The sequence below is a fragment of the Hevea brasiliensis genome, chromosome 5 (assembly GCF_030052815.1).
Source record: "Hevea brasiliensis isolate MT/VB/25A 57/8 chromosome 5, ASM3005281v1, whole genome shotgun sequence".
Lineage (NCBI taxonomy): Eukaryota > Viridiplantae > Streptophyta > Magnoliopsida > Malpighiales > Euphorbiaceae > Hevea > Hevea brasiliensis.
Genome location: NC_079497.1, coordinates 6,359,667 through 6,423,187, shown reverse-complemented (window position 1 = coordinate 6,423,187; position 63,521 = coordinate 6,359,667). Strand labels below are relative to the sequence as shown.

The 63,521-nt window shown below is 34.8% G+C and overlaps 7 protein-coding genes and 2 non-coding genes across 9 annotated transcripts; 7 read left to right on the top strand and 2 right to left on the bottom strand.

The window, feature by feature from the left end:
* Positions 1-12,995: 12,995 nt before the first annotated feature.
* Positions 12,996-14,641, bottom strand: LOC110663075 (AT-hook motif nuclear-localized protein 19). The gene is made up of 2 exons (XM_058146702.1): positions 14,238-14,641; positions 12,996-14,031 (listed from the first exon to the last, which is right to left on the bottom strand). Exon 2 carries the CDS (start codon positions 14,020-14,022, stop codon positions 13,165-13,167), a length of 858 nt encoding a protein of 285 aa, XP_058002685.1. The 5' UTR covers positions 14,023-14,031; positions 14,238-14,641; the 3' UTR covers positions 12,996-13,164.
* A 3,640-nt stretch (positions 14,642-18,281) lies between these two features.
* LOC110663074 (uncharacterized) lies at positions 18,282-22,433 on the top strand. The gene is made up of 5 exons (XM_021822281.2): positions 18,282-18,611; positions 19,359-19,666; positions 19,761-19,850; positions 21,442-21,809; positions 21,922-22,433. The coding sequence occupies exons 1-5, from the start codon at positions 18,428-18,430 to the stop codon at positions 22,184-22,186; spliced, it is 1,215 nt and encodes a 404-aa protein (XP_021677973.2). The 5' UTR covers positions 18,282-18,427; the 3' UTR covers positions 22,187-22,433.
* Positions 22,434-24,225: 1,792 nt separating this feature from the next.
* Positions 24,226-24,353, top strand: LOC131180515 (small nucleolar RNA snoR86). The gene has a single exon (XR_009149282.1). It is a non-coding gene; the product is annotated as a small nucleolar RNA snoR86 (small nucleolar RNA).
* Positions 24,354-24,781: 428 nt separating this feature from the next.
* Positions 24,782-24,903, top strand: LOC131180513 (small nucleolar RNA snoR86). Its single transcript, XR_009149280.1, has one exon. It is a non-coding gene; the product is annotated as a small nucleolar RNA snoR86 (small nucleolar RNA).
* A 368-nt stretch (positions 24,904-25,271) lies between these two features.
* On the top strand, positions 25,272-25,883 carry LOC110663073 (peptidyl-prolyl cis-trans isomerase CYP19-3-like). Its single transcript, XM_058146701.1, has one exon. It carries the CDS (start codon positions 25,272-25,274, stop codon positions 25,743-25,745), a length of 474 nt encoding a protein of 157 aa, XP_058002684.1. The 3' UTR covers positions 25,746-25,883.
* Positions 25,884-26,750: 867 nt separating this feature from the next.
* Positions 26,751-28,520, bottom strand: LOC110663072 (rubisco accumulation factor 1.1, chloroplastic). Its single transcript, XM_021822280.2, has one exon. The coding sequence runs from the start codon at positions 28,431-28,433 to the stop codon at positions 27,072-27,074; it is 1,362 nt and encodes a 453-aa protein (XP_021677972.2). The 5' UTR covers positions 28,434-28,520; the 3' UTR covers positions 26,751-27,071.
* Positions 28,521-37,451: 8,931 nt separating this feature from the next.
* LOC110671688 (ethylene-response factor C3) lies at positions 37,452-38,409 on the top strand. Its single transcript, XM_021834236.2, has one exon. It carries the CDS (start codon positions 37,551-37,553, stop codon positions 38,211-38,213), a length of 663 nt encoding a protein of 220 aa, XP_021689928.1. The 5' UTR covers positions 37,452-37,550; the 3' UTR covers positions 38,214-38,409.
* A 5,947-nt stretch (positions 38,410-44,356) lies between these two features.
* LOC110671703 (uncharacterized) lies at positions 44,357-44,886 on the top strand. Its single transcript, XM_021834250.2, has 2 exons — positions 44,357-44,429; positions 44,501-44,886. Exons 1-2 carry the CDS (start codon positions 44,357-44,359, stop codon positions 44,884-44,886), a joined length of 459 nt encoding a protein of 152 aa, XP_021689942.2.
* A 16,970-nt stretch (positions 44,887-61,856) lies between these two features.
* Positions 61,857-62,546, top strand: LOC131179873 (ethylene-responsive transcription factor 1B-like). Its single transcript, XM_058146700.1, has one exon. The coding sequence runs from the start codon at positions 61,932-61,934 to the stop codon at positions 62,340-62,342; it is 411 nt and encodes a 136-aa protein (XP_058002683.1). The 5' UTR covers positions 61,857-61,931; the 3' UTR covers positions 62,343-62,546.
* Positions 62,547-63,521: the final 975 nt, after the last annotated feature.

Below are 63,521 nucleotides of genomic sequence, written 5' to 3'. Positions count from 1 at the left end.
AATGTTAGTAATTCTCTAAATCGAAGGAGTTGAAAAAGAAATTTCCAGATAATAGAGAAAGATTTGAGGGGGAAGGTTTGGTGAGCAGGGGAAGAACACATTCAAGGGAGGGTTCTTCCAACAAGAAGAAATCTAAGGCCAGATCTAAGTCAAGAATGAAAAAGGCCAACTGTTTTGAGTGCAGAGAGCAAGGTCACTACATGAGAGACTATCCCAAGTTGAAAAATAAAAAGGGAAAGCAATCAGAAAGTTGTGCGAATGTGGTTGATAGTTTTATTGATTCTGATGGTGATAATAGTGTTGGAGAAATTTTATCCGTGAGTTCAGATAATGGACAAAATTTCTGGATTCTTGATACTAGTGCTACTTATAACATATGTCCACACAGAAATTGGTTTGTCACTTACAAATAGATGAGTGGCAAGGTGTTTCTAGGCAATTATCGTGTATTATCTGTTGAAGGAATTGGTAACATCAGATTGAGGATGTTTGATGGCGTTGTCAGAACTATAGAATATTGACATGTTCCAGGACTAAAGAGGAACCTGATTTCTCTTGGGACACTTAACTCTCATGGATTCAAATACCATGCAGAGAATGAAGTTCTCAAAGTGTGCAAGGGCTTTATGGTACTCATGAAGAGCTGTTTGGTTTCAGGATTATATTTTCTTCAGGGCAGTACAGTTTCAGTGTAAGCTGCAGTAGCATCCGGAAGCAATAATCAGAATCAGACTCAATTGTGGCATATGCGTCTTGGTCATATGAGTGAAAGAGGATTATCTGTGTTAAGCAAGCGAGATTTGTTGGACGGGCAGAAAATAGAATCTATGGACTTTTGGGAACACTGTGTGTTTGGCAAATAGACTAAGGTGAAGTTCAACAAAAAGGCAATACGCAAGACTAGAGGAACGATGGATTATATCCACTCAGATCTATGGGGTCCTAATAGAATCCCTTCCAAGAGTGTTGCTAGGTACTTCATGACTTTAATTGATGAATACTCTTGGATGGTGTGGGTGTATTTTCTGAAAACAAAAGATGAGGCATTTTCAACCTTTATAAAGTGGAAGACGATGATTGAGAAGCAGACAGAAAAGAAAGTCAACCCTCTTAGAACTGATAACGAGTTAGAATTTTGAAATCATGAGTTTGATGCATTCTGCAACAATGAAGGTATAGTGAGACATCGCACTTGTACAAGGACACCACAACAGAATGGTATTGTAGAACGCATGAACAGAACACTTTGTGACAAAGCACGAAGCATACTCTCACATTCAGGATTAGAAAAGGATTTCTGGGCTGAAGCAATTAACACAACCTGTTTCTTGGTTAATAGATCTCCATCTACTGCTATTGAGTGCAAAACTCCTTTTTACATCTAGTTCGGTTCACCTGCTGATTACTCTCAGCTGAGAGTATTTGGTTGCCCTGCTTATGCTCATGTGAGAGATGGTAATTTGAGCCGAGGGCAAGAAAATGCATATTTCTAGGGTACGCATATGGAGTGAAAGGCTACAGGTTGTGGTGCAATAATCCAAAGTCTCTAGGATTAATTATTAGCAGGGATATGACATTTAATGAGTCTGCTTCAATGGATAGTCAAAAGGAGAAGTCAATAACATAATCAGATCACGGTGTCAAAGAACAAGTGGAGCTTAATATTGATACTTCAGCAGTTTAGTCCAGTGATTCAGAGGATGAGGTGCAAGATCCCGATCAACAAGAGGATGCACCTGAGCAACAACAACAGGAATCGTATAGCATTGCAACTAGTAGAGAGAGAAGATAGATTAGACCACCACAGAGATATGCATATGCATAGCTAGTTGCATTTGCCTTATCAGTTGCTGAAACAATTGATGTGCATGATCCCAGCAATTATAGAGAAGCTATTTCTTATTCAGATGCAGATCAGTGGATCGGTGCTATGAGTGAAGAAATTGAATCTCTTCACAAAAATCAAACTTGGAAGCTTGTAACATTGCCTAAGGGACAAAAAGTGGTAGGTTGCAAATGGGTGTTCAAGAAAAAGGAAAGCACTCCAGGAGTTGAAGCACCTCGATATAAGGCACAGTTGGTAGCAAAAGGCTTTACTCAAAGGGAGGGGATTGACTTTAATGAAGTGTTTTCTCCAGTTGTGAAGCACAATTCTATCAGAATCTTACTTACTATGGTTGCTCTTCATGATATAGAGCTTGAGCAACTAGATGTGAAGACAACATTTTTGCATGGTGAGTTGGAGGAGCAAATTTATATGAGTCAACCTGAGGGATTTGTCATTCCAGGTATGGAAAACCGTGTTTGCTTGCTTAAGAAATCTTTATATGGTCTGAAACAGTCTCCTAGGCAGTGGTGTAAAAGATTTGATACATTCATGGTTCGTAATGGCTTTAATCGTAGGTCATATGACAGTTGTGTGTATCATAAGAAGCTTTCAAATGATTCCTTTATTTATTTGCTGTTGTATGTGGATGACATGCTTATTGCTGCTAAAAGTATGTCACAAATTAACATTCTGAAAAAGCAGTTGAGTGATGAGTTTGAGATGAAGGATTTGGGTGCTGCAAAGAAGATATTGGGAATGGAAATTACCAGGGATAAAAGTGTTAGGAAGCTTTTCTTGTCTCAATAGGCCTATGTTGAGAAAGTGCTTAAGCGTTTCTGTAACACCTCTATTTATATAGCCTTTTATATTTCACTATTCTGGTGATCGGTGTTGGTTTGGATAATTTAGGGGATTAGAACCACACTTAAGACAACTAGATAAGCCCTAAACACAAATAATTAGTAATTGTCAATTAGTTAAATATAAATAAAAAAACAGAACATAAGAGGTTAAATGAATCGAGAGTCACAGCGATGGGTGACCTTCTCGGGAAGGATTGCGAAGTCGATTTAGACTTAAATTTCGAACTGTAAAATGTGACGCCGCGGTCCTTAGGATTATTGCAAACACAGTGGAAAAGAAAAAATCATGAAAAAAAATTGTTAAGCCAGTCAAATAATTAGGTTAGGAATCTGGAAGAAATATTAAATTATTTGCAAAGCGGGTCGAACCGGCGAGAGGTAATTTGGTCAATTGACCCCGAGAGCTGACTCCTGACCTAACTGTCAAATAAAATCGCAGAAAAGAAAATTTTAAAATCGGGAATTAAATTAAAGAACTAATAGAAAAGTAAAGGAAAAAGAAAAATAAAATAAAATAGGAGTATGACATCATGCATGACCTAATTACTTTAAATTTGTAAATTATAAAAATTAGAGATAATTGTGACATAAATAAAGTTAAAATTAAAAAGAAAAACAATTTTTTTATCCTCTCATCTTCTCCTTGTCGTCCCTCCCTTTCTCTCTCAATTCTCTCATTCCTTTCCACCATTAACACCCATCTCAAGCTTTCAAAACCTTGATTTTATTCTATAAATTCCCTAACTCCTTTAAGTAAATCTTATTCTTAGATCTTGACAAGCATCTTGTGAACAAAAAGGAAGAGGAAAGTGGAGAATTGAAGAACTAGTGAATTCACAAATTGAGGTAAGTGTAACTTCAAGCTTAGATTTTTATCAAATGCATGAATTTAAGTTTAAATGTGATGAAATTTCATTAGAAATAAAGAAAAGTATGCTTGAATAATGGGAGTGAGAATTTGGCAGCCATGGGGTTAGGAGATGTTGAAGTGTTTTAACTCAATTAATTATATATGTAAGCTTGATTAAGCATGTAAAGATGATTATAACATTTTAATTGTATGAATTATGAAGAATTTAGAAAAATTAGGGTTTGGACCTAGGGTTTTGGAAGACAAAAATTGGAGAAATGGTCAAATGGTGTGTTTGACCTTATTTGAGCTAAAAAATGGTCATTTGTGACCAATTGGGATATGTTGGAAGTGTTAGAATTATGTTTAAATTCGGATTGGATGTGGTCAGTTTGCAGACAGCAGGACCAAGGTCCCTTTCAGAGACCAAAACTGAAAATTTACGATCTCAATTGGTGTGAGGCCAATTGGGAACGAAACTAGACACAAAATGACACATTTTTTATTTAGGAATCATGCTCAAAAAGTGACCAAAACCTAGTGAACAAATTGACCAAATCCAGATTAGGCAATCTGACCTGTACAAAAATGACCAAATGATCAGTATTTGTTCATTTGGCCATAACTTGGGCTAGGCAGGTCTAAATAACCTGAAATTTTACCAGTGGAAAGTTGAGATATAGACCTAAAACTTTCATGAAGAATACAAACCCAAATTATACATTTAACCAAGTCATTTAGCCACCCAAAGTTGGTAACCTAAAACTGCCAGAACCAGAATTTGCCCAGAAAATATGGGTTAAGTCCAATCTGGCAGTCGTGATTCAAATGGCTATAACTTGAGCTAAAAAACTCCAATTGGAGTGATTCAAAAAGTAAAATAAATTAAGACAATATGAAACATTTTCTATGAAGAAAATTTTGCCAAATTCTAACAGCAAAATGACTAATGAAACAGTGTAACATAAGACACCAAAACTGAAAATTTACAAATTTACCTAAAAGACTTAAGTTATGAGAAAACAACCAAAACCAATAAAATTGGTGATCAAAATGTGGTATGTGAGTATAGTTAGAATTTCTATACCCATTAAGCCTTAGAAAGTCAACAAATTGACTTAAATAGTAACCCCGAAATACAAAATTTAAAGAACGCCAAGTTTAGCATATTAAAGCTAGGTATAAGTGAATTTGAATTTATTTTTGGATTTATAATGAGTTATGATACTGAAACACTATGAAACTGTGTTTCAATAGAAAAGAATACCGGGAAAGAACCCGAGGGATCGAGTCAAGGTTAAGAGGCGACTCGCTTAAGGTTTGTGCACAACATCAATATGTTTTAAAATTCATTTACAAAGTGCATGAAATGTGTATTATGCTTTTGCTTTGAATTGTTGAAAGTTTATTTTTGTATGTTTGAAATGACAATAAATGTTTAGTAAATTGTTAAGATAAGTTTTGAAACCACAGTGTCATGACCATATATTTGAACACCTCACTAGCATGACTAGTGGGGAAAATCAGTTTTGAATTTTGATTCCTTCTCTGGCTGAAGTGTTGAGGTGTATGCCAGTGGAAGAAGAAAAAGAATGGGTTTCCATATATTTGAGCTAGCTAGCCTTATGATGTGACTTCTCCTTAGCCTCTGGCTATTGAGATTATATTTGTTTCGAATGGTATGATATAACTGTGTGTTTTTAAAAATTTTTTTTGAGACTTTTGCAATGAAATTGTTTGGATTAAAATCTTATAAATCATGTTTTGAATTTATATTTCATGTTCAGTTTAATTTTTGAATAAATATGATTTAAATTCCGCATAAAGATTATTTTAGTATGTTGTGTACCACTGAGTCCTAGTACTCAGCGATGGCTGTTATTGCTGTCGCAGATATAAAGACTAGAGGAGCAGCAGAGTAAGCTGTTGAGGATTGAGGAGCTACCTGCCTTGAAGTCTATTGGGTATATTTTATACCCTGATTGTAAAAATTATTTTGATGTAGGTAAATGTATGTAACTATATGGACATGTAAAATTGGTTATGAGCAGTTGTATGAAGTGGTATAAAGTTGTATAAAGTTGTATAAAGCTTGTGATAAATTTTGGTTTGGATTTCTCTTAATGTAAATTTTTGGAATGTTTTATATAAATTGTTTTATCTTTAATGAAATATGAATGAAAATATTTTGTTTTAATTTGAATGAAATTAATTGGTAGTATTTTGATGATTGTTGAATTTTGAAAATTGAGAAATGATATTGAAATTGGTTGGGATGGTTGTGAAATTGATGAAGTTGTTGAGATAAATCTTTGGAAGTGTTTTTACAGGTATTTGAAGAACTGTTTTCTCAAAATACAGACGACACTCTGCTGAAATTTTTATAAAATTTGTTGAAAAATAAAATGGGACAAAAATTTTTACTAGTTTTAAATCTTCGAATAAATGATTTTAATACCTATTAGAAAATTCTCACCACTTATAAAAGTAAGAAAATTGTTTTAAAATCCCTTGTAGGGTACTTAATGAGTTATCGGTAGGTGAAGTTCGGTAGTTCATTAGGTATTCTACGGGATCATATTATGCCTTACAGAGGGGTAAGGTGTGACAGTTTCAACATAAATAATGCTAAGCCTGTGACTGTTCCATTTGCTACCCATTTCAAGTTATCTGCAGACATGTCACCAAAAACAGATGAGGAGATGAAGCAAATGTCTAGTGTTTCCTATTCGAGTGCTGTTGGTAGCATCATGTATGTTATGATATGCACCCGACCTAACATTTCACATGCAGTTAGTGTTGTGAGTAGATACATGGTGTGTCCTGGGAAAGAGCATTGGCAGGTAGTAAAATGGATTTTGAGGTATTTGATAGGTACTACAGATGTTGGTCTAACATTTGACAAGGCCAAGATGAGTGATTCAGTTGTTAGCTATGTGGATTCAGATTTTGCAGGGGACTTAGACAAGATGAGATCTTTGACAGGTTATTTGTTTACTCTTTCTGGAAGTGCTATCAGTTGGAAGACAATATTGCAAGCTACAGTTGCTTTGTCTGCCACAGAGGCTGAATATATGGCCTTAACAGAGGCAATATAGGAAGTTTATGGTTACAAGGTTTGGTGGGTGATCTTGAGTTGATACAGAACAAGGCAACAGTATTTTGTGACAGCCAGAGTGTAATACATCTCATAAAAAATCAGATGTACCATGAGCGAACTAAGCATATTGATGTCAGATATTACTTCATTTGGGACATTATATCTCAGGAGACTGTAGTTGTGCAGAAAGTCTCTACACATGATAATCCAGCAGATATGATGACCAAGGGAGTCCCAGTCAGCAAGTTTAGGCATTGCCTAAACTTGGTTGGTATTTGTAGTGCTCAATAATGCCCTTGCGAGGGCATATGACAAGACAGAGTATTTTGTGGTTATTTTGTTGATGATAAAGGGAATTCAAGCTAAGGGGAAGAATTGTTATTTTTGTGGCTTGAATTTTGAATATATTTTTTAATGGACCCGAATTATGAACAGACCCGAAGTTTTCGTGCTGCGACCTGATTGGGATAAAAAGTGAAATCTGTTGTGGTAGCGGAAGGCATATGGACCAATATAAATATTGTAATATTCTACTTTTTGTGGTAGAGTTGTGAGTATTCGGAAAATACACTGGGGTTAAGGTTTGAGAGTTCTGATTGATTGTATCTTGCTCTTTTCATCATAGTGGAACCTTGTTTTGTCTTGCCCGTGGACGTAGACCTTACGGTTGAACCACGTTAAATCCTGTACTATTCTTCTTCTCTTTTCAATACTGTGTGATTGTGCAATTTGTGTGTGTACCTTAGATTTGCGTACTTCTTATAACAGTACATATGTTATATCATACTACAATTCAATTTAGAATTAAAATTAGATCAAATTGAATTGACTCAATTTGAATTACAACTGATAAAATTAAATGAATTAAAATTAACTCATGTTACTGTCACCACACGCCTCCAAAGAGAAGAAATGAACGAAGAAGAAGCAGAAGCAGAAGCAGAATACTTCTCCAAGGACTTCGAATGGGATCATTAAAGGAGAAGAACGTGTTGATTCAAAGGCATGGCAAAGGTTCCACATCCGTCACTCCTGTGACAAATTCTTCAAGTTAGTGGCAATAAAAGCATCATCATTTATGCTTGCGATTGCGGATGCCACTGATATATTCTCAGTCCAAAACTGTTTTAAGCCATTCCATTGTGATTTTGCTTTCACTGTCTTTCCCAAGTGGTTGCTTTGCAATTCTTGCTCACTAATTCCTCCACCAGAAGAACAACAGGAATGATTCTCCTCAGGTTCTTTAGTTTCTTCTTCTTTTCTAATCAATATAAACTGTCGTCAACCGTGGCTGAATTTTAATTTTTGGAATTTCTGTTTCCTTCTCAGATGTTAAATAGACAAATGCAATAGATGCAAGTGGTTCATATTGGTCGGAAGAAGGTGGCTGTTCCATTGGTGGGGTGGATTTTGTTATCTTGGTTTGCCTTATGCTTTATCTAATGTCAGTAGAGCCATTAGGCTTTGGGATATACCTTGAATACATATCAAATAAATTACTAAATGATATCTGACTTAAATTTTTGTGCACCACTATGGTAAGCATTCGGTTCAAATCGAAATTATAAATATTAAATTATAAATTTTAAAAATTGAATCAAACCGAATCACTCTATTTCAGTTCGATTCGGTTTAAATCAATTAATTTTTTATTTTTAATTAATTTTTTAATTTAGACTTAATTTTTAAGTTATTTAATTTGATTTTGACCTTGATTTGAATCTAATAATTATTAATCAATAAAATTAAATAATTTATATATATATAATTATATATAATTCATAAATTTTCTATAAAAATAAATCAAATAAAAATTTATTAAAATTATTCGATTCGATTCGATTTAATTATTTTTTTTTTCTCTTCAAAACAAATCAAATATAAATAATTAAAATTTTTATAATATAAAATTAAATCGGTTGAATTATTTTAAAAATTAAATTAAATTATTAAATTAAAATAATTTAATTTAATTTATTTAATTTAAATTAAATAATACTCACCTTTTATGCACTACATATCACATCCATCAAATCCATAACTGAATGCCTAAGAACTTTGGAACATGGTATGGATGCAGCAGCCTTCAGGGATGGTTTCTGATCCAATGGTGACTTTCTATGAGGGGGTCCAGGAATAGAGTTGGGTTTCGATAGTACAGACTATCCAATGGCACTCGTTCTTATTTCTTCTGTTTAGATACTGTCAGGGATAGGTACAGGCTTCATTGACGCATTGACATTATTTTTTTCCCAATATTGGGTTGTTGTAATGGTAACCAAAAAAGGACTCTTTCAATTGTTTGGTTGGAACAGTATTCTATTTGTTGATTTTGACACCTAAGACTTGTATATAAGCTAATTGATTTTATGCATATTCAAGTCAAATTATCCAGAAGGACCACCACAGCCATCATTTCATTTGTTGGGAAGCAAAATTTGATCATAAATGATGCTGTTTGGTGATCAACTCCATAGACTCGCTGTCTTATTCTGACTCCAAATTCAATTATACACAAGCTCGGGTATTGTAACAGGAGTGTAACGCGATTAGGTAGTATATAATTAGATATAAAATAATATTTATATTGAATTTTAATTGAATTTAATTTTTATATTATATCATAAAAAAATAAAATTTAAATATTTTATAAAATTAGTAATTAAAATTTTATTTATTTTAAATATATAAAGTTAAACACAGTATCCGAAGAAAATATTAAAATTATTAATAAATTTAAATACTATGATTTTTGCATTGATTCATTACAATCCCTAATGTCAGTGCGGCAACGAGATTCCATTGTCAGGACAGGGACGGTGGAATTCCAGGCGGGTCTGGGGCGGATTTTCTAAAAGCCTAAAACGCTTCGCCATAAAGTCAAAAAGTCAAACGAAGATCCATTGGGAAAAAAAAAAAGGGACCCACTACCCTTAAATAGGAGATATGGCACCCTGACTGATTTATCGATCCATTTGTCTGTTTCAAACAGCGGTCTGCTTTTCAATCCCAGTAAAATTGAATAATGTCAATCACCTGCCTTCAGCTTGGACAAAATTTCACTGGTTTCTCTCACAAGCCATTTCTGCAGAAGCTGACTGAGTATTTTTTTAAAATAACACATTTATTTTTAAATATCTTAAATCAAGCATTTTGTCGAATATAAAGATTAAAAAAATACATTCACATATCTAAAATTTCTGATGAGTTTATTCTTAAAACGAAATCATTACATTAAATAGTTTTTTTTTTCTTTTTAGAAAAGTATGTTTGAGAATATATATATATATATAATCAAAAAGAAAAATGAAAGTCAAGATCAACACTTTGTGCTGGGAGTGAAAAGAGGTTTAACAATTGAATTTTATGCACAATGGAATGGTAATTAAGCCTATCTAAATGTTTGTTTCTTAGAAAAAATTTGTCTAGACTTAGATTCAACACAAATAGATTTTACTTCTTTTACATATGAATTTTATTATACATTATTATATTTTAATCAAAATACATAAACTTTAAATATAATATATATTGTAAATTATCAGAATAATCTTAAATCTCTGTTTGGATAGATAATTGATCTTAGTTAACTAACACATTTATTCTAGTTTTTTTTCCCTTTAAAAAAAGGCTAGTTGTGGAGGAGCTGGTAACAATATATAATTTCATTTAAGATCATTGTATTTAGATATAATTTGGAGTAATGTCATGATCATATCACTGAATTAATTATGAAGAACAAGTCAATTATTAATTAATATGCTTTCAATGTGTATGGATCAAAGATGCTACATTACCATTGGAGACTTGGATAAAATTAGACAAGTTCTAACCGAAGATGAAGCATAATAAACTTTTGAAGGTTAGGTCAAAAGGTACCTAATCCGGCTCAGAGCAACGTGTACTCCACGGCAAGTGCGAGCAGAAAATATATATATTTTTTTTGTGTATATCAGAACTGAGGGCTTGGAAAGTGAACATGCATGCCCCCAAAGTTCCATTGCTAGCTTAGCTGATGCATGATTCCTCATTATCATTGTTATTAAATTAATGGTTAATTTGCTTTATTGTTCATATAATTTAGGCTTTATCTGGTGGTCCACATTTTCTTAATGCTTGTTTTGTGGATTCCTTTTCAAATTCTTATACTTAATTGGCTTATTGTTAGACTTTCGAAACAAACCAATTAAGGGTCTGAGAAACGCTGGTAAAACTAGACTTTAGACAGAGAAATTATAGTGCAGAGAAAAAGAAAGTAATTGGAGATTATTTTAATAGCAGAGAGAGATTGAGAGATTTAATTATCAAACACTAGGTGGGCTCCAACAGCACTGCTGCTTTTACCATAAGAATGTTGTATGCAAGTTACTAGGTCATATATATATACATATATGCATAAAATAAATTAGGGTTCATTAACAATGGCATGTGAATCCATGTGAAGAGGGTCCTATCTGTTGCTATAAACTCTTGGATCCTTTGACAGTCTAGAAAACATCCTTTCTAAGAACATTGTACTTAGCTAGAAACTGGTGCTTAACTAGCTACCCACCTTCACCTCCTTTCTTCCCTTTTCTTTCCTTCGTGCGACAATGGGATAGGCTAGCTAGATTTGAGGTTTCTGTAAGCTTTATTGATTTGTTTCATAGTTAATATTAGAAAGATTTGTTTGAGAATTGAGTCAGGCTTAGGCTTAAAGTGTTGAGTTATAATATAGAGTTGCCAATTAACCTTTGTCAGCTATTTAATATGCCTTAAAAATCCCACATCAAGGGCATTGTTTGAGTGAATCAATAATAAACACCTTTCTTATCATATATATCAGCTTTTATCTTCAGGGTTTATTTCTCTTCACCTCCTAATAATTTCAGCCAAAGTAACCTAAAACCTGTGCTATATCAGCTTCTGGAATTAATTAATTAACAAATTATCACCACTAGGGTGATTTGCATCCACTAATAAATTAGTTCCTCCCTTTTAGTAATTTCAAGTAAGATTCAACTGGGAAGTATAATATGTGAAGCTAGAGCCTATAATTTTGGTGACTTGGATGCCGATTAATAAAATTATCCTTTGCATTTTTACGATTTTTAACTTAGCATTTTATGTCCTAAGATGAATGTAATTAGGTAGATTTGTTGACTTGAGTTTAGTGAATGTTGCCATACTAAATTTTTCATGAATACTATTTGATAAATTAAAATAGTCTCATTTCTTATAAAAAAGAAAAATCTAATGGAAGTTGAAGCAGTAGCTTATCAAAATCCTTGTTTTCAACTAGTTGCCAAGAAATCAAGTGTCAAGAATTATTAATAATTCTTCACCCCTACCTCAAAAACCAGTCTTCGCGGTAGATTACAGCATTTACCATTCTTTTTACTGGCTAGGAGTTCGTTTTCTATGCACAGCACCTACAATGCACTATCTACTATCTAGGCGATTATGCTTTTTTTTTCCCCCTTCACTTTCCGCCCTTATGCTTTCTGCTAAAGGGAGTTATTCATCACGTTCTCTATATATATATGAAAATTTACATCATAATCCTAAACATATATCAGTTGGTCCTCCTTGATAATGTAACACCCCATGAAGAAATTAAACTTATGTTTAATTCTCTCTCTCTCTCTCTCTCTCTCTCTCTCGATATATATATATATACTAATTCCAGTCATTGCAAAGCTTCGGCTTCAATAAAATATTTAGTTTTTCCCCCCAGATAAACAAATATTGTATATGAACTCAATATATTCATATTTCTTTGATGTTCTTATGCAACTAATTACTCCAACAGCTCCTTCTGTAATATACAGGTACATAAATTGCATCCATTTTCCCTGTTCGTGCGTTTGTCAGACTTCTGATCAGCTATAAAACACTGCAATTGAAATTAGTAAATTATATATATGAAATTGAAACGATTGAATAACTAATCTACGATATAAAATCAGTACTATGCCACCACTTTGTTCATGAAGAAATTAGAGATGATAGATTAGAGTGTATATAAAACTGAATAAGAATAAATTATCTACCACTTTAATACTTGAGATTATGAAACAAGTAAAAGTGTATATAAAATTGAAGAATAAATTGATCAGAGTGTCCTAAAAATTGATTAAAATTTTGGGAAGTAGAATACTTATCATTTCTTATTTTTCTTTTTTATTTTTTGAAATTTATTGTTAGGATCTGAGAGGTGATCAACATCAATTGCAATATAGAAAGATTCTTAGCTTGGTATGATGTAAATAAATGAATTAAAAAAGAACAACTCTATACAATCCAAGAGAGGGAATTATTATTAAAAATAAGGAGCTCAAGCATCAGAAGAAGAAGAAGAAGAAGAAGAAGAAGAAGAAGAAAAAGAGATACTTGTACTCCAAAATCAAGTGAAGGGCAATAGTCACTTAGATGGAAATATACAAGATATAGACCATGAGTCTTATTTTTTCATTCCTAACTTACTTCGTTATCTCTCAATAGTTTCCAACATAAGCCAGAAGATGAGACGAATCCTTCTCTTCTAAAAGGTTGGCCTTCCATGAGCCCATCCATATCCCTCAAGGTTCAATTGTCCGCCATTAGGCACCAAATTTGGAGGCAAATTATTATACACTGGCGTTGATGCAGCAGGATCCCCCATCCCCCCACTACCCCCTTCAGCACCACCGATCTGCCCTTGCCCTCCGCTACCACCACCGCCACCCTCCTCCTCCTCCTCCAGTGGCAACCTCTCATAAGTAGCATTCGAAAACGTTGCTGCAATCACCATAACAGGCCCTGAGGCCACTAAAGATCCCACCACACTACCTCCCACCACTTGCCCTTGCCCTCCAGCTAAATATATAGTCAATCCCGTCGCTCCTGGTGGTGCTGGTCCAGGCAAGAAAGCTCCGGTCAATGACAAAATCTCGAACCTGCCATGTAGTGCCATGACTGCTCCTGGTGCAGATGGTTGCTTAAGGGTTACATTAGTAACCATCCCGCTTCCGCTGAGGACACAAACACCTCTTTGCCTCTTTCTTGCAAAGCAAGCTAAACTCTCAGCTACATCAGACCCATTAGCTATCTCCATTACATGACTTTTGAGAGCATTAGGGCTGTCTCTGGTGATAAAGATGGGTGGTTTAGGTTTGTTCTTTGATCCTGGTGGGCGGCCCCTAGGACGGCGAGTGCCAACGTCTATGGCTCCTTCTTTAGGTTCATCGCTGTGTTCTCTTTCATCTTCTTGCTCCTCTTCTCTCCTATCGCTCTCGGGTGTTTCTCTATTGCTGTTGGACATGGAAATACCTAGATCTGGTTTCTTCAAGGGAGATGATGAGCTGGTTGATGTGTCCATTCCGGGTAGACCCACCTGCCCGGCCCACCACCGGTTCGCCATGGCTGTAGCCTGTACAAGAAACACTAATCACCACAAGACACGATAGCTAGCTTGGAATAGGTTGATCTCCTTTGGATCTTATGTGAATAAACTCAAGATAGTTGCTTGCCCATACATATAAACAGCTGGTCAAGAACTAAATATATGGATCAAACAAGTAAGGAAGAACGATCCGTTCAGTAGGAAGAAGAAAGAGAAAAGATGCAAGAACTTGCCTTTAAAAAGAAAAGAAATTAAGAAAAACCCAAGAAAAGTAAGTGTAAAACAAATGAAAAGTTGAAACCTAGGAGTAAGGAGAGAGGTGTAGATAAGGCTAAAGATATGAAGAAGAAGAAGAAGAAGAAGGGAAGAGATGAAAATCTCTGTTAAATCATAAGATTGATGGGGTTTTATGGATGCGTGTGTGTTTGCCTTGATTTGGGTTTGTCAAGTCCATAGGGAGCTGCGGGTCATCGTTCTTTTCTCTCATTAAATGTTAGATATCTCTTTCTTTCTTTCCTTCTATATCTCTCTCGATATATATAATTGGAGATGAGAAGATGATGGTCTCGTTGGAAATTAAATTAGGGTTTGGAGCGTAGGGTCGCGTGCAATTGAGAAGGTGGGGTGCACGTCGCATCCCGACATTTTTCAATTGATGCTGTTCAGAGAATGCTCCATTAACAATAGGGTAGTTAATTTAATTAAGTTTATCTCTTCCTTAAGACCAACATCATTTTGAATATATCATCTCTTAACCCAACTGCTCAACATTGTCATAAGTTGAAACGTTGAAACGTTGAATGTTGAAGTCTCGCCCATCCTACTCTCCATTTTGTTTATTTATTTTACTTTATAAACTATTTAAGAGATCTAAAATAAAAATCTCTTTTATAGGTCGATTATGACGTATTCTGTAGTAGTAATATAACATATATTTATCTCTTATTTTATGTATTTTTTTTTCTGAAATCATATATTTAAATCATAACATCAATTTTATTCTTTAAATTTTATCATGCAAAACATTTAAGAAATTTTTATAATAATGTCTAATTTAGTATCTGAATTTTATAATAATAATAAAGTTAATTATTTTGTTTTTTAAAAGTTAATTATTGCCATTAAATTTTTTGTTTCTTTTCTTTTTTAGCAAATTTATTCATTTATTATATAAAAATTATTATAGGAATTAAATTATTGACAATTCAAAGCATGTGTGTTCTGGCTGCATACACGATGGCCATTATATATATAATATTAAAAATTATATGAGATTTAAATATGAAAAATGATAATATTTTATGATACATGGTGTATGGATAATTTAAACTAAAGCATATAATAATGGAGCTTTACGAATTACGAGATTTTCAAGTGACGAGGTTCACTGATTTTAGGAGTTTTTATATAGAAATTTATATATCTACATGTTTTAATCTATTTTTCTCAAATAAATAAATAAAAATATTTATTATATGGTCAAATTTGTGAACAAAATAGTAATTTACTTAAATTTTTAATCTTTCCAATCAAATATTAAAATATTAATAAAGAAGATAAAGATATTTTAATTTATTTTTTAAAATAAAGAAGAAAATATTGATAATAATTAAATTTAGATACTGGACAAAATAAAGAAGAATGCCCCAAAGAGAAATGCAGAAGGCAAATTAGTAATGGTTTACTCATACAGCAAATATTTGCATGCTCATTCACTTTTTTGGAGAGTAATTTATTAGTGACCAATTTCAATTTTAAGCCCATCCTTAATTTAATAGCCATATTTGTTTTCCTCTAAGAATATTATATATCAAACCTCTTTTTCAAATCATTTAACATTCTCCAAAGAATGAGGAAGCCACAACATTAACTTTTTTAAATTAAAAAAAAAAAAAACCCATTATCTATTTGAATGGAGAATTCTATGCCTTATCTTAAATAATTTTTTTTTTTTTAAATAAGCTTACCATATTTTATATATAATTTATAAAAAAAATTAAAGACCCAACATATAAATTTAAATTCATGAATTCTAACCAATATTTATCACCATATTCGTTTCACTAATTTACCATATAATCATGTGAATAATATGAATTATATAGATTAACCACAAATGTGCACCTTAATTATTTTGTAGAAATTAATTGCTCCATAAATCAATAAAGAAAGAGTCTTCTAAACAGAAAAAAGAAATGCTAATATACAATCACTTGCACACACTTTACACTTGTGTTTTTTCTCTTATATCATTAATGAAGACAAAAACTTAAATATTAATAAGTCATGACACATTTTGACCAAACAGTTGCATCATTTCGTGCGCTCAAATGTTAAGAAGAGTTATATTTCTTTATATAGTTATATCTTTTGGTTAATGTACTTTACATTTAGATTTTGTCACCTTTTGGCAGTATACATAATTTTAATTGGATTTTGCCATCTTTTGACAAATGTATATAATTGTCTATGCGAACTATAAACTTAGATTGACTCACATGAGTGACCTAAACTATATTTCTTATAAATTAAACATTATTATTGAATGATCACTAATTATTTATTTAATAAAAAAATTAATTAAATAATTGATCAGTGTGAATGGATTCAAGTTAATAGTTTAGAGACGACTTAATACGCTGAACTAAAGCTCATTCATTAGAAAAAAGAAAATAAAAATTATTAATTACTTAGTGACTTGAAAATATATATGATATTAGTTATCGTTGTCCTTAAGTCTCTAATTTTAATTATAAAGTGACTAAGTGAAGGCATAAAAATTTTATAGTGGAGATGCATTGATGACTTCATCTCATAACTTACTAACAAGGAAAACATAAAACAAAATGTTAACATCAGTTGCTGCTAGCTAGGTTTTGCAGGCAAAAGGTGGTTGAGCTTTCACTTGGAACTTCAACTTCATTAACTTCATTTTAATGTTATCAATACAACACCTGCAATTTTAAATTACACTACCCTGTTTAAACTTTAAGCTTCGCCCATTAATTAAAAAAAAAAATACTGTTATATGGATAATTAGATTTTATACTATAATAAGTTCTAAATAGTATTATAAGCAATGAAGATCATGAAAATTAAAAAAAGGGTTCTTATTATTATATATCAAGTCATTATAGTTGATTCCTATCAATACATAAAAATTAATAAAAATAAAATAGTTTAAAAAAAATTGATTAGTTAGTGTACAAGTGTTTGGGCAAAAAAGGAAAAGGATAAAAACATTAGAGGTGAAGCCAATTTGGTTAACTCAGTCTAGCCAAGTGAGAATGGGTAACACAAGATGGTAAAGATTCTTGTTTTTGTTGTTGTGTTCTCAATGCAAAGATGGGAATCTTACAATGAGTGTGTTTGTTGTTCATAGAATTAATTAACTCAAGGTTTTGGAACTTTATATGTGTGGTCATCATTAGAGGGAGCACTAACTATTGTAGGATAATGCAATTTTTTATTATTAAATAATAAATATTCTTAATAATATATAAATATGCTTCTTCTTTTTTTTCCCTTTTACAATTTAAATATGTTATGGCTTGACTTTATGATAATTTTAGTTTTAATACATTTTGATTTAGGAAACGTTGTCTCCATATAATATAAAGCTAGACACTAGACTAAATCTCAAGCATATGACCTATTATATATATATATATATATATATATATATATATATATATATATATATATATATATATATATATATATATATATGCTTTTTATTTTGGAGTAGGCATCTTTCATGATATGATGTCACTATCTACACTATCATATCAAGTGATATTTTTTTTTGGCATATTATTAATTGTGTTTTAATTTTATGAGAATATGTTTATAGAGAGTTTGAATTAATATGAAAAAGTGTATTAATTGTTAGATTAAATTTTTTTTATATAAATTTATATATATTTTTTAATTAATTTTATATGTATTTTAATATAAATATTTAATTTAAAAATAATTTTACTCGTTTTTATATGAAATCAAAGTTATATTAGATATATTTATTTTATAAAAATATATGAATAATGATATGAAAAAATCTTCAATGATTAAATTTTTATGATTTATTTATTGCAGTAACTAAGATCCGCGGTGCATGAGAGTTTGTGCGCATTGAATTTTTTTTTTTATCAAATTACAAATTTCTTTATTATAATTTATTAAATTATTTATCTTTTCATTGCATTTAATATAAATGTACAATAATGTGTTTGGAGGTGAGGGAAGCATGGCAGAAATTTAAGGCCAAATTTTTAGCCCAAATGAAATTGGGCTATAAGGCTCCATTGGCCAGCATATAGCCACCGTCTATTTTCCGTCGATGGAAAAAGAAAAGGGTTTGTTTAACTTTTTCTCGAGAAAGAGGGTTCCATGAATCTGTAGTTGCAGTAGAGGGAGAGAGGAAATGGGTGATAATCTATTCGAAGGACTACCACCTCCCTCTAATCAACAGCAACAAAATCAACAAGTAGAAGAGAATGCTTCAAATAACAGAGAACCATCTCCAGTACCACCACCAGCTCCAACCCCTGTTTTGAAGAGTGCTCTCAAGCGCCCCAAACCCGTTGAATCCACCCCGGACCATGAAGGTAACTTTTGAAACCCTACGAAATCTCGCGATTATTTACGTCTTGTCCATCTTGTTTCTGAGTTTTTCTTTTTCCTTTTCTTCCTCTTCCCTCAATCCATCCTTTGGGCTTTGCCTTTTGGTTTCTGCTCTTCTTGCTTTTGGAAGTGAAATAGCAGCAAAAAAAAATGCTTTCAGCTTTTGAATCTAATGCTAGCTTTTGGCTTTGCTGTAGTGCAATTACCTTCTTCTTTTCGTTTCTAAATTGTTCTGTGTTTGATTCCAAGGAAAGTTGGGGCTAAGGATAGAAACATACTGTGTGCTAGATTTTTTTCCTAGAAGGATGGTGGATTTTCATAAACTGTCAAGAACTTGGCTGATTGCTTGTTTAAGGGTCTTGAGTGGCGAAAGTAGGAATCAATTGGGATTATGAAGTTTTTTTAGCCGTACAATTGTCTCGTTCTGAATTCACTTAGGGTCATGTTTCATTGATTTTCAGTAAATTGTAGAGCACATTTAGCTGCTGAAAATAAAAGTGAAAAGAAGATAATTTCTGGGGATTTGAATCTTTAAGAATTTAATTGTTTGGGACCTATAGAAGCAAGAATTCCACTCACATGGTACACTTTTCCAATAGTGAGAGTGCTTCTTAGAATATGTTGACATATCTATTACAAGATGAATCTATATTTTTTGTTTTGCACCTCAAGTTGATCTCTTCCCTATAAATTTGTTGAATAGAAGATAACATGTTTGATGCAATTCTCAGACACTATGACTGAAAAGGCCACGGCACCAGAAAAGCGGTTGAGGTTTAAAACCACAACAGATGCCTCAGTGACGCAACTGATAGAGGCCATGCAGAAGATAGCATCACACATCAAGAATCCAACAAAGTTTTCTAAGGCTTCTAAGCTTGCCATACAGCTAATTCAGGCTGGAAGTGTAAAGCCAGGAACTAGTGACCACTTCTTTGCCATACTTGAGGCTGCAATGTCATCAACCACCTCTTGTACTGATCCTTCGTTGAGGGCAGATTATCATGCCTTGTTCTCAGCGGCACAGGATGCTGCTGAAGTAAGTATTTGTTTGTTCCCAATATCTAGATGAATTTGTTTTGTAGAAAATGTCACCATTGAAGGTTTTGTCTGACAATATTGTCTTTTGGCAGTGCCTCACTAAGAACAAGAAGAATGAATTAGCTATATGGACAATTAGAGCGGTGGTGGCAAATGACTTATTCACTGATGACAGCTTTGTGGTAGGCACTTAACTTCTATTAAATTTTATTATGAGGATTTCTGAATCATAATGACGATAAATTTCTTCATATGACATGGGAGGGGAAGTGCACCACCTATAAAACAAGTTTTTATTTTCAATTATGCTTTGCTAAATTTTAGGATTACGGATGTTTGCCTTATTGAATGCACTGCATGGTTTTGGTTACTTTCCCCTTCTTTGAAATAACAGATGTTCCTTTCGGCTGTTTTGGCCCATTACTTCTGAAAACTAGATTAGTGACATGGAACAATTTGGCTTAATCTGCCTTTCATGTCCTTTGTTTCAACTGTTGGTGAAATTGGGAATTTGTGACTGGAGAAGTTTACAAAAATGCTACCATTTTAGGCTGTTTTACTGGCAGGAAATTAATATAAAGGTTGCAGGATTTTCTGGCAGCAATACATTCATGTAATTGGTTATTTTTATGGTTAATTGATGAGGTAAAGACCATCAGGTTTATGTTGGGGTAGTATGGGATGCATAGAATAGGCGAAGTAGCTGCAATAGTTATGGACTATGTAGCATGAAAACGGAAACGCGGAAACGGGGAAACATGGAAATGGACATTGGGAAACATATAAATATAAAAAATATAGGAGTATATATATATATATATATATATATATATATATATATATATATATATAAGTTATTACATCAAAGCCAGATTTCATTTTTCCTCTTGTCAGAATAACCCACTCTTTCATCCTCAAGAGAATCCATTAGAGACTGAGTTACAGAGAACCCATGTGTTGTGGGTGTGTGGCTGCGTTTGTGGCCGTGCGTGTGGCTCTGTGCATGTGATTGTGAGTTATGGGTGTGATTGCGTTTGTGGCAGTAGGCTTGTGACTATGTTTGTGAGTTTTCTGGTTTCTTCTTCATTTCTGTTGTTTGATTGGAAATCTGGGTTGGGAATTATTTGAGTTTGAGATTTGGAATTCTTTTTTTTTTTTTTCTTATAAAAGAAATTTGCTTCCATCTTTTGAATTTTCTGGACACGGCCCCAAAATGTGTCATGGCTATGTCCTGCTGTTTACATCTCAGAAACGTTTCCGATACGGGGAATCTGGCGTTTCCCTGCTTCACTGGTTATGGAGAATGCATTTCTTAAAGATATATTTATTTTTTAAAGACTTTTGATAATGGAATTATAAGCATCTTGATATCCACTTTAAGACATGTATGCCCAGTGAATGTTTCTTTTGAATGCTTATTTCTTCTCATTTCTTGCCTAAACATCTGTAATGGATGCTGCTCAATGATCATTTATTACGGTTGATATTTGTTGGAAGGCTTCAGTTGAGTGGTGTTAGGATGTACATGTAAACGCCATTGTAAGTTGTAACCAAATTCTGTTTTTAACGATATGAAAGGAAAGATTTTGTTTAATTTTGTTGAGTGCTGGTATTAGAATATTTAACTTGTTGACATCGACTTCCTTCTATGCTTTGCTTGGTTAAGCATGGTTCGATTGATTTTGGTTTTGATTTTTCTCCTTGTCTATTACTTGCAATCACATCTTGCTTGAAAGTAATTTTTGCGTTAATGGTTTTTGGACCTTCATGTAGTTTTCAAAGGCGGCAGGACGAATAAAAGAAGCTATAAGTAGTCTTCCAGTTGCATCTGAGGATGATGACATGGAAGAAGCTGAAGCCCTAAAGGATGATAAAGGAACAACTAATGAAGACAATGAAAACAAGCAGGATTTATGTTCAGGTACTTCAGCTGAAGAAAATAAGATGGATGAGTCTGATCCATTTGGGCTCAATGCTTTTATGAGTAACGCAAAGAAAGATGAAAGGGTAAAAGGAAAGAAAAATACATTAGCCAAGATGCGCAAGGAGGAGGAGGAAGGGAATAAGAGCTTCCTCAAAGGTCAGAGAGAATCCTTGATTATTTGTTTAGAGATTGCTGCACGCCGTTACAAAACTCCATGGTAAGTCTTATGCCTTCATGCTACTTATATAAAACTTTTTGGTTTTTTTTTACTATTGCACATGGCTGTTATATTGGATTTTGATTGCAGAAATCAAAAATTTTCTTTTTAGGTGCCAGACAGTGATAGACATTTTGGTAAAGCATGCCTTAGATAATGTTGCAAGGTTCACATCTCGACAAAGGGATGCAATAGAGAAACTTTGGTCCTCTATACGGGAACAGCATACTCGTAGAAAGCAAGGGAAATCAGTAAATGGGAAACTTGATGTGACTGCTTTTGAATGGCTTCAACAAAAATATGCAAGTGAAAAAATCAGTATTCGGCATTCTGTTGGTGGCAGTGGGGATCGTCGTGCTCAACAGTGGCTTGGTTGATACCTTATTTGATATTGCAATACAACAGTACTGATGACAGCTAACACCCAGAAAACAAATTGAAAATCTCAAGTGAAGTATTGTTTATTCCAATGTAACATGAATTATCAAGTTAGAAATTCTCACTATTATGGAGTTGAAGAGAGTGATTATGGGTGCCCTCCGAAATTTCCAATGGTATCAACGACAAAACCAGGAAAAGGAGAATAGAAACCGCAAAAGCCATTAAATTTACATTATTTCCAAAGTTTTAGTTCCATTTCTGTTTCATCTTCTATTGTGATGAGATAAATAGCGAGGCTACTTGCATGATTTTTGAGTCTAATTAGATAATCATTGATTTTCAGAAGAGTAATAGAGGAGGGAGCTGCTGGCTTAAGCACACAATTGCACAATGTTTAAAGAAATTCTTAGTACAATTGATCGACCATGACCTTAGCTTTTACTGTAATTGTCAGCCTATACATAAAGAAGGCGTTTGAAATCGACAGTAGACAGGCGTCAAATACAATTGATATCTGCCTATACATAAAGAATTATGTTACATTTTGTTGTAGACTTCTGGTAAATCGTAATGCTGCCAATGATAGCCGCAAGAAGAGGACTCTTCTCTGAAATAGATTACGGTCCATGATAATAGATTGGTTACTGTGTGGCTATCATAGCGTTTTGCCTGGAGCTGGGCTATAATTAGTCCAAAAAGTCAGGGCCAACTTCTCAGTTCTCATTGTGGTGCTTAAGTGCAATTTCTCTCTCTTCCTGTGGCACTACGGATGTGTTTGGCATGTATCCTGCCACTTACTTTATTGCTCATTTCAGCTAGATACAACAACATTTGCCCACAATGTTGGGGTTCCAATGAAAGAAGCTCACTCGCTATTAATTACTCTATATCATGATTTTATGACCCTTGCAGGCAGCAAGCAGAGCACGCCAAACAGCATTATTAGACGCCATCGGCATGCTTTCAATCACTTCATATGCTTCATCAAGCAGTCCAGCTCGACCAAGAAGATCCATCATACACCCATAATGCTCAACCTTTGGATTCAAGCCAAAATCATGGAAGGTAAGATAAAATGTTTGATCTCATTTTGTTTATAAAAAAAAAATGTATGATGAATAAATTCATTAATTTAATGAGTTGAAAAAAATGAAAATTTTAAAGATTTATTTTGATAATGAAAATTTTAAAAACCTTTAAATATCCTTACAAATTCTAAAAAAATTTACTTTTTTTTTCTAAATTACTCTCAAACAAGTTATTTAATTTAATTTAAACTTCATCAAAAAGCACCCACCAATTAAACTTTGTAGAATCTCTAAGTATAAAATTTTATTATGGTAAAATTAACAATTGTATATAATTAAAATATTTAATGATATAAAACAACATTTGAATTCAGTTTTAAAATTAAAAAATTTTCATTATTATTTAATTTGAACATTTTAATTACACCATATTTTAGTTTTTAAAATTTTAAACAATGGGAAAGGGGAAAAAATGGCATATACATGGGGCGAAATATAAATTATGTGAAAAAATAGGGGCAGTATAGCAACCAAGAATAAAACCCTAAGTCTACCACTACCACTCCTCAGTCTATATAAATCGCCGCTAAAACCCTGCTCCATCTCTATATTTGGCGTCTCTAGCTGCAGCCTGAGCCAAAGGTGAGCACTTTCTCTTCGTACTTCCCTTTTCCTTTCATCCCTTTTCTTTATTTTGTTTCACTTTCACTTGATCAATGGGGAGCTATATACATATGTATGATCGTATACGCACATATCGAAGGCTTGCTGTTGATTTTACTAAAGGATCTGTGAGCTCAAAACCTGTGCAATATTGTAACTCATCCACCAAATAATACTCCCTTGATTTATCTCACTGTTTTGCCGGAGGATTCTACGGTGGATGATGTACATCTAATGGCCTTGTGGGATTTTATGTTCTTTTAGCTTTTTGTGAATTCATGTACCCATCATTTACTTAGATTGGTGTGTTTCTTCCTTTTCTAGTTTTATAATGCCAATTTGCAGAGCAAGAGCGTCGAGAATGGCGAAATTTGCATTGAAGGTTGGCGATATCAATAAAAATAGCAATTCTCCGTGCCTATCAAATCTCTCATTTTCATTTTGATTATGGCCTCGAACAAGTTGCTACATTTTTATTTATTTATTTACTTTTCCCTATTGGAAATGGAAATGGAAATGGAAAAAAAAATGTTTTTTTTTTTTACTAACTTTTCCACCTTGTGTTGTGAATGTTGGCAATTTATTTTGTCGGTTTATTTGGAATTTTTAGTTGATAATATATGATCAAGATGAATGAAATATGTGCTGTGTGGATTTTGACTTCTCTTTTGCGTTCAAGTATTTGTATAAGCTATGAATATGTTTTGTAATGTTAATAAAAAATTGTTTGTGGAAGTATTTGACTTAGGTAATGACTGTAGGTATTGAAATGCATTGCCTTTTGGCCAGAGGTATACTTTTACATTTGTATTAGGTGCATATGTGGATGTCTGTGCACATCTTTCCTCAGCACATTGGGCCTTTTGTGTTTCCTTTTTGGTCTTACCAAGCCAATTTGCAGAGCAAGGGCGTCGAAAATGGCGTGATTTGCATTGAAGGTTGGCAATAAAAATTGCAATTCTCCGTGCCTATCAAATTGCTTAATTTCGTTTTGATTATGGCCTCGAACAAGTTGCTACATTATTTTTTCCTGCACATTTTCTCTATCCCATTTTCTTCCAGCAGGAATAAAAAGGAGACATTCCAAGTTTTTTTCTTTTGCACTACACAGCTCATTTGCATGTGTGCACTGTCCTGTTTTTGCATTTGAAATTCTCAGTAGTGATTTTTGTGAAGGTCTAAAAATGCATTGCTGAAGAGTTCTTTGATTGGTTTTATTCTTATTGGCAAGACGAAAGCTGGTCTTACTGTGATGGAGCCCTTTGCTGATGTTACTCCAAAAACTGCTGAAATTTTTCGTGCTTTGTGCACTGATGAGAAAGGGATCGGAAGATCTGGAAGGCTACTACACCACAAGGGCGCACCTTTCCACTGAATCATCCCCAACTAAATGTGCCAGGGTGGGGATTTCACAAGAGGGAATGGGACTGGTGGAGAATCAATCTATGGCTTGAAGTTTGCCAATGAGAACTTGAAGCTAGAGCATAAAGGGCCTGGCATTCTATCTGTGGGAAATGCCGGTCCAAACACTAATTGTTCCCAATTTTTAATTTGCACTGAGAAGACCTCATGGCTTGATGGAAAGCATGTTGTATTTGGGAAAGTTGTTGATGACTACAGCGTGGTTAAGGAGATGGAGAAGGTAGGTTCAGAAAGTGGCAGGACCTCACAAACTGTTGTGATTGAAGATTGTTTTCAGATGATAAGAAGAGATGGTGGACTTCAAAATACAAGATTTTGTTGTAGATCTATGTTAGTTCCAAGATTGATTGCTATCTTTACCATGGAAAGCTACATTGTAGATCTATGTTGGTTCTCAGGAAGAACGTGTAGAGTAAATATTGCATTTGCACAGATGGTTTAGGTCAAATTTTAGAAAAGTTTATGAATACTTTGTCATTCATTTCAAACTTACGTCTTCAGGTCAAACTGTACTTTGTACCCAGTTGTAGAAGGGTACTGATCCTTTTGGAGTATATACGGGAAAATAGATTTGTAGTGAGGTGTTTCTGTTCTTTCTGAAATCTGAGAGGGCAGTGGATTGACTATTGCATGTATGCTTTCAATTCAAACCACCGTTTTTCTTAACAAGATCTTTCAGTTCATTGTACATGTACTTGATATATACATCACTTGGTTTTTGGCAGCTTGGTGACTCTTATAAGAAGGCTAAAACCTTTGATCCCTGGAGAAGGTGCTGTGTGTGTACTGTCATGTAACCTCCCCATCAAATAATATAATATACATACAAAACTGATGTGTTTTGACTCATTTGATGCCCTGCAAATTGAATAATGTGCGAATTATCAATGTTTACACAGCTTACATGAATAACTGACAAAACCGTATAATTCAAGAAAAGAGCAAACAGATGGGCTGCAGATGCATGCTATAAGTTGATTTTCACATCTTAACAGTTGACTGTTAACGATCGTGCTTTTGCGAAGGCCTCCACAAAGTTGATTCAAACAACCTTTAATTTGCTTAACTGCTCATTTTAGGGAGCTGCCAAAAGCAATTCGCATTTGAGATCCTCAAATCAGGAACAAAGTCATTCATAATTTCGAGGACTAGAGAAATGCATAAGTTGGAAGCAGTCGAACGTGATAGTAGATTGCCCTTTACCTGATGAAGCCAAGTACATGAAAATAATTGCAAGTTGCAACAAACAAGAAAAAAAAAATCGAATTTTTTAGATTTTTGTTGATTTTCTGATATGCACAATTAGGATCGAGGAAAATTAGCTAACAGATACTAATCTCACAAAAACAGTTGCTAAAAGTTCCACTAGTTCAAACCAGTTCTTTTGAAATATCATACTAGCTAATCCAAGCAATACCTGATAAAAACACCCTCTAGAACAAGATCATTGAAAAATCCAGTATGCACTTCATGATAAATAAATGTAAAAAGGACAATGGCTTATGAATACTTAATCCTTCTATCCATCACAAAATTCTATTTGGCCAAAAATATATATATATATATATTGTTGGCTCTAACAAATAACATTAGTAAAGTATTACACCAGCATCACTAGTTTTGGCAACAAAATGGAAAAAAACCTGCCACTGGGTATTTAAATGAAGCCCTCATGAGGATGAGGTTCAAGTTTCCTTCTTTATTATCATGGGCAATTTCCTCCATTTAATCAAATATTAGCATGGCTTTGCCATCCCATTAACCTTTTTCACTCCCAATCTTCATCACATAGTTGATCATCAGTCTCTTCTTTTGGTGGTCTAACCACCAAAACCACTGTCCCAAAACTCTCCCCAACACCCCTTTCCTTCAACTCGGAACCCCTTTCCACCTTCAATGCACTACTACGACCATCACCATTGTCATCAACAGCCACCAAGTAAAATCCATCATCCACATTCACCTTCTTCCTCCCCCTATCAGCCACCACCAAAATAGCCTCTTCCTTGTACAATCTATTCACCTTCCAAGGTAAAACCCTTGCATCTGTGAAAGCCACCACCACTCCTCCTTTCTCCAATCCCACCACTGGCTCCCACCTTGGCAACACCACCCATCTTTTCCACCCTTTCTCTGCCACCACCACACCAAACTCACCCTCAGTCCTGCACTCCCATGGAGCTTCCAATATTTCTCTTTCCCTCTCCTCTGCTCTACAAACAGGTAATACCACTACGCTAGTCGCCTCTGCAACTTCACCAATCTTCAATCTCACAACTGGAACACGAACGCCATCTCTTATTTCCTCTTCCTTCTCATCTTCCCCTTCACCCTCTCCTAGCAGTTCGCTCAAAACCGCACTTTTTGCCTTTTCAGACACAGCAACATCCAATGCCATCTCCAAAGCATTTGTCCTCTGCTCCGATGGGTTCTTATGCTCTCTGGCTTGCCTGTAATACATAAATGACAGGCAATCTCCAGGGAGAGTGTAATCAAAGCTCTCCCATGCCTTCTCCCCACGCCTACGAGGGTAATCCTTCATGGAGCGTGCTAGGTCCTGAGCGCCCTTGGCATCTAACTTGCGCTCGATTATGAAGCGGGCAGCTGCAGCTCGCTGTGTAGCACTCAGGAGCCGAATTTCGTAAAGTAGCTCTGCACCTCCAGTATCAAATGCGGAAACAATTTGTGGTTCAGTGTTAGACTGAACAAGAGATTCACGAACTTGAGCTGCAACGACTAGACGGTTCTGCTCAACCCCAGAAATGCCAGTACATTCCTCAATGGATGGTGGGGTGAAGCCTTCTTGAATAAGAGAGGGGATTAAAGTGGCGTACTCGTACCAGAGGGCAAGGCGATTGGCGAGGATATCGAGACGAGAGGCAGTGTCGAGGGATCTGTACTGGGAAGGGAGAGGAGAAGGAGGAGGTCTAAAGGGCTGGTAAAGTTGCTGATTAGAAGGAGGTGGAGAGGCAGGGATTAAAGTGGCTGATATGGGTTTTAGAGGGGTTTTTGGGGATGGAGATAGGGAGATAAAGAGGGAAGAGTAGTGGCTAAGGAAAGAAGAAGAGAAGGGTTTATTGGAATTGGAAAGAGAGATGAGCATGTGGGCGTTTACAGTTGCAGAAAGCATGGTGGGAAGAGTGAAGATGAAATGAGGTTCAAACTTCAAAGGAAGGGAAGAGTTCCTGTACCTGTTTGCCTTATCTGATAAAATGCAAAATTTCTTAGATATTTTAGAGGTCTAGGCTTTACACTTTGAGCTGGGCCTTATTACATCGCAGGTTACAATATCAAAAGTTCCTGGTGTCAAGCCTCTTATCATCTAATTGAATCAAATTATAAGATGTGGCCTGAATCTACTAACTCTGGCAATTTCGTATCAGTTCAATTCCACGGGTCCAAGGGCCAACGTTTTCACCCAATTGTACATTCATTTGATCTGCGTAAACTCTTTTAATAAGTTGTAAGATCCAGTTCCAGTGGCGTCCTACTGTTAGATACCAGTTTTAATGATTGCATCTGCAAGATTTCATATTGTTGGCTCTGATAATCAAGTGAGAAAGGTCTGGTGAAAATTTGTATAATACATTTGTGATTTCATATAAGATAAGATAAATGACAATATAATTAACATTAAACACATATACGTAAGCGAGTCCCAAAAAATATAATCACTATTTTTTTTAACTAATTTTAATAATTCTAACGGCTTATGTGTTAATTTTGCAATGACTTGCTATTTTACGTAACTTATTTACATTGAATCACTGTTGCACTATCAATTACACTGTAAATGTGCTTAGTAGCTGAATATAATACAGTTTATTAATGCTTAAAAATTATTTTTTAAGTTGTTTATTCGAGGACATCCTATAAAATTGAAACGATACAGAGAAAAAATATATTTAACCTTTTATTTTATTTATTTTTCTATTTCATTGTTTAAATATATAATTTTTTTAAATACAATTTAAAAAAATTATTGTGTTTTGTAAGTAATATGAAAATTTAAAATAAAAAAATAAATTTATAATAATTTTTAAAAAAATACAAAACGATTTTTTTTTTATTATATATTGTCTCTTCAATATAATTAATTAATTAGTTAATATGATATCAATAAGAGAAATGGGCTATTTTTCAGAGAATTAGTCAAAGAAGTGGGATCAGCAAACGTCAACTTGGCTACTTCAAATCAGCTATGAATAGTAAGATTTTGTCATTGTTTAACTGAAAAGAAAATTAAAAAATTAACCCCTCTCTCTCTCTCTCTCTCTCTCTCTCTCTCTCTCTCTCTCTCTCTCTCTCTCTCTCTCTCTCTCTCTCTCTCTCTCTCTATATATATATATATCCAGATGATCCAGGTGGATGTCGCTATTGATTCATGCATCATATCTATATGATCGCTGCCTGGATGCAAAAATAGAATTTCACTACATTGAATGCATCACGAATCTAGCTGCTATTTGATCCATTAATGTCCTCATTCTCATAATTTTGAAATATTTGGGATGGCTTTCATAATTGAAGCTCATCAACATGATGGAATGGAAGGAAATAGCTAAATGGCTCATGTAGAAAATTAAATTTTAGATTAAGAACGGAAAATAATTTATTTATAAAAATAATTTTAAAAAATACATATTATTTTGAAGAATAATTAAATTTATTATAAAAACTGAGTGAAAAAAAAAAAAAAACTAAAATTATTTGTTGATTATTAGCGTACGTAATTCAAAAGCCCACAACAAAATTAAACATTATAGAAAATGACTTTCTAAGCTTAAAACAGGAATTCATTTTCCCACACTTGAAAAGCATTTTTCACATAATAGAGAAAACGATTTTCTTATTGCATTTTTAAGAAAACGTTAAACGAACCCTAAATTTAAATTTTGTGACCCATTCACATTTTGATATTTTCCCAATTTTGGTGCAAAGAACCTATTGATTTGATAGAAGGCATGCATGCATGCATCTGTGTGCTGAATGAGAGATTAATAAAAGCCAGATACAAGCCTATCATGTGAACTAATTAGTGAGGAGGAGTAATTAATTAAGAATTAAAATAATTGATTTGTTTTTTGATGGCCCAAATTGAAAATTTGACCAAGTCAAAGGTGTGTGTGAACAGCCCAAAGACTTTCAAAATCTTCTTTACAGTCTTAAAAACACAATGATCTCATATATATAATGCTAGATTGACCAACCTCTAAGGAGACAGCAGCACTATCACAAAACTGTTTATTTTATTTCCTAGACAAATCACAATCATAAACATCATCGCTGAGAGAATATGCATATGTTGACCAACTTTCTTTCAAGCCAATCATAATTATAAGGCATTGGTAGATACATACAGCTTTTGTGCCTATTGACCTAAAAGCATAGCACAATCGGGTATATTACAAGCAACATTCAACTTATAATCCTCTTCCTCTATAATCTTATTTAATTAATTACTTATTAATAATAATCTGATAATGTCCTCAACATACTCAAATATGTTTCAACTGAGCAATCACAGTCTTTCACAGGATAATATTAATGCGGCTTCTTTCTTCCTAGTTTGCCTCTTGTACCATTGGTGGAGAGGTCAAAAATTAATATGAACTCGACCATGTCTGGTAAATTAATGAACATAGAAGATTACTATATGACGACACCCATATAATCCTTGTTCATGGTGAACTAATTTCTTGTTGGACTAGTTAAAGTTAGTGTGATTTACGTATCCCATTTGAACAATAATTTTAATTTGCGTGTTCAAATGTAAATGTGATGTTTAATCGTTGCCTTTTTGATGTGATTAAAAAAAAAATTGCCCAATTTAATTTGATTTAATAATTAAAATCTAAAAAATTTAAGTTCGATTCTTTGCTCTTTCAAATTCTTTGGAAAAAGAAATATTAATAAATTAAAAAAATTTGGGGCGTGGGCACGTACGATGGCTAATTGCTCGAAGGAAGGCAATATTTGGGAGAGCTAGGAGCTATATATTAATTTAATAGGCCAATGAACGCGGATTCAAGGAGGTAGTGCAGTTTGGTGAAGAAAAAAAAAATCAATGAGCAAATCGACACTTGGTTTTAATTTTACACATATTTTCACCCAATTATTAATATTTTATAATTCAGTAATAGTGTTTTCAAATTCTTTTATTTTCAAAAGTTTTTCATATATTATAAGAAATAATTATACACACTATATATGTACTAGCTTCCTAGCTAGCTTAAAAGTGTCTCTAGTGGGACTAATTTCTATTCTTTGGTAATTATTTATGTTAAAAAGCATATAATTAATACTAACCCAACGCATCTTTTGGAAATAAACAGAAGGTAAAATCTTTTGGCTTTTCTCTTTGTGCTTATGCTCAACTGAAAATGAACCTAAGTCCAGCTCTTACTATATATATATATATAACCCATTTTAAAGGACCCGAATTTTTTTAACTTTTGACAATGTGCGAGATATATGAGAAATTATTGGGTGTACTCGGTATTTATATATATATTTTTATACCATATGAAATTTACTTTTTAAAATCAATAAAAAAACATTTTTTTATTTTTATGTGAAATACTATTTTTTAGTGTTTTTATATATTTTAGAACTTTTCCAAAACACACACGTGACTTAAAAAGAAAAGAACATAAAAATAATACCAATAATTTTTTTTTCTTCCTCTTTTTATGTTAAACCAAACGTGTAAAATATAAATTAGCCATAAGCAAAGGATCCAAAACTCTCTTTCTTGTATGTATAGGTTCATGCACTTACCTTGATGAGTTACCAGATTGCTGTTTCTTTTATTTAATATTTGCAATTATTAATGGGATCTCCTTTTTTTTTTATTTGACTTTAGTTTTCAAAATCTCATAATTTTTTAAGATAATTTTAATATTATTAATTATTTAAAAAAAAAAAAGCAACAATGAGTATAGCTTAGTCTTGAATCTGTAAACTCGAGTTCAATTCTCCATTTTATATTTGTCATTATATATATATATATATATATATATATATATATATATATATATATATATATATATATATATAAACAAAGTTTGAGATTAGAAAACTCCACGCATATTATGAAGAGTCAGATCACTCAAAGCTTAAAGTTGAAATTTATTCAATTATCTTTTTATCTGTTGATTTCATGACATCATGTTGTGGATCAGAAAGTGTCACTGATTGATGTTTCTAGTCAAACTAGTTACACAAATTGATTAATCTGTTAGGTTTTGTTTGTTTCATTAAAAATAATTTATATATAAATGTCACAATCCAACTCATAGACCAGATCGGCACTAGAATCTAAGGCTGTATAAAATCTCCGAGACCCATAGTACGCCTTATTATTCTCAAATTCGTAACCAAGACAAAAAAAACTTAGATCAATATGTAAATAAAATTAAATATTTTTATTCGGGTCAATCCAATCCGATAACCATAAAAAACTGAAGTCAGAGGAGCCCCGCTCAACCATGATACCATCACTTACAAATTATTTAAATACCATACAAATTTTCATTTATTAATATCAAGAATTTAAATTAACACGATTTCTAACAATGTCCATATTACTACTAACACATGCGGAGTTCTAGATTTCAAATTTAGAAAAAAAAAAATAAAACAATTAAATAACCGACGTTAAACCTGCAAGGAAGAAAGCAGGTTGCTCTGTAAAAGAACTCATCCTGTAGCCTGGAAAAATAGGTGAACAGCGTTCGACTCAGAGAGTAAAATACTAATTTTAACCACAATTTCTATAACTATCTATAGCTAATGCATCCTAAGAAATGGAATACAACATCATCATAAATTTCATATAAATCACATCATAACAGTAAAAAGGCAATTTGGAGCACTCACCCACCCAACACTGTTCAAACGGTACATACATGAGAGTTGATCCCCTATACAGCTCTTTTAATCTAACATCTGCCAGCGAGTGTGTCTCAAGTCGGATTTTCGCTTAATAAGTCAAATGCGGGGTCCCAGCGAATGTCTCTCAAGCCGTGTCTACCCCGACTTATCCATAAATGACCGGGTCTTAGTGAGTGTCTCTCAAGCCGCGTCTACCCGTCCTGTCTATATCCAATACCATATCACACGCACGCCAACGCACGCATACTGCTCTAAATTACCACAAATAACATCCATGGCACTTCATTAATTATGAAAGCAATATAAAACGTGCCTAGTGTTTAACTATATAGATACATATTTATATGTGATGCATGGGCATGCTTGAACATATAATAATATCGAAATTATAATTAAAATTAATATTTTATTCACAGTACACCGAGGACTATTGTGGCTGCTGGATGGAGGAAAATAGCTGACCTCAATCACCTAAATAATTATATTATAAATTTATTAGTACTAAGTCAAAATAAAACTCTAAAGAGACAACAGACAGCCTAATTCATGCCGGAAATCCGACAGAGTTTCTCCTATACCTGAGATCTACCCAACCAGCAAAAATGATTCAAATAACACTTCTAAACTTAACCAATATCTTATCATCATTATATGGACCCTCCTAGGCTCTCCAAACCAAACAATAATCATAACATCAGACAACTTAATTATAAGAATTTAAAAATAATATTTTTCAAAAACTATCCAAATTAACTTTAAAAATTCTATAAACTTGCACCGCGGTCCGTAACAATATTATAAGGCTATTGCAAAAAGAATCATAATTTTTCTGATCATCCACGAATATTTTATAAATTTTATTTTAATTCAGTACAAGGCAAAAAAAATTGCGTAGAGTTCGAATTTACCTATGCCAAATCTAACATCTGAAACTCGTCCAGAACGTCTAAAAATGTTAGGATTGACTATAATATCGATCATGTTCTGAGACAGGCCGCCGGACAGCTGAATCTGGCCGAAAATGCGGTCCTGGCGCGGGTGAGCTATCTTTAATCCGATAGCACCTAGTGATCTGGACCGTCCGATAATCGTCTTTTTCCAACAGTGTCCGATCGAAGCGGGGCTAGTCCCAATTCGAAGATTTCATTGCCCTGAGTTCATCAGTGGTCTCGGATTTCCGATCCAATTGTCGGATTACTGGAAAAGTGGTGGGAAAGCCACTACCATACCCATTTTCTCTCTCCTCTCTCGTCGGAACACCATTAAGATAGGCAAAGCTTGCTGCCATCTTCCTCTTTAGACTAAGGTGTGTTGATGTGGTCGGAAAGTGGCTAGAATGGTAGAAGGAAGATAAAAGCTTTAGTCCTTCTTCCCTTTGCATCGCCCGAAAGAATGGAGGATTCCACCTCTATTCAGCTGCTGTTGGGTGTTGTCCCGAAAGTGACTCACTAAAATAGCCTTCTAGCTGTTGTCCATGTCCAATTGGTGAGGCTCGTTGGTGCGAGGGTCCCCTTGCTGTGGAAGACGACGCAGAGAGGGAAGGAGCAGTAGCTCCATTTCGGTGGCTATGGTAGGTAGAATCTTGATTTTTTATTGGTTATGGTATATTATTATTATTATTATTATTATTATTATTATTATTATTCAAAATATGTATTATGCACTAGTTTGCAATATACGAATACACTAATATATATATTAAGACAATATAATTAATATAATAATACCACATTTAAAAATTTACTCTTTAAAACTAAATAAATAAAATTTGTAATATAGTTAAGTCATGTTAATTTACCTTTCAAATAACCATAATAACTATCATGTTAGGTAAATTAAATAAACACTTTAAATTTTAATAATGATAATAAAAAAAATAAATAAAGATAACTAATATCAATTGCTATATCTTTGAATTATATTGCTCAAGATAATGACAAAAATTTAACCAAATTTCTTTCTTCCATTCGCAAGAAAATAAAAACATAAGTACATAATAAAATAATACACAATGTAAAACTTTGATTTAATATATATATAAATGAAAGTATTACAAAATTGTAAATTAGTTAGATAATATTAAAATAATATTTAAATACTATTAAAATTTATAAATTTCTTATTTAAAATTTAGGTTATTACGATAAATTTTTTTAAAAAATATTTTTTATTATTTATTTGAAATATCAAATTAATTATATGTATTTATATTATGTATATATGAATGAGTGTTTCCACATTTTAATAATCTCTAAAAAATAATTTATTCTTTAAAAAAAGTTACTTTATAATTTATTCTTTTAAAAAAAATTATTTTTCTTAATAATGACTTAATTTTCTCTTTAATAAGAAAATATTTTCTATTAATTATTTTTTAATGTGTCAAATACTAAATAAATATAAAAAATATTTTTCACAAAAATATTTTATACAAAACAAACAGAGACTTAATTTCATTCATAGACCTCCAAGTTATTATTTGAAGAGAGATATCCAAAGTTGTATTTAAGATGGCTCTATTATTGTGGTAAACATATGTCCATGTGTTAAATCTAATGTTACTATGTATATTAATAATAATAATATTATTATTATTATTATTATCATTATTAAATTTAAATTTAAATAATTATACTTCATTTATTTCATAAAAAATAATTTGTGCATAGAAGAAAATATTTTTCATGAAAATATTTTTTATTATTTAGTTATAATATTAAACTAATAGTATAGGCTTATATTATGTATATATGTGTAAATATACCAAGAAGACATGGTCTTTGAAACCAAAGAAATTCAACCCATTTAATTTGCCGGTCAAGGATTTGGGATTCCGCCCCTTGTTTGCAAATAATATGCGCCTTACAAAAACTGTTGTCGTATTTCAAGCGAAATTTTTGTCTAAATAAAAAATTTTCACATCCGAATGCATTTTTTGCTTCAATTTGTCTGTTTCTAAGAAAAAAATAATAATAATCTTGGCTTATCTTGATTTATTATTTTTTTAATACTTAAGATGAAGGGTAAATCCATTATATTTAAATATTTTTTTAATAAGGCTCTATATATTTTATTTTTTTTCAACAAAATATATTTTAATCTTTATTAATATTCTTGAGTAGTTTATATTTCAAGAGACCCTATTATGCTCATATAGTTAATTATGGGAAAATCTAAATTATTTATAAATAAAAAGAATAGTAGTTATCATGTTGTGCATCATATAAATATATAAATCGTAAAAAAATTAAATTATATTCAATATAATCCTAACTGTATAATTACTCATTGTAAATATATTACTGAGTCATTCTTATTATTTTTAGCCTTCAATAAGAGCCCATCAATAGACAAAAAAAATTCCCTTTTAAATATTATACCCTTTCTCCACTTTAATCTGGAATTCTTTCTTCATGTGAGACTACTATATATAATAGTCTATTTTTTTTAGACTATGCCCTTTATCTACGATGGGTAAAAGCTTCTCAATGCACAGAAGTCAAATAACCTTTTTCACTATACTCTATTTATTTTTATTCTAATTTAATTAAAAATCTTACTCAATTTATAAATAATACTATAATAGGAATTATATTATATATAAGAAATATTACTCTATCAAATTGAAAAATACTTTTCCTACTCAAATTAGGAAAATGTATCTCTCTAAATCTTACTAAAATTTTGAATAACATATTTAATAGCTAAAATTATTAATCTGGATAATAATTTCTTTATTATTTCCCTGCCTCATCAAACAGTGAGCAAATTTTGTGCAAGGAACTTAAATTGGTAATCAAACAACGTCCACCAAGGACTATGGAGATACCTAATTCTAATGCTGAAAGGAGTATTTAGCAATTGCAGTCTTGAGCTACCATTTTGTTGGCAATGATGAGCATAACAAGCAGAAGATAACACTAAAACAAGTAAAAGGACATTTATTACAAATCAATAATTTGCCAAGTGGAGTGCTGGACAAGGCCCCCTTAAGGACTGGTCCGACTGGCGGAGCCACCATCCAACCCACCCAAATGAAAATGAAATCATCAACCTGATGTCACCATGAGCCCTCATTTGACCTAGCCGCCCTGCCCCACACGAACCTTTTTGACTCACGTGTGATATCTCCTCTGTAGGCTCCACTAACGACCAAAATGTTGAAAGTGCCCACCAATTGCCATGTTCATATAATCTTATCCCTTTCGCCTTTTCCCTCTCTCATGTGCCTATATAAACCTTTTGCCTCCAAAACAAATTAAATCCTCCTACGAACAAAGACCACCTCACCATCTAAGAGTGCTCAAAAAGAGAACAGGGATTTTGTACTCGTTCAAATTAAGTTCAAGAAATGGATTCTTCATTCTTTCAATGCCAAAACTACTCCCATTTCTCCCCTGATCAATCATCTTCATCCTTCAGCTCCCTTGAGTCTTTCTACGCCCAGTCCCTTCCCTTCAACGAAAATGACTCCGAGGAAATGCTTCTCTTAGGAGTCCTTAATGAAGCCCCCATGAACTCTTTTGATACCATTTCTCCCACCAACTCTACCCACTACGAGGAGGTAAGCTCCAGAGATGATTATTATCAAGAGGAACCTACTCAGGAAATTGCTTATAGAGGGGTTAGAAGGCGTCCTTGGGGAAAATATGCGGCGGAGATTAGGGATTCAACAAGAAATGGAGTAAGAGTATGGTTAGGAACATTTGATACAGCTGAAGCTGCAGCCTTAGCTTATGATCAAGCTGCATTGGCAATAAGAGGTTCACTGGCTATACTAAATTTTCCTATGGAGAAAGTTCTCAAGTCATTTCAAGAAATGAACTACGAATTCAAGGAGGGTTACTCACCAGTTTTAGCATTGAAAAAGATCCATTCAAAGAAGAGGAAAGGAGAGAGCAAGAAAAAGAAAGTCAAGGAAATGAGAAATGAAAATGTGGTGGTATTAGAAGATCTAGGAGCCGAGTACTTGGAGGAGCTTCTAACCTTCTCGGAGACTGCCACTTCTTGGTGATCACTCTATGCTAATATTAGTTGAATAGTTCTTATTAGTTTTGGCGACACTATTAATTAATATCATCGCATTGTCTAAACATTTTCTAATCTTTCTTTAAGTTAATGGTTCAATTTTTAGATGATGGAGATTGTGACCTTTCATTTTATTTATTCGTCATTGCTGAATGATGGAATATGGTTAAAGGTTTGATTTTGATTGGTGGTGTAGTCTTTTGGCTAAAGAGGGGACCAAGTGTTATCTCACTAATCTTTGTTTAATCTAAAGTGATTATTATTTTATAGTAGCAAATTGTGCTTAGGCTGTGACAGTTAGTGACAGTTATTAATCCACAAATCATATCTGCCCATGCATTCATTCAACAAGTCAAACACAACACTGGCCACAGATATATAAAAGTAGTAATGATTTACCTTAAGACTGGAAATGGTGCCTATTTTTTGTTTAATTTATTATAATTTTCGTCTACATGGTTGAGTCCTGCAAGTTTATACACGATCGAATGGAAGTGTTAATTTGAAAATGGTTATGTGTATATATTTATTCTCCTCACATCCCCAGATGGAAAATACTGTAAGTAATGGACTTCGAAGGAAAAGAAATGATTATCAATTAATCTGCACCAAATAGAAATTAATTTAATAAGTAGTAAAATGATATAATGCCAGTCAAGATAATTGAAGCTTTCTTAAAAACCAAACTCTAATTTTTTAATAATAATAATAATGAGGTAAATAATATTTTTAATAATAATAATTTAATAACCTTTCTAAATTAAAACACCATCCTTTCTTTCTATTCTAAACAATCTATTAGGAGTGGCAATTTGGGTTGATACCGTGTTCATGTGGTGTCAACACGCGACACGAATACAATTAAGGTCTACACGAATACGACATTATTAACAATCGTATCAAAAATTTAAACACAAACACGACCCTTTTATTATACGGGTTACACGACACGGCACGATTAATATTAAATTGTATTAAGTATATTCAATATGACACGAACTATTTAACACGAAATAATCTATTTAACACGATTGACATGACTTAATCCATTTAACATGAGTGGGTTCATGGGTCAAATGGTTTAGTTGGTTACGGGTCAATAACATTAAATCGTGTCATAAATGTGTCAAGTCGGATTAGCTGGTTAACCTCGTGATACAACAACATTATAACCGTGTCATAAATAAGTCGACACGAACATATATAAGTCTAACTCAAACCCTATATTTTCGTGTTGTGTTCATGTCGTATTCGTGGACCGTGTCTAAAATTACCACCCCTACACTCCATCCCGTCTCTAAAAGCTTTCAAGTGTAGTACCTGAAAAGTCCGACCGTCTGGCCATCGACCCTCCTCCATTTCTCTTTCTTTAGATAGGGTCATATGGTTTCTCAGCTGGCTTTCTTTTCATTTTCTTTCTTAGTTTCTTTCGTTCTCCTTTTTGGAGTATCAATACCTCTTTTTTAGATGGGGATGTAGTTGAGTTTACGAGGGATACTTTGCATGCTGTAGTTGGCTCCCCTATTATGTGCTGTGAAACTATTTGGAGCTTTGTCGGCTGGCAGTCACGGAGGTGAGCGCTATTAGGTCACCTTTGCTAGCCTTTCCCGGTTCGTTCGGCATGGTCCCAGTCCCTGATTGCTTAATGGTTCTGCTGCATTTTCCTCTGTTTTCCATCTGGGTTTGATAGCTTTTGAGCAAGGAAGGTTTCTCAGTTGTTTGGGTTTAAGCACTTGTTCTGATATTGAAGTTTTTTTTTTCTCTGCATGCTTCAGTTAACAAGCTAACTCGCAGATCTCTCGTTGTAGGTTGGTGAAACTCATTAAAAGTCGATGAAGTGGAGTCGACATTGGTTTGCTGACGAAGAAGATAGTTTGGGTCATATGTTTGGGTCATACCCATAAGCATAGGGTTCTCGTATTCTTAAGAGTTGGATTTATGGGTTTGGGTTGATTTATGTAGCAACCATTTTGTTTAATGGATTTGGGCTTGTAATCCATATTTCATCAATAAAATATTATTTTTAGTAAAAAAATAATAACAATATAATAATGGAGACACATAATAATTTTAATAATATAATAACAATGGAAATGCACAAACCCAACCCCTTGTCCCATGCCCATTTTAACTCCAACCAAAAGGATTAAAATAGTTTTAGATGGACATGTTGGGGTCTTCCATTGGCCCATTTACATTGGGCTAAATTTGCCTAATTCTTGTGTATCTTCTAATAGTCCTGCTGGGTGTTCCACAGGCCACGCTAGACACTTGATAGAGGCCTAAAGATAAAGAGGATAGACTAGACGAAGGGATCAGGTTTTAGTTTAGGCTAATGGTAAAAAAAATGAATAAATAAATAAAAATAAAGATTGTAAAAATTTTTGAATGTTTTTATAATGTTGTTTTATTTTTTTCAGTTGTAGTAATAATTTTTTTAATAATTTTAAATTTTAATTGTAATAATATTTAATTAATAAAATTAAATAAATTACATTTACTATTACATAAATATAGTTCTCTCTCTACTAATTCTTAACAGAAAAATAATAAATTTTTAATTTTTTTTAGTACAGTCGGATACTAAAATTTAACAACAAATTTGAAGGTGGAAGAAAAATAATCATCAAAATGTATAATATATAATTAATAAATGTTAGGTGCAATGTTAAAATTTACTAGGATTTTATGGGAGAAATCAGATTCAATTATTGGAGAAGATGATATTAAAAGGAGCAATTGCAAACTTCAAAAGAATTAATATTTATAGACCGTAAATCGAATACTGAGAATATTCTAATATATTAAAAAAATACACAATATACACCATTATTTTTAAGTATAGATACTAACTAAAGTTTAATACAAATAAACTGGTGACGGTTACAGAAAAGTATTCGAGGCTGAGACAGTCACATAAAATTTTGGCTAGGGTTTAAGTTGTAATTATCATAGTTTGAGTCATCAAACCTAATTTTTCCATACAGATGCTTATACCAGAGACTTTGTCCTTTTTCAGGATTCAGAGAGACAGCACTTTCAATGGTTTCTTCTTGTTCCACGTCCATAGGGTCATGAGAATCTTGCCAGAGAGGATGAGTGTAGTCAAGACCAGAGGATTTAAGGCCAAGTGTCAAAGTAGGATATGGCTCAGGGAGGAGCCATGCTTCAGTGGTCCTAATTTGTGAAGCTTCTTGCGATTTAGGTCCAAGAGAGGTACAGTTAATCATTCTTCCTTTGGGCTAGTAATTGTTTATTGCATAAAGGTGAGTGTTAAACTCAGTCCTTATGATTGCCATCTACCAGTGATTAGTAATTGTGTCTTCATAGGTTTTCCATTCATATTGAGAATTCTGAGACCAAAGCATTCCGTTAGAATTCCTGAAAAATGATAGGTGGAGAATCAGCAGAGAGTGGACTTTGGTTTCCTGTTCATAAGGCATTTCCCATACTCCATTTATTTCAATAGTCTTATGTTTCAGGAAGTGCCATAATAGAAACTTTTAATTATCATCATTGTTGAGAAAGTCATAAAGATTGATAACAGGTACTTCAAATGCTTTGGCATATAAGACTGATAAGAACTAGATTTCCTCCATTATGAGGTTTGTGCTAGGATTTATTACAAAACATGTGAGAAATGACACTTCATGGTAAAATATGGAGGTGGTTTCCTTAATGCTTCTGAGGACATTGATTAGATTCTAAAAATGAAACAGATTCTAATATATTAAAAAAATACATAATATATAAAAGTTCTGGCGAGGGATATAAATGTTAAAAAAAATTGTCAGAAAAAATTACTAAATTGTACACATAGAGATACAGTGAAATAAACAGGAGTTTTTAAGCAACGCAAGGAGCAGGACTTGGCAGCGGCAGAGGCGGCGGTGGGTGGTGAAACACTTGTTGACGTGAATGAGCGGCCTGGGGAGCTGGAATGCGATGAGCTACTGGAATTCTCCTCCTTGTCTGCAGAAGGTTTGTGTGATAATCAAGCATAAGCCGCAAGGTCTTTCTGGCCTGAATCAATTGATGATGATAGGCAGATGCAGGCATAACCTTGCCTTTATCATGACAATTATAAGTAATGACAGCAAGTAAGATAATGCCAAAAATCAACACCATTACAAATATCTTGGAACAAATACCCTCCATGATCGGTTGTGCCTGTTCATACACGCAAGTCAGTGTACTACTTGCGTTGCTTTATAGGAGGAGATAAAGCGGACTTTCAACCCTGAACTTACTTTGAGTACCCCTGTTATTGCTTCACTATAAAGTCAAGTTCTCTTGACTATAAGAAAATGCTGGATGTCTGTGAAGGTTTTGTCAATAAAGTTAAATTCTAAATCATTTTATTTTTTTATTTATAAATCACTCTAATTAAAATTTAAATTCAAGACTTTAAAATTTTGGAGATGAGTCAAATGCCACTGAATTAAGCTCTATTCTTTTTATGGATCTCTATGAAATCCCACAACCTTCATTTATTGATTATTGATTCAAGGATACTCAAGTCAACTTTGCCAGTTATGGATTGGCTGGACATTTTTGGAGTTTTGTATGGCAAATTATTATCTTGGAAATGAGTGTATTGTTAACTTCTTCAAGGGAAGGTGGTGAAAATGGAAATGAGTTTGGACTTGGAGGAATCCACCATTGTAGGTTGTAAAAGAAAATGATTTATAACTTCAAGGTTTAATTAGGATCCTGCATAAAGAAACTCAAGAGTCAAGACAATAAAATTGGAGCAAGAAGCCATAAATCGTCATCATATTAAATATATTATTTGAATAAATTTATATATAAATCATGAAATTATTCAACTAGCAATGACAATCCCCTGACTATGCTATATATATAGAGTGAGGGTAACATAATTTGATTTCAACTGTTAACCCCAGGTGGTGCATGTGGTGGGGCACCTTGACGACGGGCGATACCGGCGGCCGGAGCAGAAAACAGCTGAACTGTTGGAATTGTCCTTCTAATTGGTAGACGCTTAACAACCTCCAAGGCCATTCTTTGATGCTCCATTTTATAAAAGTGCAAAACATTCCAATTAGCAAGATAATTGCGAGCACATATCGACGAGCCTCCATTGCTGTTTTGTGGTTGAAGACCTACGTATTGAATTGTGGGATTTTTGAGCTGTCTATGGAGTCATATTTATAAGGGAAAGATATATGCTTGCAATCTGTGAAATTGTGTGAAAATAATTAAATTATACATTATTTCATGAACAAATAATAAACAAATCTTTACCACTTAAAAAACCATATGTAATTATTTTCGTTTTAGAGGAATTCGAATTTGGAACTTCTTTATTATCTTTACTTGACAATACTATAAAAAGGGCAACTTCTTTATGATCTTTACTTGACAATATTAGACAAAGGGCATCATGTGCATATACAAATTTAATACATCATCTTTATGATCTTATATCAATTCCCAATCCCCACATGATTATATTTTAATAGAGAAAGTTAAAAATAAATTTAAGATATAAACATGTGAATCTTATTTATTTAATTTCACCCCTCTTTTTAATACTTCAAAAAATTGTGAAGTCAACTTTTGCCAACTATGATTTGGCTGCATTTGGTATTAACTACAGAAATTGTTCTGCCTTGCTTGTGGCAATTTGTATTTAATTAGAAATAAGTCGATACACTATAGTTTATTTTTTTATAACATTCCCTAAAATAAATTTGAGTTACTTGTTCATGTACCAAGAAATATTAATAAGTCAGCTATCATTTTTTTTTTGTTTTAATAAATGTTCAACAATTTGGATGTCTTCTACATCTTCAATTTTTTTTAATCTTTTATTATATATGTAGGAGATAGAGGAGTTGAATTTAAATCTCTTTTAACATATATGCAGTAACTGTTAGATTATATTCATCATTTCTTTTCGATCTTCAATTTGGTGTATTCAGATAAATAATTATACAAAAACAATATAAATATATAATATTTGTAATAATATAATTTTTATAAATTATTATTCGAAAAAAACAATTTTTTATAAGCAATTAAATTTTATTAAAATAGAAAAAGAACTTCAAAACTTGGCAACAATTGATAAATAACTAAGAAGCAAAAGGACTAAAAACACAAATGGAAGAGAAATTATATGATGAACTGGCTATTACATATAGGGCACTTGCTAAAAACAAACGGACGAAAACAAGTTTTCCATGTTATTCTAGTCATAGTGGCGTACGTGTAGTTGCACATATATATTGGCATACACTAATTAAGATGGTGCTGGTGGTGAAAATGGAAATGGAAATGGACTTGAAACTATTGGAGGATTGATTTCAGGTGGAGAAGAAGGATTGACTGCAGTGGAAGGTGGTGGAAATGTATGTGATGGTGTTACTGGTGGTGGTGATGGTACTGATGATGAACATGAACATGGCCGCGGTGGTGGTGGCGCACACGCCACAGGCGGTGGTGGCGGCGGCGGTGGTGGTGGTGGTGTACACGCCACAGGTGGTGGAATTTTCGGTGGCGGCGGTGATCCAGGACAAATATTAGGTCCACATCCGTTTTTTTCAGGTGGTCGAATGGTGGGTGGCGTCATCACCGGCGCTTCTTGGAGTAACTTAAACTTACGTGAAGCGTCTCCTGACTTGACCATGTGAGAAAAAATAAGAAAATAAATTAACGAAAACCTGCAGAACCACAAAGAAATGGCTTCCATTTCTACAATCTCTTGTTTTAAAGCCAACTGTAAGAGATTGATCTTCTCCTTGCAAGTGATCCATTATATAGTACTCCATTCTCGACCCATTAAATCGATCATACATTGGTTTTGGGTCAGCAAAGAGAGAACTTTTTGCAACTGTATCCACGGCCATTTAAATTTGTTCTTGGTCTCAGGATTTTCTTGTGGAAATTTGCTCTTCTGTGATTATAAATTAATGGGAAATAAAAGGTATTGAAAATTACACTTGGGATAGGTCTGGAGATCATCTCCTTGTCAAGAGCACTGAGCATATCAAAAGGTTCATCAGAATGAGATTGCCTGAAAACGAAGGATCACTAAGATTTCCACAAGGCACCATAGATATTTTAATTAGAACTTGTGATATGGTTGATGGTACGTGTTTTTGTTACAGATAAATGAAAGCATCATTTTGGCGAGGAATTAATAGATTAGTCTTGGATTACTGTCCTGTAGACTAGGGAAGACTCCCAGAAAGAAAAAAGAAAATGACAGTGACTGCTAGCTAAAATACGCAATGCCATGTGAATAATCTTTAATTATAGTAGCTTTCATGTTCTTGCTTTCCTCTTTCATTTTGGGTAGAATTATGATTGTCGCCTTTTATATTGTCATTTTTAAGGAATTAATTACATTTTTAATGCATTAATTGCAAGTATAATCTTTTTTTGTTCAAAATAAATGAGCATGCTCTTCTAAAGTTATCAATAATTGATTGCAACTTATTTTTTTATTTCTATATGAAATACTATTTTTTAATATTTTTAATATATTTTAGAGCCTTTCCAAAACATGCACGTGACTTAAAAAGAAAAGAACATAAAAATAACACTAATAATTTTTTTTTCTTCCTCTTTTTTTATTCCTATATGAAATACTATTTTTTAATATTTTTAATATATTTTAGAGCCTTTCCAAAACATGCACGTGACTTAAAAAGAAAAGAACATAAAAATAACACTAATAATTTTTTTTTCTTCCTCTTTTTTTATTCCTATATGAAATACTATTTTTTAATATTTTTAATATATTTTAGAGCCTTTCCAAAACACACACGTGACTTAAAAAGAAAAGAATATAAAAATAACACCAATAATTTTTTTTTTCTTCCTCTTTTGATGTTAAACCAAACGTGTAAAATATAAATTAGCCATAAGCAAAGGATCCAAAACTCTCTCTTGTATGTATAGGTTCATGCACTTACCTTGATGAGTTACCAGATTGCTGTTTCTTTTATTTAATATTTGCAATTATTAATGGGATCTCCTTTTTTTTTTATTTGACTTTAGTTTTCAAAATCTCATAATTTTTTAAGATGATTTTAATATTATTAATTATTTAAAAAAAAAAAGCAACAATGAGCATAGCTTAGTCTTGAATCTGTAAACTCAAGTTCAATTCTCCATTTTATATCTGTAATTATATATATATATATATAAACAAAGTTTGAGATTAGAAAACTCCACGCATAATATGAAGACTCAGATCACTTAAAGCTTAAAGTTGAAATTTATTCAATTATCTTTTATCTGTTGATTTCATGACGTCATGTTGTGGATCAGAAAGTGTCACTGATTGATGTTTCTGGTCAAATTGATTAATCCGTTTTGTTTGTTTCATTAAAAATAATTTATATATAAATGTCACGATCTAATCTATGAGCCGGACTGGTACTAGGATCTGGACCTACATAAAGTCTCCGAGACCCGTTGTACACTTTATTATTCTCAAATCCGTAACCAAGGCCCAAAAACTTAGGCCCGATAAGTAAATAAAATTAAATATTTTTATTCGGGTCCATATTACTACTAACACATGCAGAGTTCTAGATTTCAAATTTAAAAAAAAAAATAAAACAATTAAATAACCAACGTTAAACCTGCAAGGAAGAAAGCAGGTTGCTCTGTAAAATAACTCCTCCTATAGCCTGGAAAAATAGGTGAACAGGAGTAAGCATTCGACTCAGAGAATAAAATACTAATTTTAACCTCAATTTCTATAGTTATCTACAGCTAATGCATCCTAAGGAATGAAATGCAACATCATCATAAATTTCATACAAATCGCATCACAACAATAAAAAGGCAATTTGGAGCACTCACCCACCCAATACTGTTCAAACAATACATATATGGAAGTTGATTCCCTATACAGCTCTCTTAATCCAACCTCTGCCAGCCAGTGTCTCTCAAGCCGGACTTTCGCTTAATAAACTAAATGCGGGGTCCCAGCGAATATCTCTCGAGCCGTGTCTATCCCGACTTATCCATAAAGGACCGGGTCTCAGCGAGTGTCTCTCAAGCCGTGTCTACCCATTTGTCCATATCCAATATCATATCACACGCACGCACACTACTTCAAATTACCACAAACAACATCCATGGCACTTCATTAATTATGAAAGCAATATAAAATGTGCCTAGTGTTTAACTATATAGATACATATTTATAAGTGATGCATGGGCATACTTGAACATATAATAATATCGAAATTATAATTAAAATTAATATTTTACTCACAGTACACCGAGGACTATTGTGGCTGCTGGATGGAAGAAAATAGCTGACCTCGATCAACTAAATAATTATATTATAAATTTATCAGTATTAAGTCAATAAAACTCTAAAGAGACAACAGACAGTCTAATTTATGCCGGAAATCCGACAGAGTTTCCCCTATGCCTGAGACCTACCCAACCAGCAAAAATGATTTAAAGAACACTTCTAAACTCAACCAATATCTTATCATCATTATATGGCCCCTCCTAGACCCTCCAAACCAGACAATAATCACAATATTAGACAACTCAATTATAAGACTGTAAAACTAATATTTTTCAAAAACTATCCAAATTAACTTTAAAAATTCTATAAACTTGCACCGCGGTCCTTAAAAATATTATAAGGCTATTGCAAAAAGAATCATAATTTTTCTGATCATCCACGAATATTTTATAAATTTTATTCTAACTCAAATACAACGCAAAAAAATTGAGCAATGTAGAGTTTGGGTTTACCTGTGCCAAATCTGACACCTGAAACTCGTCCAAAACGTCTAAATATGTTAGGATTGACTATAATATCGATCATGTTCTGAGACAGGCCGCCAGACAGCTGAATCTGGCTGAAAATGCGGTCATGGCGCGGGTGAGCTATCTTTAATCTAATCGCACCAGCGATATAAACCGTCCGATAATGGCCTTTCTCTAACGTGTCCAATCAGAGCGGGGCCAGTCTCATTTCGAAGATTTCGTCGCCCTGAGTTCATTAGTGGTCTCGGATTTCCGATCCAATGGCTAGAATGGCAGAAGGAAGATAAAAGCTTTGGACCTTCTTCCCTTTGCATCGCCGGAAAGAATGGAGGATTCCACCTCTATTCAGTTGCTGTTGGGTGTTGTCCCGAAAGTGCCTCACTAAAATAGCCTTCTAGCTGTTGTTCATGTCCAATTGGTGAGGCTCGTTGGTGCGAGGATCCCCTTGCTATGGAAGACGACGCAGAGAGGGAAGGAGCAGTAGCTCCATTTCGGTGGCCATGGTAGGTAGAATCTTGATTTTTTATTGGTTATGGTATATTATTATTATTATTATTATTATTATTATTATTATTCAAAATATGTACTATGCACTAGTTTGCAATATACGAATACACTAATATATATATATTAAGACAATATAATTAATATAATAATACCACATTTAAAAATTTACTCTTTAAAACTAAATAAATAAAACTTGTAATATAGTTAAGTCATGTTAATTTACCTTTCAAATAACCATAATAACAACCTTATTAGGTAAATTAAATAAAAACTTTAAACTTTAATAATGACAATAAAAAAAATAAATAAAGATAATTAATATCAATTGCTATATATAATAAAATAATACACAATGTAAAACTTTGATTTAATACATATATATATATATATATATATATATATATATATATATATATATATATATAAATTAGTTAGATAATATTAAAATAATATTTAAATACCATTAAAATTTATAAATTTTTTATTTAAAATTTAGGTTATTACGATAAATTTTTTTAAAAAAATATTTTTTATTATTCATTTGAAATATCAAATTAATTATATGTATTTATATTATGTATATATGAATGAGTGTTTCCACATTTTAATAATCTCTAAAAAATAATTTATTCTTTAAAAAAAGTTACTTTATAATTTATTCTTTTAAAAAAAATTATTTTTCTTAATAATGACTTAATTTTCTCTTTAATAAGAAAATATTTTCTATTAATTATTTTTTGAGTGTCTCAAACACTAAATAAATATAAAAAATATTTTTCACAAAAATATTTTATACAAAACAAACACATACTTAATTTCATTCATAGACCTCCAAGTTATTATTTGAAGAGAGATATACAAAGTTGTATTTAAGATGGCTCTATTTGTCACGACCCAACCTATGGGCCGGACCGGCACTAGGACCTGGGCCAGCCTAAAGCCCCCGAGGCCCGTAGTAAGCCTTAACTATTCATTAACCCAACTCTAAGGCCCATTTGGGCCCAATATCAAGAAAACAAACGGACAGAGTCCGGCCATAAAATGATTGACTTTCCAACGGGGAGTTTTCGACTCACCCGACCTGTAAAACACAATAAACAATCCATTGGGGAGCTCAGCTCACCCTCCACATACTCATCAACATAATAATAAATGGGAGCTCAGCTCCCTCATCCAATCCATCAAAACAGACTTAAGATATTAAGTTTACAGGTCCAACATGAATATAATATTACAGACCAAATTCAAATAATTACTGCTAACACATGCGGAAATTCTAGGAGTAATTAAAATTACACAAATATTAATAAACAACCTGCGAAGTAGAAAAGCAGGTTAACCCAGAACAAAATATCCTCCTGTGGCCTGTAAAAATTTTTGAACAGGAGTGAGCGTTCGACTCAGAGAGTAAAATATCAATTTTAACCATAATCTCTATAACTATCTAGAACTAATGCACCCTGTAGAGTGAAATGCAACATCAACAACATTTTCACATCATAACATCAAAAAGGTAATTTGGAGCACTCACACACCCTGTAATATCAATCATAACATATGGGAGCTGATCCCCTATGCAGCTCTCTTAAATCCAACCTGGTGCCAGCGAATTACTCAAGCTTAGACTTCCACTTAATAACAAAATCGAGGGTCACAGCGAATTACTCAAGCCGTGACTACCCCTCGAAGGATCGGGTCCCAGCGAATTACTCAAGCCGTGACTGCCCCGTCCTATCCATAGTCCACACCACATCACACGCACGCCAACGCACGCACACTGCTCCAAATTACCACAACAACAACCATGGCACATCAACAGTTATGAATGCAACATAAATCGTGCCTAGAGTTTAACTACATAAATATATGCATATAAGTGATACATGGGCATGCTGAACATATAATAATATCGAAATTACAATTAAAATTAATATTCTACTCACAGACTTGACGATGGTCACTGAGGCGGCTGAGCGGAGGAAGAAGGTCATCGGCTCACGACAATTATATTACAATTATTTAATACAATCGACTCAATACAAACAAAGAAAAAGACCAATTACGCCCTAAGTCGCAGAAAATCGCAGAGTCTCCCTATACCTAGGACCTACCCAACTTTGCAAAGGGCTAAAAACGCACTTCTATATTCACAATCCATATATCAACAGTTCAATCATATCACACAGCCCCTCCTGGGCCCATCAAATCAGTCATCCATCACAATATGTAAAATTTCAATTTAGTCCTTATTATTGATCATTTTTGCAAAAACTGCCCAAACAAGCTCTAAAAATTATAAAACTTTGCCCCGCGGTCCTCACCAATATTACTAAGCTATTGCAAAAAGAATCGTAATTTTCTAAGCTACCACGAATATTTTATGGATTTTTAATCCTATTTAAGCACTAGAAAATTACGAAAAAGCAAGGTTCGGGTTTACCTTTGCCGATTCCGACTTCGGGAACGCACTCGGGACGTCTGACAATGGGGGGCTAGCCAAAACCTCGGTCCAATTCGAGACTTTTCCAGAACGGTCCATTCGCCCGAAATTTGCGCATCTTGGCCAATCGCCGAATTTCCGCCAATCGAGGATACTTACACGAAGCCCATAACATGGGGGTTAGTACATAAATTTTTCAGAATTTTCTAAGCCCATTAAATGCTCGGAAAAACACTGCGAAGTTCCGTGGGACCCACTGAAAAACGGTGTCGGAAAAATTTGAAATTTATGTCGTTGCGAAGCTCTCGACGAATGGAGCGTGCTGGTGGCCTCGGTTTTCTCGTGGGATTCACGGTTTTCGAGAAATCTAGCCCAAAAGTCGAAATGAGCTAAAATCTTCCCGAGCAAAAATCGGACAATCCGCTCGATGGATTTCGGCGTTCTTGGTGTCTATGGAAAGCTCTCGCCGAGTAGATGATTTTGGACACAAGACCCGGTCCAATTGGTGGCCGGATCGGCCAGATTTGGCCGGGGAAGCTGGAGCGGCGCGCGCGCGCAGGGGGCGTTTTCGCGTGCGTTTTTCCCATTGTTCGGCGGAGGCACCTACCGGCTGGTTGGGCGGCGCGCCGACCGCTGGCCGGGCGGCGGCTGGGGGTGGAGAGGAGAGAGAAACGAGAGAGAAAAGGGAGAGGGACGACGCGTGCGGGGAAGAAAAAGGGAAGAAGGAAAAAGGCCGGTCCGATTCGACCGGTCCGATCCGGTCCGGTTCGATTCGGCCGGTTCGATTCAGAATACAAAATTTTGAATTTTTACTCTGCCTCGGGACCGAAAACGAGGTCCAAAAATTTCGAAAAAATTTCAGAAAACTCAGAAAAATACGTAGACTCCAAATATATTTTTAGTTTTGCCACGTGGTCTTTAAATTAATTTTTAAAAATTATCAAAGTTTATATTTTCGAAAAATCAAACCCGATTTTTAAAATTCGAAAAATCTCAAAAAAATTCCAAAAGTTTAATAAAATTAAAATACTAAAAATGCTCATAAAATAAAAAATTTTGGGGTGTTACATTCTTCCCCCCTTACAGAAAATTCGTCCTCGAATTTTTACACAAGGCAGAATAAAGCACATGATTATACATTGAACAGATAAGGGTACTTGCTGCGCATGTCCCGTTCTGACTCCCAGGTGCACTCTTCCACTGACTGACTCCTCCACAAAACCTTAACCATAGGGATCTGTTTTGATCTCAGCTGTCTCACTTGGTAGTCCACTATGGCTACAGGCTGCTCCTCAAATGTCAAGTTCTCTTTTAGCTCTATCACATCCGGCTGCAGTACATGAGAAGGATCTGGAATGTATTTCCTGAGCATGGAGATGTGAAACACGGGATGAACGTGAGAGAGGTTGGGTGGTAGCTCCAACCGGTAGGCAACTGCTCCAACTCTATCCGTAACCTCAAAAGGTCCAATATACCGAGGTGCCAACTTGCCCTTCTTTCCAAATCTCATAACTCCCTTCATTGGAGAAACCTTCAGGAATACATAGTCGCCCACTGCAAACTCCACATCCCTCCGTCTGGGGTCTGCATAACTCTTACGCTTCATCGAAAGCCGCCTCGCCGTTCTCGATTAAAGGAACTGCCTCTGAAGTGTACTGCACTAGGTCTACATCATGCACCTTCGCTTCCCCCATTTCTGTCCAACACAGAGGAGACTTACACTTTCTTCCATATAATGCCTCATAGGGTGCCATCCCTATGATGGAGTGGTAACTGTTGTTGTAGGCAAACTCCACCAAAGCTAGCTGCTCATCCCATTGACCTCCAAAATCCAAGACACTCATGCGAAGCATGTCTTCCAGTGTTTGGATTGTCCTTTCGGACTGTCCATCTGTCTGAGGGTGGAAAGCCGTACTGAAGTTCAACTGCGTGCCAAGTGCCTCCTGCAACTTTCTCCAAAACCGAGAAGTGAACTGGGGCCCTCTGTCAGATATTATGGAGTTTAACTCCATGCAATCGACTATTTCTCGAATGTAGAGCCGCATACTGTGCCACGAGTATGTAGTCTTCTGACAGCAAGAAGTGAGCTGATTTGGTCAAGCGGTCTACAATTACCCATATCGAATCATATCCTCGCGTGGTACGAGGCAACCCAGTCACAAAATCCATAGTGATCATTTCCCACTTCCATTCTGGGATAGGGAGCTCTTGCAGCTTCCCTGACGGTCTCTGGTGTTCAAACTTCACTTTCTGACAAGTCAAGCACTTGGACACAAAGTCTGCTATGTCTCTCTTCATGCCATTCCACCAATAGCTATCCTTCACATCATGGTACATCTTGGTGGAACCTGGGTGGACACTGTACAGTGTGTACTGTGCCTCTCGCATGATTTCATTCCTGAGGTTGTCTACATCGGGCACACATATCCTAGAACCTTGTACTAGGGCACCATCATTGGTAAATCCAAACTCACCACCTTCACCTTGCTGTACTCTTTCTATGATCTTCATCAATTGTTGGTCTCTGTGCTGGGAAACTCTAACTCTGTCCCTCAAGTCTGGCCTCACTGAAAAGTGAGCCAACAATACCCCCTCATCTGAAAGATCTAGGATTAAACCTTGATCCATCAACTCATGTACCTCCTGAATCAATGGTCTCTTCTCTATTGAAATGTGCACCAAACCGCGGAAGATTTTCTGCTCAAGGCATCTGCCACAACATTGGCCTTTCCAAGGTGGTACTGGATGGTGCAATCATAGTCTTTCAGAAGCTCCATCCATCTCCTCTGTCTCAAGTTTAAATCCCTCTGTTGGAAGATGTACTTCAAACTCTTATGGTCGGTGTATATCTCGCACACTTCACCATACAGGTAGTGTCTCCAGATTTTTAGTGCAAAGACTACAGCCGCCATTTCCAAATCATGGGTGGGGTAGTTCTGCTCATGCCTCTTCAGCTGCCTTGAAGCATAAGCCACTACCTTTCCATTCTGCATCAAAACACACCCTAGGCCAACTCTGGAGGCGTCACAATACACGGTGTATCATTCACCACTCACAGGTAGTGTCAACACAGGTGATGTGGTTATACACTACTTAAGCTTCTGGAATATAACCTCACAGTCATCTTTACATATGAATGGAATATTCTTCTGGTCAACTTAGTTAGGGAGCCGCTATCTGGAGAAATCTTGTACAAAACGCCTATAGTAGCTACTAAACCGAAAACTTCACCTCGAGGTATTTGTAGGCCTAAGCCAATCGATTCTGACTTCAATTTTCTTGGGATCCACTTGAATGCCGTCACTAGAAACCACATGTCCCAAGAATGAGATGCTCTCTAGCCAAAATTCACATTTCGAAAATTTGGCATATAGCTGGTGCTCCCTCAACGTCTGCAACACCATCCTCAAGTGCCACACGTGTTCTTCCTCGGTCCGAGAGTGTACCAGAATGTCATCTACGAACACGATGACAAAACGGTCCAAAAATGGCTTGAACACCCTGTTCATCAAGTCCATGAAGGCTGCTGGTGCATTAGTGAGTCCAAAAGACATCACCAAGAACTCATAATGACCATATCTTGTCCTGAAAGCCGTTTTGGACACGTCCTCATTCCTGATTCTCAACTGATGGTAGCCTGATAGCAGGTCTATTTTGGAAAAGAATCTAGCTCCTTGGAGCTGATCAAACAGATCATTGATCCGAGGAAGTGGATACTTGTTCTTCACAGTCACCTTGTTCAGCTGTCTATAGTCGATACACAACCTCAATGACCCATCCTTCTTTCTCACAAATAAAACAGGAGCGCCCCAAGGTGAAGTGCTCGGACGTATAAAACCCTTGTCCAAAAGCTCCTGTAGTTGCTCCTTTAACTCTTTCAATTCTGCTGGTGCCATCCTGTAAGGTGGCATCGATATGGGGTTTGTACCCGGCACAACATCAATGCAAAACTCTATTTCCCTTCCTGGCGGCAACCCTGGGAGCTCCTCTGGGAAGACATCCATAAATTCTCTGACAACAGGAACACTTTCCATGCTGACACCTTCTACAGATGTATCTCTCACCAATGCCAAATACCCTTGGCATCCACGCCTCAATATTTTTCTAGCACTAATTGCTGACACCAAATTATATGGAGCCATGCTCCTGTCGCCATCAAAGCTAAACTCTTCCACACCAGGTATGTGGAAATACACCTTTTTGTTCCTGCAGTCTAAAGTGGCATAGTGAGTTGCCAACCAATCCATCCCCAAAATTACATCAAAGTCCATTACTGGTAGAGGGACCAAGTCTGCTGGGAGGATCTTTCCATCCACTACTACTGTGCTACCCGGAAAAATCATATCTACATCTATGTTGTCGCTAAGTGGGGTAGCTAATGACAAAGGGCACTCTAAAGTTGTAGGGTTTCTACCCAACCTCATGGCAAACACAGGGGAGACAAATGAGTGCGTAGCACCCGGATCTATCAAAACACGAGCCTCATAAGAACAGACCAGAAGAATACCTGCCACAACTGCATTTGAAGCTTGAGCATCCTGGTGGGTCAGGGTGAAAACTCGAGCTTGACCCCTACCCGAGTGGCGTAACCACGATCGACTTCTACCTCTGACCGCCTCCAAATCCACGTCCCCCTTATCCTCGACCACATTGAATCGATTGCTGCCATGTTGGAAGTACCGGATACAATGGCGAGGAACATTTGCAATGAACCACTGTGACCCCATCGTGGCTCGTGAACATGGGGCATTCCCTAGCAAAGTGACACGTTGGCCACACACCTGAAGCATACTCCTGACCCCATCAAACAAGGTTCTGAATGTCCTCTTCCACACTGTGCACACGGTGCCAAAGAGGATCTGAACTGACCAGGCTGCTGTACCCAGCTGTGACCCTTCTTTGGATCCGTACCACAGTGCAGATCCTCGTGGTGCGTGTCTAAAACCACTTCTCTTGCTCCTACCCTTTCCTCTGTAATTACCACGCCACCACCGTCCGAGTACCCATGGAAGGGACACGAGAACCCTCTGCTCTGTTTTTCTTTGCTCTCCCACTGTCATCCGCAGCATAGCTAATCTCAATCTGTCTGGCTCGATCAACCACCACATCAAAAGACTGATCCGACATCATGGCCAGGTTCGCATACCTCCTGTCAAGCCCCTTTAGGAACCTCTTCACCTTCATAGTTTCTGTAGCTACTGCTGTAGGGGCATATCTGCTCAATTCCAGAAATTCTGTAGCATATTCATCTACAGACCTGCCATTCTGTCTTAAGGCCTCAAAGGCCCACTGCTTCTGATCTCTGAAGCTTTCTGGCACAAACCGATTGATAAAAAGTTCCACAAACTGAGCCCATGTCAAACCCTCCATCCGGGGTAACACGTAGTCATTCATCCATTGTCTAGGCATAGGCCCCATGACATGCTGCATACACTCTATCAGTCTCCTGTCAGTCAACTGTAATTACATTTCTGCACATGCAGGAATCCAGAAACCGATATGCATCGTCTGACACATCATAAGTACCAGGCACCAACTTCTTAAAATTTATGATCTGTTTGTAAGGTTCCCCTCTTGGTGCGGTGGACTGCTGCTGCTGTGGAGGGTGGACCATATACTGCGCCATCATATCTATGGTCCTCTGCAACCCAGCTAGAGTAGCTGCCATGGGGTCCATGGGACCCTGTGCCATGAAAGACTGTTCCTGAACTGTGGGTAGCTGCTCTTCTACTTGAGCAGCTCTAGGCCTCCTACCCCGCCTCCTCGGGCGGCGCCTCATCTGTCTTGACACCTCTTGAGCACATCCAGTTGCAGTGCGATGGCGGCTCTCACCTTCTACGCATTTTCCTGAAATTCAGCAGCATTAGCCCACAAAAATTCAAAACTGCACATTATACAGCTCTATAGACTCATATTTATACATAACATATGGAGCAGAAACTAGAAGCAAAGATGACAATGCAAGATGAATATGGACCCTATATTTTCCGCATGTGACTCCTATTAGACTTTTCCCAACACTTTAGACAACATTCCCTAAGAATCTGGAGCCTAAGCTCTGATACCACATTTGTCACGACCCAACCTATGGGCCGGACCGGCACTAGGACCTGGGCCAGCCTAAAGCCCCTGAGGCCCATAGTAAGCCTTAACTATTCATTAACCCAACTCTAAGGCCCATTTGGGCCCAATATCAAGAAAACAAACGGACAGAGTCCGGCCATAAAATGATTGACTTTCCAACGGGGAGTTTTCGACTCACCCGACCTGTAAAACACAATAAACAATCCATTGGGGAGCTCAGCTCACCCTCCACATACTCATCAACATAATAATAAATGGGAGCTCAGCTCCCTCATCCAATCCATCAAAACAGACTTAAGATATTAAGTTTATAGGTCCAACATGAATATAATATTACAGACCAAATTCAAATAATTACTGCTAACACATGCGGAAATTCTAGGAGTAATTAAAATTACACAAATATTAGTAAACAACCTGCGAAGTAGAAAAGCAGGTTAACCCAGAACAAAATATCCTCCTGTGGCCTGTAAAAATTTTTGAACAGGAGTGAGCGTTCGACTCAGAGAGTAAATTATCAATTTTAACCATAATCTCTATAACTATCTAGAACTAATGCACCCTGTAGAGTGAAATGCAACATCAACAACATTTTCACATCATAACATCAAAAAGGTAATTTGGAGCACTCACACACCCTGTAGTATCAATCATAACATATGGGAGCTGATTCCCTATGCAGCTCTCTTAAATCCAACCTGGTGCCAGCGAATTACTCAAGCTCGGACTTCCACTTAATAACCAAATCGAGGGTCCCAGCGAATTACTCAAGCCGTGACTACCCCTCGAAGGATCGGGTCCCAGCGAATTACTCAAGCCGTGGATCGCCTGTCCTATCCATAGTCCACACCACATCACACGCACGCCAACGCACGCTGCTGCTCCAAATTACCACAACAACAACCATGGCACATCAACAGTTATGAATGCAACATAAATCGTGCCTAGAGTTTAACTACATAAATATATGCATATAAGTGATGCATGGGCATGCTGAACATATAATAATATCTAAATTACAATTAAAATTAATATTCTACTCACAGACTTGACGATGGTCACTGAGGCGGCTGGGCGGAGGAAGAAGGCTGTCCCGGCTCACCTGACAATTATATTACAATTATTTAATACAATCTGACTCAATACAAACAAAGAAAAAGACCAATTACGTCCTAAGTCGTCAGAAAATCCAGTGAGTCTCCCTATACCTAGGACCTACCCAACCTGCAAAAGGGCTAAAAACGCACTTCTATATTCACAATCCATATATCAACAGTTCAATCATATCACACAGCCCCTCCTGGGCCCATCAAATCAGTCATCCATCACAATATGTAAAATTTCAATTTAGTCCTTATTATTGATCATTTTTGCAAAAACTGCCCAAACAAGCTCTAAAAATTATAAAAATTTGCCCCGCGGTCCTCACCAATATTACTAAGCTATTGCAAAAAGAATCGTAATTTTCTAAGCTACCACGAATATTTTATGGATTTTTAATCCTATTTAAGCACTAGAAAATTACGAAAAAGCAAGGTTCGGGTTTACCTTTGCCGATTCCGACTTCGGGAACGCACTCGGGACGTCTGACAATGGGGGGCTAGCCAAAACCTCGGTCCAATTCGGAGACTTTTCCGGTAACGGGTCTGTCTGGCCCGAAATTTGCAGACCCGGTCAACTGTCGAATTTCCTCCAATCGAGGATACTTACACGAAGCCCATAACATAGGGGTTAGTACATAAATTTTTCAGAATTTTCTAAGCCCATTAAATGCTCAGAAAAACACTGCGAAGTTCCATGGGACCCACTGAAAACGGTGTCGGAAAAATTCGAAATTTATGTCGTTGCGAAGCTCTCGACGAATGGAGCGTGCTGGTGGCCTCGGTTTTCTCGTGGGATTCACGGTTTTCGAGAAATCTAGCCCAAAAGTTGAAATGGGCTAAAATCTTCCCGAGCAAAAATCGGACAATCCGCTCGATGGATTTCGGCGTTCTTGGTGTCTATGGAAAGCTCTCGCCGAGTAGATGATTTTGGACACAAGACCCGGTCCAATTGGTGGCCGGATCGGCCGGATGGCCGGAAGCTGGAGCGGCGCGAGCGTTACGCGCGTTTCCCGTTCGGGCGGTGGCCGGCCATTGGTTGGCGGCGCGGCCGGTCTCTGGCTGGTGAGGCGGTGGCCGTGGTGAGGTGGAGGAGAGAGAAACGAGAGAGAAAAGGGAGAGGGACGACGCGCGCGAGGAAGAAAAAGGGAAGAAGGAAAAAGGCCGGTCCGATTCGACCGGTCCGATCCGGTCCGGTTCGATTCTGCCGGTTCGATTCAGAATATAAAATTTTAAATTTTTACTCTGCCTCGGAACCGAAAATGAGGTCCAAAAATTCCAAAAAAATTTCAGAGAACTCAGAAAAATACGTAAACTCCAAATATATTTTTAGTTTTGCCACGTGGTCTTTAAATTAATTTTTAAAAATTATCAAAGTTTATATTTTCGGAAAATCAAACCCGATTTTTAAAATCCGAAAAATCTCAAAAAAATTCCAAAAATTTAATAAAATTAAAATACTAAAAATGCTCATAAAATAAAAAATTTTGGGGTGTTACACTATTATTGTGGTAAACATATGTACATGTGTTAAATCTAATGTTACTATGTATGTTAATAATAATAATAATAATAATAATAATAATAATAATAATAATAATATTATTATTATTATTATTATTATTATTAAATTTAAATTTAAATAATTATACTTCATTTATTTCATAAAAAATAATTTGTGCATGGAAGAAAATATTTTTCATGAAAATATTTTTTATTATTTAGTTATAATATTAAATTAATAGTATATACTTATATTATGTATGTATGTGTAAATATTTCTATATTTTAATAAAATTATTAAAATTTAAAAAATAATTTTATTATCTTAAGAGAGAAAAACATTTTTATATAAATAATTTAATTTTTTTTATAAAAAATAATTTTTCATTAACTTATTTTTCATTAACTTTTTTTGTTTTATAAGATATTGATAGGCCCTTAAAATTTATGCATGGACGATGACAATTTTTGCACCAAATTTTGATAAACTCCAAAAAGAATGATTGGTGCAGGTGGTGGGAAAAGGGAATTGGAAGAGATGCATGGAATATACCAAGAAGACATGGTCTTTGAAACCAAAGAAATTCAACCCATTTAATTTGCCGGTCAAGGATTTGGGATTCCGCCCATTGTTTGCAAATAATATGCGCCTTATAAAACTGTTGTCGTATTTCAAGAGAAAATTTGTCTAAATAAAAAATTTTCACATCCGAATGCATTTTTTGCTTCAATTTGTCTGTTTCTAAGAAAAAAAAAATAATCTTGGCTTATCTTGATTTATTATTTTTTTTAATACTTAAAATGAAGGGTAAATCCATTATATTTAAATATTTTTTTTGATAAGGCTCTATATATTTTATTTTTTTTTAACAAACTATATTTTAATCTTTATTAATATTCTTGAATAGTTTATATTTCAAGAGACCCTATTATACTCATATAGTTAATTATGGGAAAATCTAAATTATTTATAAATAAAAAGAATAATAGTTATCATGTTGTGCATCATATAAATATATAAACTATAAAAAAATAAAGTAAACATATAAATCAATAATAATATTTATATGATTCACCATTTTCACGTAGGGTTATATTTATGAACATTATTATATTTCACTATTAATAAATAAATCATTATTTATAAACTCAATGCTATCTCACCTTTAATTAAATTATATTCAATATAATCCTAATTGTATAACTACTCGTTGTAAATATATTACTGAGTCATTCTCATTATTCTTAGCCTTCAACAAGAGCCCATCAATAGACAAAAAAATTTTCCCTTTTAAATATTATACCATTTCTCCACTTTAGTCTGAAATTCTTTCTCCACGTGAGACTATAATATAAAATAGTCTATTTTTTTTAGATTATGTCCTTTCTCTATAATGGGCAAAAGCCCCTATCAATGCCTAAAAGTCAAATAAACTTTTTTATTATACTCTATTCATTTTTATCATAATTTAATTAAAAATCTTGCTTAATTTATAAATAATATTATAATAAAAATTATATTATATATAAGAAACATTATTCCATCAAATTGAAAAATATTTCTCCTACTCAAATTAGAAAAATGTATCTCTCTAAATCTTACTAAAATTTTGAATGACAAATTTAATAATAAAACACATATTTAATAGCTAAAATTATTAATCTGGATAATAATTTCTTTATTATTTCCCTGCCTCATCAAACAGTGAGCAAATTTTGTGCAAGGAACTTAAATTGGTAATCAAACAACGTCCACCAAGGACTATGGAGATACCTAATTCTAATGCTGAAAGGAGTATTTAGCAATTGCAGTCTTGAGCTACCATTTTGTTGGCAATGATGAGCATAACAAGCAGAAGATAACACTAAAACAAGTAAAAGGACATTTATTACAAATCAATAATTTGCCAAGTGGAGTGCTGGACAAGGCCCCCTTAAGGACTGGTCCGACTGGCGGAGCCACCATCCAACCCACCCAAATGAAAATGAAATCATCAACCTGATGTCACCATGAGCCCTCATTTGACCTAGCCGCCCTGCCCCACACGAACCTTTTTGACTCACGTGTGATATCTCCTCTGTAGGCTCCACTAACGACCAAAATGTTGAAAGTGCCCACCAATTGCCATGTTCATATAATCTTCTCCCTTTCGCCTTTTCCCTCTCTCATGTGCCTATATAAACCTTTTGCCTCCAAAACAAATTAAATCCTTCTACGAACAAAGACCACCTCACCATCTAAGAGTGCTCAAAAAGAGAACAGGGATTTTGTACTCGTTCAAATTAAGTTCAAGAAATGGATTCTTCATTCTTTCAATGCCAAAACTACTCCCATTTCTCCCCTGATCAATCATCTTCATCCTTCAGCTCCCTTGAGTCTTTCTACGCCCAGTCCCTTCCCTTCAACGAAAATGACTCCGAGGAAATGCTTCTCTTAGGAGTCCTTAATGAAGCCCCCATGAACTCTTTTGATACCATTTCTCCCACCAACTCTACCCACTACGAGGAGGTAAGCTCCAGAGGTGATTATTATCAAGAGGAACCTACTCAGGAAATTGCTTATAGAGGGGTTAGAAGGCGTCCTTGGGGAAAATATGCGGCGGAGATTAGGGATTCAACAAGAAATGGAGTAAGAGTATGGTTAGGAACATTTGATACAGCTGAAGCTGCAGCCTTAGCTTATGATCAAGCTGTGTTACCGTTATAAACTTGCTGAATAAATTTAAATGTTGCTGTCATTGTTTTTTGATTGAGTTTATTTGTTATTTCTTCTGCTAGTATGTAGGAGTAGTGGACAATAAAAGTGGAGCTGAAACAGTCCATGTAGAAACTATTTTTTAGCATAATAATTGCTGATTTTTCTGTAACAAACTCCCTCTACAGACTATAAAGAGGGGAGTAATTTAGAGGTTTGAAATATATATAAAAAAGTCTAATAACAAAAATAGCAAAAAAAGTTTTTTTTCCTCTATCTGCTGTTGTTTGATTTCTGTTTTTGCTGTTTTAGTTCTAATATTTGGTATCAGAGCCTTAAGATCAAGGCCCAAAATGTCTCATATTGAATTACAGAGAGCTAAAAGAGAGAGAGAGTTAAAAGAAAAAGAGGAAGCCTCAAAGATAGAAAGTTCTATCACAAATGAGAACCTTGTTCCCTGAGAAAGAAAGTTCAGTGTCGTTAAAATATCCTATGCTGACAAAAAGTAATTATGCAGCATGGGCTATAAAGATGGAGGTTTTTATGATGGCTCAAGGAGTATGGGATGCTATTGAGTCACCTGATCCAATTGATAGCCGCAGAGACAAAATGGCATTGGCTGCCATTTACCAAGGTATAGGGGAAGATACCTTGCTTCAGTTGGGTGCAAAGAAGACCGCCAAGGAAGCATGGAATATGCTAAAAATGATGAACCAGGGGGCTGACAAGGTTAAAGAGGTACGATCTCAAACGCTTTGGAGAGAGTTCGAAGCATTGAGAATGGGGGATTCCGAAAATGTTGATGATTTCTCAGGAAAGCTTACAATCATTGTCAACAAATTAAGGAATCTTGGAAATACTGTAGAAGAAGAAAGGGTAGTGAAAAAATTGTTGAGACTGGTCTCATCCAAGTTCCTACAGATCGTATCCGCCATAGAAGAATTCGGTGACCTAACCACCAAATCTGAGGAGGTGATAGGTTCACTAAAAGCCCATGAAGAACGCTTACTTAGCCGTGGTGGGAAGTCGGACGAAACACTCCTTCTCACTAGAGCCGAGTGGAAAGCGAGAGGAGGCTACAAAGAACAAGAAAGCTTCTGCTAATTCAAGAGGAGGAAGAAGCGGAGGACGCGGAGGACGCGGTCGTGGTAGAGGAAGACACTGTGGTGAATCAAGCCGAGGCGGTGATGA

What these genes read in the sequence shown, in the direction of transcription:
- LOC110663074 (XM_021822281.2), top strand. Translation starts at nt 18,428, where the DNA reads ATGGGTGATAATCTATTCGAAGGACTACCACCTCCCTCTAATCAACAG. An exon ending in CGGCACAGGATGCTGCTGAA is followed by an intron (nt 19,667 to 19,760) that starts GTAAGTATTTGT and finishes GTCTTTTGGCAG; the next exon opens with TGCCTCACTAAGAACAAGAA. An exon ending in CGCCGTTACAAAACTCCATG is followed by an intron (nt 21,810 to 21,921) that starts GTAAGTCTTATG and finishes TTTTCTTTTTAG; the next exon opens with GTGCCAGACAGTGATAGACA.
- LOC131179873 (XM_058146700.1), top strand. Translation starts at nt 61,932, where the DNA reads ATGGATTCTTCATTCTTTCAATGCCAAAACTACTCCCATTTCTCCCCT.
- LOC110663073 (XM_058146701.1), top strand. Translation starts at nt 25,272, where the DNA reads ATGTGCCAGGGTGGGGATTTCACAAGAGGGAATGGGACTGGTGGAGAA.
- LOC110663075 (XM_058146702.1), bottom strand. Translation starts at nt 14,022, where the DNA reads ATGGCGAACCGGTGGTGGGCCGGGCAGGTGGGTCTACCCGGAATGGAC.
- LOC110671703 (XM_021834250.2), top strand. Translation starts at nt 44,357, where the DNA reads ATGGAAGAGAAATTATATGATGAACTGGCTATTACATATAGGGCACTT. An exon ending in AAACAAACGGACGAAAACAA is followed by an intron (nt 44,430 to 44,500) that starts GTTTTCCATGTT and finishes ACACTAATTAAG; the next exon opens with ATGGTGCTGGTGGTGAAAAT.
- LOC110663072 (XM_021822280.2), bottom strand. Translation starts at nt 28,433, where the DNA reads ATGCTTTCTGCAACTGTAAACGCCCACATGCTCATCTCTCTTTCCAAT.
- LOC110671688 (XM_021834236.2), top strand. Translation starts at nt 37,551, where the DNA reads ATGGATTCTTCATTCTTTCAATGCCAAAACTACTCCCATTTCTCCCCT.